General features: G+C 42.4%; 2 protein-coding genes across 3 annotated transcripts in view; both read left to right on the top strand.

Annotated features, from left to right (window-relative positions):
- Positions 1-21,767: 21,767 nt before the first annotated feature.
- On the top strand, positions 21,768-51,705 carry LOC120517289 (CD276 antigen-like). The gene is made up of 5 exons (XM_039739495.1): positions 21,768-22,232; positions 28,215-28,290; positions 36,495-36,824; positions 43,821-44,093; positions 50,065-51,705. Exons 2-5 carry the CDS (start codon positions 28,215-28,217, stop codon positions 50,226-50,228), a joined length of 843 nt encoding a protein of 280 aa, XP_039595429.1. The 5' UTR covers positions 21,768-22,232; the 3' UTR covers positions 50,229-51,705.
- A 17,296-nt stretch (positions 51,706-69,001) lies between these two features.
- LOC120517611 overlaps positions 69,002-72,089 on the top strand; it is a 28,121-nt gene continuing 25,033 nt past the window's right edge. The window contains exons 1-2 of one of the 2 annotated variants that reach the window (XM_039740024.1): positions 69,002-69,100; positions 71,773-72,089. The exon at positions 71,773-72,089 is cut by the window's right edge and continues 31 nt beyond it. In XM_039740024.1, coding sequence (XP_039595958.1) covers positions 69,034-69,100; positions 71,773-72,089 — 384 coding nt within the window. In that variant the 5' untranslated portion in view covers positions 69,002-69,033. Of the gene's footprint in view, positions 69,101-71,769 lie in introns of both variants that reach the window. The other variant, XM_039740023.1, reaches the window with a different exon arrangement.

Below are 72,089 nucleotides of genomic sequence, written 5' to 3'. Positions count from 1 at the left end.
TACCCGAACCAGATATTTGTAAATTTGACTCTGAAGGAGTCACCAGCCGTGAACCTCACCGCACGTCACAGATGGAAAGTGGACAATTGGAGGTTAAAAGTGGCATTCAAGCTTTGATTTCGGTGTGCAGGTAAAAGCCATAGACATCAAATACAGTATGTCAGAATTCGAAAAACATCAAACCAGCTTTGTTTTTTTGCACCATCCCTTTGCACAAGCTCAGCTGTTTTCATACATTTTTTCACAGGCAGCTTAACACAGTATGGTGAGAATCAAACTGGTCACCTTCTGGTTTAGGGTCTTTTGTAGCCACCATACTGCCCAGGCGAGGGTGAGCAGGGTGAGCAGGGCAGTTGGGGCCCCGAGACAAAAGGGGCCCCATATTCAAGGGTTTTGGTTTTTTTAAGGTCGACAAGCCACGCATTTAGGTCCATAAATATTTGGACAGAGACAACTTTTTCTAATTTTGGTTCTGTACATTACCACAATGAATTTTAAATGAAACAACTCAGATGCAGTTGAAGTGCAGACTTTCAGCTTTAATTCAGTGGGTTGAACAAAAAGATTGCATAAAAATGTGAGGCAACTAAAGCATTTTTAACACAATCCCTTCATTTCAGGGGCTCAAAAGTAATTGGACAAATTAAATAACTGGAAATAAAATGTTCATTTCTAATACTTGGTTGAAAACCCTTTGCTGGCAATGACAGCCTGAAGTCTTGAACTCATGGACATCACCAGATGCTGGGTTTCCTCCTTTTAATGCTCTGCCAGGCCTTTACTGCAGCGGCTTTCAGTTGCTGTTTGTTTGTGGGCCTTTCTGTCTGAAGTTTAGTCTTCAACAAGTGAAATGCCTGCTCAATTGGGTTAAGATCAGGTGACTGACTTGGCCATTCAAGAATTTTCCACTTCTTTGCTTTAATAAACTCCTGGGTTGCTTTGGCTGTATGTTTTGGGTCATTGTCCATCTGTATCATGAAACGCCACCCAATCAATTTGACTGCATTTAGCTGGATTTGAGCAGACAGTATGTCTCTGAACACCTCAGAATTCATTCGGCTGCTTCTGTCCTGTGTCACATCATCAATAAACACTAGTGTCCCAGTGCCACTGGCAGCCATGCACGCCAAGCCATCACACTGCCTGACTCCACCGTGTTTTACAGATGATGTGCTATGCTTTGGATAATGAGCTGTTCCACGCCTTCTCCATACTTTTTTCTTGCCATCATTCTGGTAGAGGTTGATCTTGGTTTCATCTGTCCAAAGAATGTTTTTCCAGAACTGTGCTGGCTTTTTTAGATGTTCTTTAGCAAAGTCCAATCTAGCCTTTCTATTCTTGAGGCTTATGAGTGGCTTGCACCTTGCAGTGCACCCTCTGTATTTACTTTCATGCAGTCTTCTCTTTATGGTAGACTTGGATATCGATACGCCGACCCCTGGAGAGTGTTGTTCACTTGGTTGGCTGTTGTGAAGGGGTTTCTCTTCACCATGGAAATGATTCTGCGATCATCCACCACTGTTGTCTTCCGTGGACGTCCAGGTCTTTTTGCGTTGCTGAGTTCACCAGTGCTTGCTTTCTTTCTCAGGATGTACCAAACTGTAGATTTTGCCACTCGTAATATTGTAGCAATTTCTCAGATGGGTTTTTCTGTTTTCACAGCTTAAGGATGGCTTCTTTCACCTGCATGGAGAGCTCCTTTGACCGCATGTTGTCTGTTCACAGCAAAATCTTCCACATGCAAGCACCACACCTCAAATCAACTCCAGGCCTTTTATCTGCTTAATTGATAAGACATAACGACGGACTTGAACACACCTGCCCATGAAATAGCCTTTGAGTCAATTGTTCAATTACTTGTGAGCCCCTGAAATGAAGGGATTGTGTTACAAATGCTTTAGTCGCCTCTCATTTTTATGTAATCTTTTTGTTCAACCCACTGAATTAAAGCTGAAAGTCTGCACTTCAACTGCATCTGAGTTGTTTCATTTAAAATTCATTGTGGTAATGTACAGAACCAAAATTAGAAAAAAGTCTCTGTCCAAATATTTATGGACCTAACTGTATGTGTACTACAAAGTTTAATGCTAAGCTTACTGCCGTTTTCCCGGAGCAGGGACGAATAGGAAATGAATCCACAAGAAATTAGCTTTCCTGCACCAGAAAGCTTGTGCAGACAATTTGAGTCAAATTTTGACTACTAAGCGCAGGATCAACCAGTACTTGATCCAAAGGATAAATATCGCATGGAGTTTTTCAATGTATTGCTTGGCCAAGCGATATCGTCAATGACTGCACGCTTTGACCAAATGAAAGGTCATTATGATTTTATAATTATGAGAGAACTAGCAGAATACCCGCGCTTCGCAACGGAGAAGTAGTGTGTTAAAGAAGTTATGAAAAAGAAAAGGAAAAATTTTAAAAATAACGTAACATGATTGTTAATGTAATTGTTTTGTCATTGATATGAGTGTTGCTGTCATATATATACACACACTCACCTAAAGGATTATTAGGACCACCATACTAATACGGTGTTTGACCCCCTTAATTCTACGTGGCATTGATTCAACAAGGTGCTGAAAGCATTCTTTAGAAATGTTGGCCCATATTGATAGGATAGCATCTTGCAGTTGATGGAGATTTGTGGGATGCACATCCAGGGCACAAAGCTCCCGTTCCACCACATCCCAAAGATGCTCTATTGGGTTGAGATCTGGTGACTGTGGGGGCCATTTTAGTACAGTGAACTCATTGTCATGTTCAAGAAACCAATTTGAAATGATTCGAGCTTTGTGACATGGTGCATTATCCTGCTGGAAGTAGCCATCAGAGGATGGGTACATGGTGGTCATGAAGGGATGGACATGGTCAGAAACAATGCTCAGGTAGCCCGTGGCATTTAAACGATGCCCAATTGGCACTAAGGGGCCTAAAGTGTGCCAAGAAAACATCCCCACACCATTACACCACCACCACCAGCCTGCACAGTGGTAACAAGGCATGATGGATCCATGTTCTCATTCTGTTTACGCCAAATTCTGACTACCATTTGAATGTCTCAACAGAAATCGAGACTCATCAGACCAGGCAACATTTTTCCAGTCTTCAACTGTCCAATTTTGGTGAGCTCATACAAATTGTAGCCTCTTTTTCCTATTTGTAGTGGAGATGAGTGGTACCCGGTGGGGTCTTCTGCTGTTGTAGCCCATCCGCCTCAAGGTTGTGCGTGTTGTGGCTTCACAAATGCTTTGCTGCATACCTCGGTTGTAACGAGTGGTTATTTCAGTCAAAGTCGCTCTTCTATCAGCTTGAATCAGTCGGCCCATTCTCCTCTGACCTCTAGCATCAACAAGGCATTTTCACCCACAGGACTGCTGCATACTGGATGTTTTTCCCTTTTCACACCATTCTTTGTAAACCCTAGAAATGGTTGTGCGTGAAAATCCCAGTAACTGAGCAGATTGTGAAATACTCAGACCGGCCCGTCTGGCACCAACAACCATGCCACACTCAAAATTGCTTAAATCACCTTTCTTTGCCATTCTGACATTCAGTTTGGAGTTCAGGAGATTGTCTTGACCAGGACCACACCCCTAAATGCATTGAAGCAACTGCCATGTGATTGGTTGATTAGATTAATGAGAAATTGAACAGCTGTTCCTAATAATCCTTTAGGTAAGTATGTATATATATATATATATATATATATATATATATATATATATATATATATAGCAAAATACCCGTGCTTGGCAGTGGAGAAGTAAAAAGAAAAGTAAACATTTTAATAATAACGTAACATGATTGACAATGTAATTGTTTTGTCATTGTCATGAGTGTTGCTGGCATATATATATATATATATATATATATATATATATATATATATATATATATATATATATATATATATATATATATATATATATGTATATATACACACATATACTATGGGGTGCCAAACAGGCAAATACATTGATTTTCTGAATACATAAAATCACTGTCGGAATATATAAAGTCAAAACTTGAATATATAAAGTCAGCAAATATATAAAGTCAAAAGTTGAATATATAAAGTCTGAATATATATAAAGTCTCACTTGTTTCTGAATATATAAAGTCAAAACTTGAATATATAAAGTCATCGCTGGAATATATAAAGTGAAAACCTGAATATATAAAGTCAGCGTCGGAATTTATAAAGTCATTCCTGATTATATAAAGTCAAAGTCAAAATATATTGATTGAAATGACTCTGAACTGAACTAAGTTAACAAAAACGTATTCAGAAAAATAAATTAAAAAAACACTGTTCAGTTAATGTTTTGAAAATGATGCATTTGCCCTGCCCAGGATTGTTTCCTGCCTTGCGCCCAGTGTTGGCTGGGATTGGCTCCAGCAGACCCCCGTGACCCTGTGGTCGGATTCAACGGGTTGGGAAATGGATGGATATTCTGACGCTGACTTTATATATTCAAGTTTTGACTTTATATATTCCAGCGCTTACTTTATATATTCCGAAATATTCCAACGCCGTCTTTATATACTCAGGTTTTGACTTTATATATTTGGGAATGACTTTATATATTCAAGTTTTGACTTTATATATTCCGACAGTGACTTTATATAATCAAGTTTTGACTTTATATATTCAGGAATGACTTTATATATACAAGTTTTGACTTTATATAGTTAAATTTAGTCATCATTGCATAACTTTTTCTTTACCATAGAAATTTAAAGACTAAATTCAACTTCCATTCCTACCAAAGATATTTCTGGCGACTAAATAGAACCTACTTATATCCAAATTCGAGCTATTGAGCTGTCGCCTGCCTGCCTGAATAAGTCACCCTCGCCGCTCTTACTTTTTTACCGTTCATTTAATCATGGCTAGTGGCGGAAAAATTAAAAAAAGGAAGGGGGATTACAGTGAGTATGGCTTTACCAAAACAATTATTGATGGCGAATCGATTATTCATAAAGCTTGAATTGGTGATCTGTTTTTCTGTGTTAACCTCATATTTTTTCATACTTCTTCTCAAACCAAGGGGGTGCGAGGCTAAAATGAATCAGAAAGCGCTGATCAATGTAATCGGTGTACCAGGAAATCATTCATTGACAGAAGTTCCCCTTTGCTTGGAATGCAAAGTGTGATTAAATGCATTATTTTTTAACGCGTTATGGAGCACATGCATCGAAGCTTCTCAGCTGTGCTTGTGCTAAGAAAAGGAAACATTTTAAAAATAACGTAAAACGATTGTCAATGTAACCTTTTGTAAGTAGTGCCTGGAGGATTCAGTGTGGAGAAACTCTAAGAGACAGCGTGTGTATTAACTTGTGGATTTTTCTGCGAGTATTTGGTGGCAGTGTGACAAAGTTGCTTCGGAAGATGGCGTTAGCCACGGAGCTCAGCTCAGAGCGAAATGAGGTGAATGGGAGGGGAGATGATGACGTGACTCCCCCACCCGCCTTAACTGTCAATCCCCCACAAACACAGTCTCTCGGAATTTGCATAAGCACAACCCTTCACCTGCAATTTTAACTTAGTTACAAAGTGATCAAAACTCTCGTTTATATCCTGCGTCCTCTCATTAAACTTGCATCCCGCATTACCTGTGGGCATGTGAAATGCCAGCGGTAGCCTGTCTATGAACTTAATTTAAAGTTTAGGTTTACACCTTGCTTTGTTTCTGAAGTAGCAGCACTCATGAATATGTTAGTATATATCACTCGCTTGCTTCTTATTGTTTCACTGCCTTCTCAATTATATAATGCATGTTTTCTTCAGCGCTTTTTGGAGGTCTTCCTGGTTTTCTACGCACTGCGTTGACAGTCAGTTCACGTGATTACGTGGGAGGCGTGATGATGTCACACGAAACTCCGCCCCCACGGCTTTCGAGCTCAACTCCATTACAGTAAATGGAGAAAATACCTTCCAGTTATGACCATTACACGTAGAATTTCGAAATGAAACCTGCCCAACTTTTGTAAGTAAGCTGTAAGGAATGAGCCCGCCAAATTTCAGCCTTCTACCCACACGGGAAGTTGGAGAATTAGTGATGAGTGAGTGAGTCAGTGAGTGAGTCAGTCAGTCAGTCAGTCAGTCAGTGAGGGCTTTGCCTTTTATTAGTATAGATAAAATGTCTAAGTCATTGTCGGGCAACCGGTGCGGAATTTTCCTAGGGGCGCCACGAAAACTTTTGTAAAATATTTTAAATTGCTAGTGTTTTTGAACTTTTGGTTGATTAAAAAGGTAATGTTTAAAAAAATATATTTTATGTTGGTAAAACAGGTAACAGAACACTTACGGAAATGAAGTCTAAGAAATGCGAGAGACTTCAAATGATCGACAAGGAAATGCCTTTCGAAAATTGATCCTCGCATCAATCTCATATGTGCTGAAAAACAATCTCAACGTTAACATTAGTTAAATTTAAGATTTATCCTTTGATTCCTTTATTAATAAAATGTCTTTCAAACTTGTAAAATTAACTGTTTTTATTGGCGATTGTCCATAGATTGTGTCGTCACGACTTTATTTATGGGCAGGTGTGCCGCGAAAGAAAATTTTTGGACTCAGTGGGCCGCAACTCGAAACATGCAGCCTTTCACTTGTCTAAGTGATTCGGATTTGATGAAATCCTGCCAGGATCTCAATGCGATATTAACAGTTGAAACGACTGGTTCCGACTTTGATGTTCAGGACTTGTTCTCTGAATTGCGTATTTTGGCAAATCTGATGCCTCCTAATGCTTCCGCTCCTGAAACACTGCAGTTTATATACCAGAACAGCTTGCAAGATTCTGTTCCAAACGTCGCAATGGCTCTACGTATCGCCTTGACCATACCAGTTAGTGTCGCTGGGGGACGCAGCTTTTCTAAGCTAAAGATAATCAAGAATTACCTCAGGACAACCATGTTACAAGAACGATTGAACGCTTTAGCATTAATGTCCATTGAGCGAGACGTTGTCCAATCGCTAGATCACTCGGCAATAATTAAAGATTTCGCAAGTGTTAAAGCGCGAAAAGTTAATTTCGTTTCTTGAGCTTTATTATAAAAAATGGAAAACGGTATAAATAACACACTTTTTAATTGTGACAAAAAATAAATAAAATGCTCTAAAATTTATAAAAATATGCACCACTGCACTGCACATTTTGCACACGCTGGGCTTAGCTACATACCTCCACGCGGTGCCCAGTGGAAACTGGTCATATCTGGCTGAACTGTAGCCAGTGGCGTAGCTCGAGTTCGTGCCGCTCGGGGCGGGGCTTCAATTTGCCGCCCTCCAACATATCTGAATATGTTAAACTATTTAAATAGAAAATTAAAATGACGTATAGAGAAAAATTAAGATACATTTTGCATAGATTTATTCATAAATAAGGAAACAGCATATTTTTTATATACATTTATAAGCATCAACTAGACAAGAATATAATATAGTATAGACGCACTGATAAGCCGTGTTCTAATTATTAGTTTAATATAATTACGCTGCGAAAACCACAACCAAAGTAGGGTACAAGTGATAGGTGGGGATGTTTTCTGCGCAGAGCAAGAACGCATTTAAATTAATAACGAAATTATAAATTGTAAATTAGTTGTTTATCTTCCTTGAAATTATTATCGGTGTAACGCTTATGTTTATTTTCGTCATTGCCTCATACATTTCAGCTGCTGTGTCTGATGCAGAAGGACAGTCTGAACATTATTTTTGAAGCATTCGTGGTTAAAAAATCAGAGAATTTGACTTTTTTCATACATGAGAGATATTTTTCCGAACCCTGCTGCTTACACACAAATTCTATTGAGCCTTGTGGCCAATAATGCCGCCCCCAAAAATGTGCCGCCCGGGGCGGTCCGCCCCCTCACAAAGCTACACGCATTAGGACGCCCACAGTCTAATTATGCCCAGGGCCCCCAACATCCTAAGAACGGCCCTGCACTGCCTACCCCTAAACTAAGAGAACCTACTCAAGCAACAGAAGGATATCCAGGGTTTGGCTCCAAAGCAAAAATGAAATACAGGGTGACACAGAAAAAGGGGAATTTTTGAAATGCGTAGCGGCAGCCATGTACAGTTGGCAGCACTGCGGAACAGGGACCTTGAGCTGTAAACCATCTCGCCATTTAGTAATCAATTGCAAGGCAATCAATGGTAGCCGTGCGAGAATTGTTCGGTAACCGTGTCATCTCAAGATTCGGTGACATTCCCTGGCCCTCAAGATCACCGGATTTGTCCATTTGGGGCTACCTTAAGAGTCGGGTCTACACTACTCGGCCAAGGACACTGAGTAAATTGAAACAAAGAACTGAAGACGAAGTGGTGCCTCAGCTGAGATGTTGCAGCGATCAATGGGGAACCTCAACAGCAGATTGGAAGAATGCATACGTACAGTAGGACGCCATCTAGAGGATGTAATTTTCAGACATTGATAATTTGGATTACTGTCTCTTAAAAGGCAAGTTGTAGTGGTTCAATTGCTGTCAATACATTTTTTTTTGTTGGATTTCTTCTGTTTTTATTGGGTTTTTCAAAAGTTCCCGTTTTTCTGTGTCAGTCTGTATGTTTGTTCTTAACGTTTATCATTTCTAACTTTTCCCTCAAGCCGTATGTAATTTTTAACTCCACTTATTGAACGCCAGGTGGCGACACGTTCCCAAAAAAAGCGAATGTGAAAGTGTTTTGTTCACTTGAGGGTAAAACCGCGCTGGAAATTCCAAATTACTGGAATGCAGGAATGCTTTTGTGAAGACTGCAAAGCTGACATTGCCGCCATCTGACATCAGCTCAATTCCCATGCTGTGCCCGAATTCAATTATTGTTAAAGAAAAAAAAAAGACAAAAATAAATTGTGTTACAGTGCCAAGTGCTGGCAGATCCTGAGACTGGAGTTTTATGTCCAGCCTGAAGTGTTTTGCCCGTTGCTAGGAATTTGTCATATGAAAATACAAACTGACAGCACAATACATTCAAATGCAGCAATTATTATTATGGTATACAAAAAACAGAAGAAATCTATACAGAATGTCTTCAGCCCCGTTCACTTGTTCACTTTTTGTTGTGTTCCAGCCTTCATCCCCGCGCCCCATCAAGCAACACTTAATTTCTCAGAATGAAAAAGCGGATTTTTATTACAAACCGGATTCCAAAACAGTTGGGACACTATACAAATCATGAATAAAAACTGAATGCAATGATGTGGAGGTGCCAACTTCTAATATTTTATTCAGAATAGAACATAAATCACGGAACAAAAGTTTAAACTGAGAAAATGTATCATTTTAAGGGAAAAATATGTTGATTCAGAATTTCATGGTGTCAACAAATCCAAAAAAGTTGGGACAAGGCCATTTTCACCACTGTGTGGCATCTCCCCTTCTTCTTACAACACTCAACAGACGTCTGGGGACCGAGGAGACCAGTTTCTCAAGTTTAGAAATAGGAATGCTCTCCCATTCTTGTCTAATACAGGCCTCTAACTGTTCAATCGTCTTGGGCCTTCTTTGTCGCACCTACCTCTTTATGACGTGCCAAATGTTCTCTATAGGTGAAAGATCTGGACTGCAGACTGGCCATTTCAGTACCGGATCCTTCTCCTACGCAGCCATGATGTTGTGATTGATGCAGAATGTGGTCTGGCATTATCTTGTTGAAAATGCAGGGTCTTCCCTGAAAGAGATGACGTCTGGATGGGAGCATATGTTGTTCTAGAACCTGAATATATTTTTCTGCATTGATGGTGCCTTTCCAGACATGCAAGCTGCCCATGCCACACGCACTCATGCAACCCCATACCATCAGAGATGCAGGCTTCTGAACTGAGCGTTGATAACAACTTGGGTTGTCCTTGTCCTCTTTGGTCCGGATGACATGGCGTCCCAGATTTCCAAAAGAACTTGAATCGTGACTCGTCTGACCACAGAACAGTCTTCCATTTTGCCACACTCCATTTTAAATGATCCCTGGCCCAGTGACAACGCCTGAGCTTGTGGATCTTGCTTAGAAATGGCTTCTTCTTTGCACTGTAGAGTTTCAGCTGGCAACGGCGGATGGCACGGTGGATTGTGTTCACTGACAATGGTTTCTGGAAGTATTCCTGAGCCCATTCTGTGATTTCCTTTACAGTAGCATTCCTGTTTGTGGTGCAGTGTCGTTTAAGGGCCGAGAGATCACGGGCATCCAGTATGGTTTTACGGCCTTGACCCTTACGCACAGAGATTGTTCCAGATTCTCTGAATCTTCGGATGATGTTATGCACAGTTGATGATGATAGATGCAAAGTCTTTGCAATTTTTCGCTGGGTAACACCTTTCTGATATTGCTCCACTATCTTTCTGCGCAACATTGTGGGAATTGGTGATCCTCTACCCATCTTGGCTTCTGAGAGACACTGCCACTCTGAGAAGCTCTTTTTATACCCAATCATGTTGCCAATTGACCTAATTAGTGTTTATTGGTCTTCCAGCTCTTTGTTATGCTCAAATTTACTTTTTCCAGCCTCTTATTGCTACTTGTCCCAACTTTTTTGGGATTTGTTGACACTGTGAAATTTTGAATCAACATATTTTTCCTTTAAAATGATACATTTACTCGGATTAAACGTTTGATCTGTCATCTACGTTCTATTACAAATAAAATATTGACATTTGCCATCTCCACATCATTGCATTCAGTTTTTATTCACGATTTGTTTAGTGTCCCAACTTTTTTGGAATCCGGTTTGTAATTTTTGCAGACTGATTACGTAAAAAACCTAAATATCCCAGTGACACCAGTATTCAGACCCTTTGTTGTGACACGCGAAATTCGGCTCAGGTGCATCCCATTCTATTGATCGTCATTCAGACGTTTGGAGCCGATGGCAGTGACGTGCGGTGAAGTTCATGGCTGGTGACTCCTTCAGAGTGAGATTTAGATAGATAGATAGATACTTTATGAATCCCAAGGTGAAATTCCCATACTCCAGCAGCAGCATACTGTTAAAGAACAATATTAAATTAAAGAGTGATAACAATGCTGGTAAAACAGACAGACAATAATTTTGTATAATATTAACGTTCACCCCCCCCTGGGTGGAATTGAAGTGTCACATAGTGTGGGGTCTCCTCAGTCTGTCAGTGGAGCAGGATGGTGACAGCAGTCTGTCGCTGAAGCTGCTCCTCTGTCTGGAGATGATCCTGTTCAGTGGATTCTCCATTATTGACAGGAATCTGCTCAGCACCCGTCGCTCTGCCACGGATGTCAATCTGTCCAGCTCCGTGTCTACAATATAGCCTGTCTTCCTCACCAGTCTGTCCCTCTTCTTTATGCTGCCTCCCCAGCACACCACCGCGTAGAAGAGGGCACTCACCACAACCATCTGGTAGAACATCTGCAGCATCTTATTGCAGATGTTGAAGGACGCCAGCCTTCTAAGGAAGTATAGTCGACTCTGTCCTCTCTTGTACAGAGCATCAGTATTGGCAGTCCAGTCCAGTTTATCATCCAGCTGCACTCCCAGGTATTTATAGGTCTGCAGCCTCTGCACACAGTCACCTCTGATGATCGCGGGGTCCATGAGGGGCCTGGTCCTCCTAAAATCCTCCTAAAATCCATCACTAGCTCCTTGTTGGTTTTGCTGGTGTTCAGGTGTAGATGGTTTGAGTCGCACCATTTAACAAAGTCCTTGATTAGGTTCCTATACTCCTCCTCCTGTCCACTCCTGATGCAGCCCACCATAGCAGTGTTGTCAGTGAACTTTTGCACGTGGCAGGACTCTGAGTTGTATTGGAAGTCCGATGTATGTTAGCTGAACAGGACCGGAGAAAGTCCAGTCTCCTGCAGCGCTCCTGTGCTGCTGACCACAATGTCAGACCTGCAGTTCCCGAGACGCACATACTGAGGTCTGTCTGTAAGATAGTCCACGATCTGTGCCACCAGGTGTGAATCTACTCCCATCTCTGTCAGCTTGTCCCTAAGGAGCAGAGGTTGGATGGTGCTGAAGGCGCTAGAGAAGTCCAGAAACATAATTCTTACAGCACCACTGCCTCTGTCCAAGTGGGAGAGGGATCGGTGTAGCATATAGATGATGGCATCCTCTGCTCCCACCTTCTCCTGGTATGCGAACTGCAGAGGGTCGAGGGCGTGGCGGACATGTGGCCTCAGGTGGTGAAGCAGCAGCCGCTCCATGGTCTTCATCACATGTGACGTCAGAGCGACAGGCCGGAAGTCATTCAGCTCACTAGGACGTGATACCTTTGGGACTGGGGTGATGCAAGATGTTTTCCCAAAGCCTCAGGACTCTCTGTTCCAGACTCAGGTTGAAGATGCGCTGTAGAGGACTCCCCAGCTCCAGTGCACAGGCCTTCAGCAGTCATGGTGATACTCCATCTGGACCCGCTGCTTTGTTGGCACGAAGTCTCCTCAGCTCTCTGCTCACCTGGGCTGCTGTAATTGTGGGTGGGGATGTCTCTCCTATGCTGGTATCAGCAGAAGGATGGTTGGCCTTGACACATCTGCACATCTGCAACTCTCTGCTAGCAGGACTACCTGCACGTTCTCTCAAACCGCTGCAGATGATTCAAAATGCAGCAGCGCATCTGGTGTTGGACTCACGTCACTCCGCTTTTCAGATCACCACACAAGCTGCATGTTGAAGCACATAGAAAGATGGATTCTTGATGCTTGTCTCCGGAGTAGTCAATGGGTTGGCACCCATTAATTTTAAATACTAGCTGTCCCTGTCCCTCACTCCCAGCGGCTCCGCATGCGTAGTAGTGAAACAGGGCAAACTTTAAAAATCAATAAAAAAATAGTAATAATTTGTATTGAGACAAATGTATATTGATAGCTTTTGTATCCGAGGGCCTCTTGGTATTACCTAGTGCCCTGATGTTAAGGTTACCCCTAGTCTGCTTTTGGCATCCGCTTTTTTGAACAAGACCCCAATACTTTTGGTTTTACTATCAGTGGCGAGAATTTAGATGCGATCTCTTTGCCAAAAATGTAAAAAGTTGGCAAGGTATCTCTGGCCAAGTGGAAGGTAGGTACGTTCCAATGTCAAACGTTGCCACTGTATCTGATCGTGTTCAGCTCTGACGGGAGAGCCTCCCCTGCGTGGGGAGAAAAGCACAAGGCAGTGATATCTCTGCCATTCAGCAGCTGCCCTCTAAAACACATGTAGCTCTGATCTCTCTCTCTTAAAAACGTCAAGCGGTACTCTTTAACAATCTGTGAATGATAATGTCTGCTGAACAAACAGGCATCGCTAGCTAAGCGGAGGCGAGGTGCGCTCCAACACGACCGACTCGAACGGAGGCTGGCGCGTGGGTGAGGATGGCCCCGCCCCCCTCAGCCCCTCTCTTGGATTCGCACAAATACAACAACATTTATTTCTATAGCACATTTTCATACAAATAGTGTAGCTCAAAATGCTTCACATGATGAAGAAAGAGAAAAAAGACAAAATAAATAAATAAGAAAAATAAGACAAAACTCATTAACATAGAATAAAAGTAAGGTCCGATGCCCCCTCTGGGCATTCTACCTAACATAAATGATCAGTCCTCATTGTATTCAGGGTTCTCATTGAAGGACTTGATGATGACGGTCATGTGGACTTCTGGCCTTTAATCCATCAATGTAGGAACATCACGGTGCTTTGATTAGGTGGTGGTGGCGCAGGTCACCACCACAGAAAACCGTGAAACGAACAGAAGAGATAGTAGAGGTCAGTACAGATTGGGGAGCCACCATGAATAATAATGATAATTAATTGAATATGCAGCGCATCAGAATTAAACTGAAATGAAGTTATGAGAAAGCCATGTTAAAGTAATGCGTTTTCAGCAGTTTTTTAAAGTGCTCCACTGTATCAGCCTGGCGAATTCCTATTGGCAGGCTATTCCAGATTTTAGGTGCATAACAGCCTCGCCACTTCTTTTAAGTTTAGCTCTTTGAATTCTAAGCAGACACTCATTTGAAGATCTAAGGTTACGATTTGGAATATAAGGTGTCAGACATTTCGATATATAAGATGGAGCGAGATTATTTAAGGCTTTGTAAACTATAAGTAGTATTTTAAAGTCAAGAACATCTCCACTGTATCAGCTACTGGGAAGTGGTGGTGGGCTCATGAGGAAGAATCGGCGCCTAAGCATCCACCAAGGGAGCGCTAACAGAGGTTCCAGTGTTAAAATTCTTTAACGCTTCTCAAAAGGTCATCGTACAAGCAGATGCTGGGAAAGATGGGCTCGGGAGTATTTGTTACAAGAAGTGAGGCCAGTCGCTTACACATCCTGGACACTAGTAGATGTCGAGCATAACTATGCTAAAATTAACAAAGAAAATCCAACATTATGTGTTTATGGTTCCAGTCACAGTTCAGTCAGATCACAAACTTATGGAAGCAATATGCTTTTGCGGCTGCAGAGGTACGAACTCATTGCCAAATCTCACAGACAAATTGTCTTAGAGCGTTCAATGCAGTCGAATCTGAGGAGGAACAGATGTACGCAAAGGAAAGAATAGTCTGTGAAGTGGAGGCAAGAAATGCATGAACTGATAAAGGAGCTACAATGGCTGACAAAACAAAGAGCCCACTACAGGTATTGCATACCCACCCATCAGCAAGGGCAGCCACAACATAAAACACAACTAGATACTGAACTTCAGGTTTGATGCCCAATTAAAATGTTTGGGGACATCATCTTGACAGGAGGCAGAAGAGACTAAGACCTCTAATGTTACAAACGTTATTCATAGCACATAGGAGAATTCAGGGTACCGAAGGGTGGAATGTCATTTGAAATTTAACAAACGGGTAGAAAACTGTTCAATTTGTCAACAGCATTAACTTCGGCACCAAAAGAAACCACCAAAGTGTCAGGAGCTTCCAGAGTTTCCCCGGTACAAGCTGAAACTGCACATTTATCCATTTAAAATGAAACCCACACCCCACTAAAGTCTAGAGAAAGTGAAGGAGTCTGAATACTATACTACCTGAATCCACAGTATAAGTGACTTGGATGAAATTTACAACGGAACAAATGGCACTATTATTGAAAGTAGCTAGTAAGCAGGGAGGAGCACAGGGTAGACAGCTGCATGATAGATAGATAGATAGATAGATAGATAGATAGATAGATAGATAGATAGATAGATAGATAGATATAAATGGCACCATATGATAGATAGATAGATAGATAGATAGATAGATAGATAGATAGATAGATAGATAGATAGATAGATAGATAGATAGATACTTTATTAATGATGCAGCCAGAGAGTATGGGAAAGGTTTAAGGGGTCAGCGACTAAAAATAGAAGCAAATGCTCCTTACGCAAGTAAGCCTATCATCAGAATTAAGAGGGAACCATAACAGCTTGTCAGCATTACACTTAGACATCGTAGGGTTTTTTTGCTTTCCTCTCCTCCATGTCAGACATCCGCACTCAGTAAACAAGAAAGTTATCTACAGTACGTCCTAAATCAACTGAGACCACTATGGACGGTTTTATTTGCTTTTGCATCCATTCATTAACTTTAATAACATCAAACTGTTCCTACTAAATGGGTTGTCTAGGTAACACAGGGTCACGGGGGTCTGCTGGAGCCAATCCCAGCCAGCACAGGGCGCAAGGCAGGAAACAAGCCCCGGGCAGGGTGTCAGCCCACCGTAGGGCACACACACACACACCAAGCACACACAAGGGATAATTTAGGACGCCAATGCACCTAACCTGCATGTCTTTGGATTGAGGGAGGAAACCAGAGCACCCGGAGGAATTCTAGGCAGACACGGGGAGAACATGCGGACTCCGCACAGGGAGGACCCGGGAACCCAGGTCTTCTGACTGTCAGGCAGCAGCGCCAGCACTGCGCCTCCGTGCTGCCCTCAGAATCTATATATTTATTTTAATATATAATAATTAGACCTGGTAGTTCTGTTGTCAACCTTAATGTATAAATATTTTAATTAGGAAACCTTTTTTTCTGATAAGAGTGAAGGTTTATTTTGCACTTTAATGGTTCAATTTTGCATCAAAATTCCTGGTTGACTTTGTATTAAGTATACTTGCATTTATTAGAAACTAGCTGTTCCCCGCGGCTCTGCCCGCACAGTAGTAGCACAGCGGGTATCACTAGGTAAGCTGAGGCAAGGTGCGCTCCAAAACGTTGCCAGAGGTAGACCGATTTGAACGGAGGCTGGCGCGTGAGTGAGGAGGGCCCTGCCCGGCTCCCCACTCCTGACGTCACGCTTCCCCCTCAGCCTGCAGCCTTTCTCTCCTGGATTAGCGCAAATAAATCGCTCCTGCAAGCAAACTATGATTCTTAGGGCGATGAGAGAAATCGCCAAATCAACCGGAATGTTCAAGCAAATTCTAGAAAAAAAACCCGATCGAAATCCGTTAAGTAGTTCTCTGGTGAAAAGCGGACAGACAGACAGACAAACAAACATACGTTGGATTTTATACAGAGAGGGAAGACCCATAATATTTAATTGGTGTGTTTTAATTATGTAAGATGTACCTTTTAAGTGAATAAATTGTGCGACCAACACTATCTCTGTACTCTACAGGGCTTACAAGTACTTATAACTACTTACAAGTAGTTCTCTCGTGGAAAACAGACAGACATACATACAGACAAACAGACATACGTTGAATTTTATATATATAGAGATGATCATAGTATTAATCAATGATAATAAACCAAGTAAATATGGCATATCTTTGTTTTAGTTGATTAATCTGTGGAAAGCACCTTGAGTTGCATGTAAATGTATGATGAGGTGCTATATCCATCTATTGTCCAACCTGCTACATCCTACAGGGTCACGGGGGTCTGCTGGAGCCAATCCCAGCCAACACAGGGCGCAAAGCAGGAAACAAACCCCGGGCAGGGCGCCAGCTCACCTCAGGGCACACACACACACCCACACACCAACAACTTAGAATCGCCAAAGCACCTAACCTGCATGTCTTTGGACTGTGCGAGGAAACCAACGCAGACACGGGGAGAACATGCAAACTCAAGAGGTGCTATATAAATAAAGTTTTTTATTATTATTATTAGACAAATTGAATATAAGATGGAAAATTTAAAGACAGGCAAAGACAAGTGCAGATCTATGCGTATGGTGACAGGCTAATCCACCCATGCCCTGGAAGGTCAACTCTGTCTTGTTATTCAAGTCTCTCGTCATCTGGGTAATGAGCTAAGGTGTGCTGGGAGCGGTTTTAAAACTTTGAGGAAGTTTTCTGCAGTAGTAGCAATGTAACAAAACGGGAAAGACAAGCACAATGTGTTCTAATGTGGGGCATTGTTGTTTATTTATGGGACAAAAGTGCTTTCAATGCCAGGGCTAATATATGACAGTAGTTAAAAGTCTGAGCAACTCCTGAAATGCCAGGCAGATCCCTGCTGAGACTGTGCCCCTTTGTGAAACTGCTATTCCCTGACATGTCTTTGGGCCAAAGGGCACCTGGCCAAAAACAATACTCTCAAGGTAGCACTAGTAGTAGTAGTAGTGGTTGTAAGGACACGTGCACAGAGTACAATGAAGTTCTTATCTGCATATCCCAATACATGGCCGCTCTCAAGCATCATAAAGGGCATTTAATTACAAAACCTTATTTTATTTCATAGAAAATACAAAGCATGTTACCTGAGGTATGAGGGTCAATACTTTCTGGCCAGCAGAGTGCTGCTGCTGTTCTTCCCCATTCTTCTTGGTAGAACATCTTGTGCTCCTTGCAGCTGAACTTTGAATGTTTTAAGAACACATTTTTTTTCTGGATTGAGATCTGGGACTCCTTAGGACATCTAGTCAAGACTTTTTTTTAAATTTTATTTTAAGCTTAGGATGAATGTTCAACTACAAAAACATAATTTTGGCAGCCTGAAATGGTTTCTCGTCAGGAATCTGTTTGCATTTGGCAACATCCAAGTATCACTTTACAACGCACTGGGCATTGCTGCTTGTAATGTATCCACAAATATGATTTTGTTATCTTGCTCCACTGTGTTAGAATGAAAAGACAGAAAGTCAAGAGAAGCACTGGAGTCCCAGATATGAAGCCTGGTTTAATGGTTCAAAAGTTCAAAAGGCACTTGAAGTTGCCACAGAACAACGTCTTTTAAGCTTCAGACAAGTGGAACTCCATCCTTTTCAGAAGCTGGTCCAAGACTGAATACTGACTGCCAAATATTGTTGAAGCTGGAAGGGATGGGGCTTGAGGCATCACTTGTCACCTGGAGAGTTGGAAACAGAATGAGGTGACAAGTTAGGAACCGTGCAGCACTTTTATTTTTTCCCCCGTATCTCCCCTCACCTGTGAAACACTGCCCATGCTAGAATGACTGACAACCCAATGGTTTAACTTTGGACTATTGAGACCAAGGTGTGAAATATAGAGAGTGCCATGGAGTCTGGGACCCCCTATTTAATCCCTTGTACCTCGTGAAAGAATGAAAATGAAAATGATGTGTGCTTGTATGGGAAGTCCCTGAAAATACATTTTTAAAGTTGTCATGACGTTAGAAATTACTGACTGCCCCATTACTGGGTATGCAAGAGATTAACACAGCAGCTGGCGGGCAGCCCTTCACAGCTGGAGCATCTAACTATGAACAATTCACAAGCAAGGTGGAGCTAGATATGAGTGGCAGGAAGTTGGGTGGGGCAAGATATGAGTGGCAGGAGGTTGGGTGGGGCTAGATATGAGTGGCAGCTGGCTGGCCAGGGTTAGTGGATTGCATGTTGGTGGGGCAAGATATGAGTGGCAGGAGGTTGGGTGGGGCTAGATATGAGTGGCAGCTGGCTGGCCGGGGTTAGTGGATTGCATGTTAGTAGGCTGGGTGGAGCTAGATATGAGTGGCAGGAAGTTGGGTGGGGCTAGATATGAGTGGCAGCAGGCTGAGTGGGGCTAGAGGCTTGAGTGGCAGCAAACTATATGGCTAGGGGTCCTTGCACTGGGACATGTAATGGGGTTGGGTCGCATGTACTGTGGTTGTGTAATTCTCAAGTCATTTTCTAATCCAGACCAGGGTTGCAGGAGATGCTGGAGCACATCCCTGCTAGCATAGGGCATGAGGCAGAGGGACAATCCCTGGATAGGGCGCCAGTCCATCACAGAACAAACACTCACACACAAACCAAAGCAAGTCTAGTCAAGTCAAGTTGGGGAGCATGCACTGGTACAGCGTATTACCGCACCCACTGCACAACGAGAAAACTCGGGATCCCAGTTGGCAACCCACTAGGCAGACACGCGGTCCAGTCCCAGCCTCTGTAAATGACCCTCTATCTGCCACAGCCAGGTGTTTACGTGGGTGAACCCTTGGCCTGGTCCAGCCACTCAGATTTTAAACAATGAGAATCTTACGAGCCGGATCACCCTCTGGGAAGCGTGCCACATGGCCGTAGTGCCGTAACTGATGCTCCCTCACAATGCAGGTAATGTGCCTCATTTGGGACTCCATGAGCAACACAAAGTCAAACCAACGGTACCCGAGCATTTGCCAGAGAGACACAGAACTGAAGGAGTCCAGTCTTCGTCTCAGGTCACTGGATAGCGTCCATGTCTCACAACCATATAGCAAGACAGAACTCTAAAGACCTGGACCTTCGTCCTTTTGCAGAGATATTGGGAGCGCCACACACCCCTTTCCAGTGACCTCATGACCCCCCATGCTCTCCCAATCCGTCTACTGACTTCATAGGAAGAGTCACCGAAGACATGAATTATCACTGCCAAGGTAAGTAAACCTCTCGACGAGGTTGACACTCTCTCCGCAGACAGACACCCTGCCCAAGATGCCATTAAAGGCCTGGATGTTGGTTTTTATCAGGCAAGCCCAGACACTCAGACCAAAGCACACACAACAGTTTAGTGTCGCTATCTGCCTTTGGATTACCGCTTTGCCTTGGATCACCGCGCCTGTACGCATGCGTGGACTGCTTTGTGCCTGCCAGTTCTGTGAGTGCTGTGTTGGATTGGTTTTCGTTCTTTGTCGGAGGGAGCGCTCCCAACCTCATCACCCCTCAACGCATCAGGAATACCGGTGGGACTGTTTTACATTGCTTACAGTGGGCTGTTCTCTGGATTATCTTGTCTGCATCATTTCCATATCATCAGTTGCCATTTCATATGGACGGTGTATTCGACCTTGTGTTTATCACGCGTGTTGTTGTTGTTCACGGGTTTTGTTATATGTGGGATCTCCAGCAGGGGACTGAAGGAGAGATTGCTTTGTTAGCTGTATCGTTCACTATATCCTGCTATTTTTATTTAATACATTAATGTTGACTCCTGTTTAATCCAGTTGTTTCTGTGTCTCTGTGTGTGAGTGGTGCAAGTCAGGCCAAGGCTGGGTGCCTTCCCGGGGTTCTGTCTGAAACAATAAATAAATCACCGCCTTTGCAGCAGTGTGGATCTTAGTGGCACTGTGCCCACTACAATGTTGCCAAGTGGACCAATTCCCCACATTCATCCATCCATCCATCATCCAACCTGCTACATCCTAACTACAGGGTCACGAGGGTCTGCTGGAGCCAATCCCAGCCAACACAGGGCGCAAGGCAGGAAACAAACACCAGGCAGGGCGCCAGCTCACTGCAGGGCACACACACACCAAGCACACACTCGGGGCAATTTAGGATCGCCAAAATGCACCTAACCTGCATGTCTTTGGACTGTGGGAGGAAACCGGAGTACCCAGAGTACACGGGGAGAACATACAAACTCCACGCAGCGAACCCGGGTCTCCTAACTGCAAGGCAGCAGCGCTACCCACTCTGCCACCGTGACGCCCCCAATTCCCAACAATCAAGTGATTTTCTTTTTTTCTTTCATTTTCAAATAAGGGAAAATGGCTTGCAGAGAGCTAGCTTTTATATATTTTCGAGAATGAATGTGACTTTTATTAATTTTTTCTTTGGCAAAATATTTCATTTCAGTAAGGTTAGTTAATCTGCCTTATGGGACCACTCTTTCTGTAAAGATGTTGTGCTTATTGGCTTGAAGAAGGTTTATGATATAGGGGCGCATTTCAGACTTTTGCATTTACAGTTTGGCATTAGGCCAGGAGGACGAACAACTGACGCAATATTTGCATTGAGGCCAAGAAATGTCTCAAGATAAACTGAAGGATTTAAATATTTTATGTTTTTTACTAATTTGGAGGATGGCTTATGATAGAGGGCCACGTGAGACTTATTTTTTACTTTTTAGTACACTTTTTAACTCAATGTAAGTGTGGTTTTTAAAAAGTATTTTTTTCTGAAACAGCACCACTCAAAGGCGTATTTTTCTGAGACGTTCCTGTAAAGCAGTGTTTCTCAAATAGTGGGGCGGGGGGCGCGTGGCTCCGTCAAGGGGGGCGCGTTTGACCTCGGGGAACATGCTTTTTTATTTTTCTATTTTGATTTTTTTTACTGTTCTAGAATAAAGTGCAATACCACTCCACTACTCCATATTTCTTTCTTTTTTTATTCTCTTATACGTTAATAAGGATACAGTGTTATGCAGAGGTGTACTTATAACAATTTTATAGACAAATGATACTATTTATAGTCGCGCGGGGCGCGAGATGGTTTCTTCTTCCATGACAGAAAATAATTGAGAAACACTGCTGTAAAGAGACTCTGCTATAACTCGACATTCTCAAATTGTCAATTCGAGGCCCTAAATATTTCGCGGTCCTCCAGTCCTGTTTCCGGGTCTCAATGTTCAGGTCTGGCAACTGAGGATTCCTCTCAAAGCAAAGGGGGTGGCGGGGTGCCATTTATAACTTCGCTTATAGGGCAGCGAAAATCCTAGAGCAGGCCCTGACATATAACCTAACCTGTATGGCATTTTTTGGACTGTGAGAGAAAACCCGGACGAACAAGGGGAGAAGAAAGAAACTCCGCGCGACTCGACCTCCGCGGTCTCCGTGCGGCCCTATACGGCAAATGCACCTGCTGCCAAATAACAACTGATCTGCCTAATGCTGGAAGGATACCAACTTCAAACCTACGCGGATATAACTATAGACAAATAGAACCGAATTGTTTGGCAGGTAATCGCTCTGTGTCACACGTGCATGGACTAACTTTATAAAGGGGGATTTTCCCATCCCGGGACATTCCAAACTCCAGAGCTCAATTTAAACGTGAAAGTGAAAGTGGGAACCGCAGACCAACGAGGACGCCTGAAGACGCATTTCTTCACTGCAGCCGCACAGACGAAGGTTAGTGTACTGATTTCTATTCGTGATGTGACAGACGCATTCTTATAATTATTTATTTATTTATTTATGTATCTGGAGTTGCATACTGCGGGACATACTATGTGGAAAGAAAAAAAAAAAAACTAAATCCGTCTCGTGTGTTGTCTGAACGGAGCGCAGCGGTGCTATCTCGCCACTGTGGCAGCGCGTTTGCCCTTGCAGTTTGACCGCAGGGATAAGCAATACAAATGAGCGGTGAGCGCCATGCCATTTGGGATTTTACAAGCGCGGTGCCAGTCGGTTGGCAGGCTTCTGCTTTGTCTCCCTAAACTCGTCATTTCGACCTCGTCTGTGAAGTTGTGCGCAGCGTGTCGGATGATAATGTTATTTGGATTTTCTGATAGGGTATACAGTTATTACTGATTAAGATTACTGTTAAGTAAACACGAAATGGACTGCCCCGCACCCTTAAAAATAATGTTTCTTTAACTGGTTGTGTGCAAAGGCGTGTGTGTGTGTGTGTGTGGTGGGGGGGGGGTCGTGCTATAGGGCTATACCTGATTTCTAACAACAACGAGCGGCATTACCTGGAAGAAGTGTAGAGAGTCTGTCACGCTGCTGTCACGACAACAGCCAACTGCTGAACGTCAGCAACAACAACAACATTTATTTCTAGAGCAGATTTTCATACAAACAATGGAGCTCAAAGTGCTTTACATGATGAAGAAAGAGAAAAAAAGACAAAGAATTAAAATAAGAAAACACTAATTAACATAGAATAAAAGCCAGGGAGGACAGAAAAAACAAACAAAAGGAAAAATAAAATCCGCAGGAATTCAGGGCCACGAGACTTCCCAGCCCCCTCTGGGCATTCTTGGCAAGACAAAGGCGCCGATTTGTAGACTCGGGGAGAAAACAGCAGAGGCACCAGCAGCCCCTCAGTATTAGCAGCACTCCGGTGGTGAGGATGGACAGTTTCAGATTCCTCGGTGTCCACATCACAGAGGACCTCACTTGGTTCAAACAACCCCGGCACCTTGGTAAAGAACACCCAATTATGTCTTTACCACCTCAGACGCCCCAGGGATTTCATAATGCCCACCCAGCTACTAAAGGACTTGTACAAATCCACCATCAGAAATATCCTGACAGCACTTATTACTGCCTGGTTTGGAAAGCGCAGGGAGAGATGGGGTCTGCTGAACACATCACCGAGTGTGTATTCGCTAACTTTAGGGACATCACTACACCAAGTGATGTCGGACCAGGGCAAAAAATATGATCAGTGGTTACCTAGATACCGATGCCACGGCCAGGTACACGGTATAGCGCTGTCTGAAGGCCACTTCAGAGAGACTGAGAAGGAGCTTCAGCCCCCATCTTGAATGAGGAAAGTGTGTTGAACTACGATGCCCCATTGCTAACTCTCTTTAAGTTTCTAAGTCATTTTGAGATGATGCTTGTTATATTTGTAAAAGTATGGATTATTGTTATTGTCCTTTTATACTTTCTTAGATGCCCAGTTCTTGAAGTTTAGCAATTGACGATAAGAATTCAGAATTAACTGCAGAATGACAGTATTTGAGGGTTCCTCTGTGCCTCTTTTTCTGGACTCACAAGCTAATCAGCACAGGCTTAAGTTTCGAGTTTGGTATCTTTCCATCCAGCCAGTTTAGCTGTAGACCGTCCTCAAGAAACTGTGACACACACACACACACCCATCATCGAGATATCAATGTCTTCGGTATCAGAGGACACTAAAATGTCGAAAACTGGAGAATTACATTTTTCACAAATTTAAAGCTTTGCTCCTCCCTCAAAGTCGATAGGTTATAATGGGGGAGGGCACAAAGCAAAAATATTTAAAAAAAAAATAACAACCTACCAACAGAAATGTAATACAGTAAATAAAATCTTCGCTCTTCCAACCTTAGTAGCGCAGGTAGACCTTCTCCTGGGCTGGATTAGTGAAAATGGTGGAATCAGAGAAGGATCAACTCTAAATGGTACCTTAACACCTAAAATATCCTGTAAATCAATCAGTACACATTACATAATAAAGGAAACAGAAACATTACATGGGCGGCATGGTGGTGCAGAGGGTAGTGCTGCTGCTACCTCACAGTTAGGAGACCTGGGTTCGTTTCCCGGGTCCTCCCTGCGTGGAGTTTGCATGTTCTCCCCGTGTCTGCGTGGGTTTCCTCCCAAAGTCCAAAGACATGCAGGTCAGGTGGATTGGCGATCCTAAATTGTCTCAGGTGTGTGAGTGTGTGCTGTGGTGGGCTCCAGCAGACCCCCGTGATCCTGTAGTTAGGATATAGCGGGTTGGATAATAGATGGATGGAAACACGACAAAGAAAGTGACATTTTAATCAATCACAACTTCACGGGATTTATTGGTTCAGTGCATCAGGGAGGCAACTCTGAAGGGAGATGTGGTGCGATTCAACAATATTTCTGATCCAGCATTAATGCTAAGATTGGCGAAAGAACCGGATTACAAGGAGGCAAATTAGTGAAGGTCTACCCACTAAATGCCAACTCATACTGTATCAACAATAAAGTGAAATGAGCAAATTGAAAAATAACTATAAAGGCAGAATGAACAATACTAGCACAGTAAACTCGTAGTCAATATTTTCCCATAAAAGAAGTACTGGGGTGTTGTACCGTGTTAGCCATTTTGAATGTAGTGAGAAGTCGAGCCAAATGCCTGAAGAAGGGGCCTGAATTGCCTCGAAAGTTTACAAATCGTAATCTTTTTAGTTAGTTTAGTTAGTTTAGTAAGTAGAATAAGCCAATAAAAAGTGTCATTTTGCTCGACATCTCACCCCAAAAAAGAAGAAAAGCCCCTGAAATAAATTCTCTTTCTAGCTATTAATATTATTTAGGACATAGTAGTTAATTTAAAGTACAGTATCTGTATAATTAAAGGAACGGGTTTATCGTATAACGAGAATACAAAATGTAGCGCATATCTTAAAGAGTTTAGTTCCAGTTTCAAAGTACGCAGAAGGAAAAGTGACTTTTAATGCCGTAAACCCAACTCTTTGTCCAACAATACACCACTAAGCAAAAGTTTTCTTTTTCAGGCATCTTTGTTGAATACGCCATAAAGTCAATGCTTCTCTTTCTTTCTTTCTTTCTTTCTTTCTTTCCTTTCCTCCACTTCTCCGCTTCCTTTTATGGTTGGACGTGGAGCAGTTTCACAACATGGCGCGACAGAAACTGCAATGAAAGTTCCCCAAAATAGGGAGGTCCATTTCTTACAGCGCCCCCTTGCAGCACCCAAGGAGTCCTACAGGGTCGTCCTTCCACACTACAATTCCCAGTATCCAAGCTGGGCTCCAAGCCAGTAGATCACTGCTAACCTCCTGTGCTGGGGGACCAATTGTTTGTGTAACCAGAAGTTCAGAAGGAATCCTTATCAACACAAAAGTAATAACTATGGCAATATATTATCATCCAACCCATTATATGCTAACTACAGAGTCACGGGGGTCTGCTGGAGCCAATCCCAGCCAACACAGGGCACAAGGCAGGAACAAATACTGGGCAGCGGCACCAGCCCACCACAGGGCACACAGTAGGAATAATTTAGGACCACCAATGCACCTCACCTGCATGTCTTTGGACTGTGGGATGAAACCCATGTAGACACCATGCAAACTCAAGGCAGGGAGGACCCGGGAAGCAAACCCAGGTCTCCTTACTGTGAAGCAGCAGCGCTACTCACTGCGCCACCGTGCCGCCCGCGATATAACATGAGACTTGTAAGTCATTTATCTTAAGTCCAAGTCGGGTCACCAATAAGCTAGCCAAGCGTTTTTTGTTTTTTTAATATTGTTATACAAGTCACTAAAATAAAGACTTGAGTCAAGTCATGCGAATCGAGTCACTCGCCTTTGTTTCTCAGGTTCCAAATTCAGTCCGGTTTGACCTTGAAAGGCACAATTTGAATGCTAACAGCAAGCTACCAGGAACAGCAAAAAAAAAAAAAAGCATAAAGGAGTGGGTAGGAGGAAGTAAATAATAAGTGTGGTACTAAATTACTGAGCATTAACCAGCTAAAGACGACTCCATTAAAAGCTCAGGGAACTATAGTTGTGACCTTGAGAGCCAGTGCCAGTGCTAGGTTATTCTGTGCCCTAGGCCAAGCTTATTTATGTGCCAACCAACTGTTCAGTAGCTAACCCGTAAAACTGGGGAACTATGATCTGCGCCCTAGGCGAATGCCTAATTTGCCTTAATGGTGGTGCCCGCCCTGTCCACAGCAAACTACTTCCATGCAATTAGGTTAACAAATATCTTTTAAAAGTATGACTGCTAAGAATCCTATTGGATTTTGAATGTGTTTTTATTTTATATCACAACCCAGAGGCGGCACGGTGGCACAGTGGGTAGCGCCTCGCAGTTAGGAGACCCGGTTTCGCTTCTCCCCGTGTCTGCGTGGGTTTCCTCCCACAGTACAAAGACATGCCGGTTAGGTGTATTGGTGATCCTAAATTGGGCTGGCACCCTGCCCGGGGTTTGTTTCCTGCCTTGCGCCCTGTGGATTGGGATTGGCTCCAGCAGACCCCCGTGACCTTGTAGTTAGGATATAGTGGGTTGGATAATGGATGGATGGATAGCAACCCAGATTCAGTACTAAAAATACAATTTCAAATTCAATTCTTTATTGTCATGTGTACAAGTACCATGTACAATGAAATGCCTGCTTGCATGAGCCCCTGCAGACAGTGAACATAGACAAAAAAAAAAAAGAAAAAGAAACACACAATAAATAAATTAATATACCTACGTAAATAAATAAAACCAGAATCCTAGGAGTAAATAGAGACAGTGGCAGAAGTGTATGTGCAGGTAGTGGTGGACGTGACACAAGGTTACTGATGGTTCACGAGTCTGATTGCAGTTGGCTAGAAACTGTTCCTGAACCTGGAGGTGTGCGTCTGAAGGGATTTTAGTCGCCTCACAGATAGGAGGGGGGTGAAAAGTGACAATGCAGGGTGGCTGGGGTCCTGCCTGATACGGTTCACTTTCCTGAGACAGTCTGAAAAAACAAGATAAAATCCAAGATTATCTAATACGTGATAAACAAACGTGAGAGAAGTAAAGAGCTTGAAAATACCTGCTCCATCACATCACCACGCCCGGACTCTTGGCTGCCGCTGTTGTTGACATTGTTCCAGTGCCAGGAGGCAGACACTCACATAGGCACGCTCTGGATTGCTTTTCCTATAAATGAAGCATTTCTTTGGCTTTGTGTAGCACTAAGAGCTCTGCATTTTTAAGAAACACATACGATGTTTGTATTTAAAGATGCTGTATGTGTGCCCAAATGCCAATATTACCACAACTGTAAAAGACAACTGTAAACACGCAGGCTGCCAATGTTAACTGCTGCAGGAAGGAATAAGTAAAAGAGACAACATGAGAGAGAGAGTAAGGTGGTACTGCCAGGGCTGCTTCTTTACAGCTCCACGAGTCAGGGTTCAAGTTCTTGCCAGGACTTTGCCCAGGTGGAGTTGGCATAGTCTTCCTGAAATTCTCCTCTAACTCTGATTCTCCTTCCATATTTTGAAGGGGTGGTGGTGACTCTGAACTGGTCTGACATGAACGACTGTGGATGTACAGTGGACTCAGCGAGCATTTAGACCCCTTCACCTTGTGCACTTTATCGTGTTATCGGTTTCATTTTAATTGGGTACATTTTCCATTTTTGCCCATCAGTCTGCACTCAGTAATCCATAATGACAGTGAAAACATGTTGTCAGATAGGTTTGCACATTTATTGAAAATGAAAAACTGAAATCTGTTTCTATTTGAATTGAAGCTCAGGTACGTCACGTTTGCTTTCATTGTCCTTAAGATGTGCGCAGAACTGATTGGACATCATTTAGAAAGACACACGGGTCCCTGTGTATAGAAGGTCTCTTGCTTCATTTGTAGGTTTATTTTTTGAGTAAAGCTAAAATAACCAAATTAAAAAATCTTTTCTAGATGGAACCTATATTGAAGATGTCCTTCATGCCAGTCTTGGGGTTGTTTTTAACAATAACTGCATCAGCACTCAGCGGTAAGTGACTTTCTTTTTTTTTTTCAGGAGCTAAAATGAAAATATCCCCCCTACCCATTAACCGCTGTGTTTGGGGGTCTTCCAGAGGGGCTTAAAGCGGAGAAAGACAAACAAATTGTGATTGCATACACTACACTGTTGGCACGCAGACTCATTCTGATAAACTGGAAGAACTCAAACTCTCCTCTTTTAAGTCGATGGGAAACCGATGTGTTATATTATTTGAAATTGGAAAAAATCAAATACTCAGTTAGAGGATCCGTACAGACTTTTTTCAAAACATGGCAGGATCTAATCAGTAATATTTTAAAATAAGTTCATAAAGCACAGAGAATTTATTAATTTAGGTATGTTTACAAGCCTTAAATTTCACGCCTTTTGGCTTGCTCTCTCTCAGGGGTGGGAATCGATCTGTCCTTAACTCAATTTTTCTCTTTGTAAAAACTTGATTGCTTTGTATGGATTGTCCATCCATCCATCCAGTTTCTAACCAGCTGAATCCGAATAGGGTCACGGGGGTCTGCTGGAGCCAATCCCAGCCAACACAGGGCACAAGGCAGGAAACAATCCTGGGCAGGGTGCCAACCCACCGCAGTGTATGGATTGTAATAAAATTAATAAAAAAAAAAAAAAAAAGAAAAAATCCCCCTTAAACTCCCCCAGCTTCATGTATTTCTAGGTAAACATCTTTCCATTTCTGAGCAGTTCCAAAGTGACTTACAAATTATAAATGTCCAAGGCAACCGTTTATGCATTTCTGAAACTAGAACATCGCCTGGACTACCTCAGGATCACAGGAAGAGGCATCTCTAGTGTGTTAACACTTTCTGTATGACGTCCGACTACCTGCCTGTGGTAAACTACTTGGGCACATTTACAAAGTCTTAACTCTGCGGTGGATTAACACGGGCATGTGTTTCACGCTCTGTCACACGGAGTCAGGTCAGAAACTCTGCTTAGCATCCTCAGCCACCGAAATCAATCTAATATTAATAGGCGTTCCTACCCCTGCTTCTGGACTAGTCACGTCAAGTCAAATTTTAATTATAGAGCGTCTTTAAAAACAACAGAAATCCACCAAAGTGCCGTTCAGCTCCCATAAATACACCAAATACACACAGTATTATATATATATATATATATATATATATATATATATATATATATATAGAGAGAGAGAGAGAGAGAGAGAAGATAACGCTTAGACTTACAAGAATCAAAGGCAATATATAGCAATAACTTACGGGGAGGGGTGGCTTGGTCCGTGTGGTCGGAGAGTGCGTTGTTATTGGATGTAAAGTCTTGTTTATTATGAATAAGTTCTTCTTAAGTGGATTTATGTCCAAGTGTCTGTTGATGGCGTTCTCATTTGATAACCAGGATTCAGCCAGCTCTCTGGCACTTTTATTATTGGCTTTAAATTTTACTTGTACATCTTCCCAATTAAATCTATGTCCTGTTGATTTAGTATGCGTATAGATCAATGATAGTGAGTCCTTTCTTCTGACGGCCAGGGCCGGATTTAGACTTGATAAGGCCCTAAGCTATTTGAGACATGGGGCTCTTTATAAGTCCAGATATTCTTAGATAGATAGATAGATAGATAGATAGATAGATAGATAGATAGATAGATAGATAGATAGATAGATAGATAGATAGATACTTTATTAATCCCAAGGGGAAATTCACATAATCCAGCAGCAGTATACTGATACAAAGAAACAATATTAAATTAAATAGTAATAAAAATGAAAAGAATTAAAAAAAAATGAATGTTCGCATTTACTCCCCCGGGTGGAATTGAAGAGTCGCATAGTGAGGGGGAGGAACGATCTCCTCAGTCTGTCAGTGGAACAGGACAGTGACAAAAGTCTGTCGCTGAAGCTGCTCCTCTGTCTGGAGATGACCCTGTTCAGTGGATGTAGTGGATTCTTCATGATTGACAGGAGTTTGCTTAGCGCCCGTCGCTCTGCCACAGATGTTAAACTGTCCAACTTTAATCCTACAATAGAGCCTGCATTCTTAATAAGTTAGTCCAGGCGTGAGGCGTCTTTCATCTTTATGCTGCCACCCCAGCACACCACCGCGTAGAAGAGGGCACTCGCCACAACCGTCTGGTAGAACATCTGCAGCATCTTACTGCAGATGTTGAAGGATGCCAATTTTCTCAGAAAGTATAGTCTGCTCTGAGCTTTCTTACATAGAGCATCAGTAATGGCAGTATTCTTATGTAAGTGCCAAATATGATTTGTTTTGGGGGCCCCCAAGAAGGCGATAAGAAGATAGCTTGTGTAGCTTATACAGTACGTAAATCCTGCACTGCTGACGGCGTTGCGGTGTTCCTGTATACGTGTTGCGAGTTGAAGTTTGTCTTATGTGTACCGCTGAGCACGAACTGCACGGAATGCTGTACACTGCGTTTCGTGTTTCTGCTGTCGATTTCTTGTTTTTATCATTAAAGAGGAGCGTGCGCAGATTGATGGTGTGTTTGTGTGCTATTCTGACACCTGACTTGGCCAGGATGCGTGCTGCACCTTCAGACACATTGTGGTGATAAGGGAGTGAGTGCCAGGTGGGGTGGGGTTTCTGAGTCAAGTCGATTGTTTGTTAAGATTTTTGGCGTCTTCTGTGTAGGCTTCGATTAATGAATGTTTTTGAGTATCCGTTTGAAGTGAAAAGGTGGAAGAGATAGCGTCTGTCATTCATTTTTGTCTCCTTCATATTACAATGGGTGTGGACTCTTCTGAATAGAGTTTTAACACAGCTCCGTTTATGAGATATCGGGTGGTTGCAGGCGAAGTGTAATATCTTGCCTGCGCAGCATTCTTTACGGTAAACACTATAGTGGTCATTGTGGCGTCATTATTTCTTTCAATGTAGATGTCCAGGAAGCTGATTGCCTTTGATTCTTGTAAGTCTAAGCATTATCCTCTGATGAAGACCCCTGGTAGGGGTTGAAAGCTCAGGAATAAAAACTACTTTATGATACGTGATTCATTTTCTCCCTTTGTGGATCTCCAGCTGCAAATATGCAAACCGTATCACAGACCTTCTCTTCCATATATACTGTATATATACTAGCCTTCGTCCGCGCGGGACTCTGTTTTAATACACTTTTTTCCCCGGAAATATATATATATAAAGTTATAGTTATTGCCCGTGACTTTCGTCGCGTGGAACTTCTGACGCCTTGGGAGTGTAAATATTTAATTGCTTTTTAGAATATTTCCTTATAAGCAATATTTTTTGTTTCTTTATTGGTCGGCACTAATATTACCAGGCTCGAACTTAACGCGTGAGCAAGCTACGTAAAACTGACCGTGGGAGAAACAATCTTCCCTTAAATCTACGCCAGCGTATTTCAAAGTTTGGCCCCGAGACTTATTTATCGTCATGGCGAAGCATACGTTGAGGGGAAATTGCAGTCTCTTAAAGTCAGAGAGGAGCTCATTGGATATTAGAGGAATGCGCGGCACTTTTTCTCCTTGAGCACACCCGGTCAACAAAATGGCTTCGATTAAATCTTTATGCAGGGCTTTGACTTGCAGTCTAGTGCCATTACACAGTTTTGGTGGTTTTAAATTCCGAAGGAGCATTACGGGTGTGCCCATCCGCAGAGTAAGCCTATGGTATGGAAGACCCGGTGGTTTAAGGGAATTAAAAACACTCTACCGGATAGTTAACGGCTTCATCTGCATTACAGACAGTGTCTATCGACTTGTAGACCATTTCTTTATAGTCAAAGGACTTCAGCAACATGTAATTACTGAACGCAGCTTGATCGTTTTTTGGAGTCAAAATGGCCCGTTCACAAAACCATTCTATAGGCTTATTCTGTATTTGAGCGTCCCCTTCCTCATTCTACGCATGCGCGCCGTGTCGTTCGCCCCACTTCTCAGTATTGGAGTGTCCCAATTCTCCCGCTTAGGGATGGAATTTCAAAAAATCCTTTGTTAGCGGTTATCCATGTCATTGTAGGAATGAACTGTCAAAATTTCAGCCCTTTAGGTGCAGCGGTTTGGTCTGTGCGTTGTCTGTCAGTCAGTCATGGAACTGTTTTATATATATAGATATCTATAAACACAGTACATATACACACCCCCCGTGGTTCTGCCCACGTAGTAGTGAAACAGGACAAACTTTAAAAAACAATTAAAAAAAAAAATGTAATTCTGGCCAAGCGGAAGGTAGATACACTCAAACGTCAAACGTTGGCACTGTATCTGATCGTGACGTGGGAAGAAAAGCACATGGCTGTGATATCTGTGCCAATCAGCAGCTGCCCTCTAAAACACACGTAGCTCCGATCTCTCTCTCAAAAACATCAGATGTTACTCTTTAACAATCTGTAGATGATAAGGCAGGCCATTCCTCCCAAATATGCACCAAGCATTTTAGTAGCATGATAAAGTCTGCAGTCTGTAAACTTCAATGGCCACGAAAGACCAAAAGTTCTAGATTATAGGTTCTTAAACTATGGGTTGTAACCCATTTTGGGAGGTGCAGTGTCGTAATTCACAATTGAAAAGGCCGTATAAGGTTTGTGGCGTGTCTTGCAATGGGTCGCCGCCCGTAGTTAAAACAAAAGCACTTGTACAGTTGAAACTCAAAAAAGTAAAATCGGTTTGTGAAAACAAAAGGTTTAAGATCCACGGCTCTAGATAATCAGTCAGTCATTATCCAACCCGCTATAGCCTAACATAGGGTCACGGGGGTCTGCTGGAGCCAATCCCAGCCAGCAAAGGGAGCAAGGCAGGAACAAACCCTGGGCAGGGCATACACACACACACGAGACAATTTAGGATCGCCAATACACCTAACCTGCATGTCTTTGGACTGTGGGAAGAAACCCACGCAGACACGGGGAGGCAGCAGCGCCACCACCGTGCCGCCCGCTCTAGATGATTATTCTGCAAAAAAAAAAATAAAAAGTTTAGTTTTCTGCAACTTCAAGTCACATTGATTTGCCCAACTTGTCCCCTGATACAAACACTAACTGTACGACATCCATGCCAGGGGCTGATGAGTATCGCCACACTTTTAACTGAGTCTCTCCTTTCACCCTGATGGTGACTGCTAACTTAGTTCTACCTGCTTGGACTGAGCCCAGCCTGGCTCTTTGTGCCACCCAGCGAGCACCTAATCCAGGTTTGGCTCAAGGGTCACTTTCGTGTTTCTGGGGGAGTTCAGTCAGGTGAAGGTAAAAGAATTTTTGAGGTAAGACATTATTCATCGGTTGAATTATTTCTCCTTTTTGTTTGCCGCTTTGCTAACAGCGGTCAGAAAAAAAAAAAAAACACTGAAACGTTGATATTTCAACAGAATTGAAAAAATGGTTTGAAAACTCTCACTGCGTTTTTTGAGAAGCTAAGTTATCTTTTCTCTTATTTTCAATTTTTCTTTTTCCCAGAGTATGGCCAACTTAAAATATATTTGCTGTCATTTTGCTACTGAGCCTAAATAAACCATATCAAGTGTAACAAGGCGCTGTATTGGCGCCCGACCCGACACAGATAGACACGGAGGCACACGTAAAATAAAACAAATATTTATTTTTCTTCAGCTGTGGGACACGTCTTCCCCGTGCCCCTCAGCCCCAGCACAGTCCCATAAGGACAAACAAGTCACCAAAAGCAAACACAAAGCACACTGGTCTTCACCACTCCTCCTCCTCCTCCCAACTCCTTTTCTAGCCCACCTGGAAGTGTTGCGGGTGCATGATAACCTGCATCTGGCTGCATTGCCGACCAGACGGGCTCAGGAAGCCGTGCAGCACACCCTGGTGGTGGCCACGTAGCACAACAAGGCTGAGCTCCAAAATCCCATACCTGTGGCGCCGATGCAACGCAGGGGCGAAGTAGTGTGTAACCCATGGCTGTTCCCCCGGACCAAGTGTCGAAGGGGTGTCCCAGGCCATCCGTTACACAACAAACATGAAACGGGCGTCACAGTTCGGTCATGACGCTGCCCAGAATGCTGCTGGGACTGCTTTGGTTCACACATCAACAACAACAACATTTATTTATATAGTACATTTTCATACAAACAGTAGCTCAAAGTGCTTTACATAATGAAGAATAGAAAAATAAAAGACACAATAAGAAAACAAAATAAGTCAACATTAATTAACATAGAATAAGAGTAAGGTCCAATGGCCAGGGGGGACAGAAAAACAAAAAACTCCAGACGGCTGGAGAAAAAATAAAATCTGTAGGGATTCCAGACCATGAGACCACCCAGTCCCCTCTGGGCATTCTACCTAACATAAATGAAACAGTCCTCTTTGGATTTAGGGTTCTCACATAAGGACTTGATGATGATGATGGTCACGTAGACTTCTGCCTTTTAATCCGTCCATCATTGTTGGAGCATCATGAAGCTTTGAGTAGGTGAAGAGAAACCGGAAAAAGAAACAGAAGAGAGAGTAGGGGGGTCAGTATGGATTTTAGAGCCACCATGAATAGTTATTATGATGAATTGAACATACAGAGTATCAGGATTAAATGAAGGTGAAGTTATGAGAAGGTCATGTTAAAGTAATGTGTTTTCAGCAGTGTTTTAAAGTGCTCTACTGTATCAGCCTGGTGAATTCCTATTGGCAGGCTATTCCAGATTTTAGGTGCATAACAGCAGAAGGCCGCCTCACCACTTCTTTTAAGTTTTGTTCTTGGAATTCTAAGGAGACACTCATTTGAGGATCTAAGGTTACGATTTGGAATATAAGGTGTCAGACATTCCGATATATAAGATGGGGTGAGATTATTTAAGGCTTTATAAACCATAAGCAGAATTTTAAAGTCAATCCTGAATGACACAGGTAACCAGTGTAGTGACATCAAAACTGGAGAAATGTGTTCGGATTTTCTTTTCCTAGTTAGGATTCTAGCAGCTGCATTCTGCACTCGTTGCAAGTGATTTATGTCTTTTTTGGGTAGTCCTGAGAGGAGTGCGTTACAGTAATCTAGTCGACTGAAAACAAAGACGTGAACTAATTTCTCAGCATCTTTCAGTGATATAAGAGGTCTAACTTTGCTATGTTTCTTAAGTGAAAAATGCTGTCCTAATGATCTGATTAATATGTGATTTAAAATTCAGATTACAGTCAACAATTACCCCTAAGCTTTTTACCTCCGTCTTGACTTTTAATCCTAATGTATCAGTTTATTTCTAATAGCCTCATTGTATCCATTATTGCTAATCACTAAGATTTCAGTTTTCTCTTTATTTAACTTGAGAAAGTTACTATTCATCCATTCTGAGATACAAGTCAGACATTGTGTTAGTGAATCAAGAGAATCGGGTCATCAGGTGCTATTGATAAGTACAGCTGTGTGTCATCAGCATAGCTGTGGTAGCTCACGTTGTGCCCTGAGATAATCTGACCTAACGGAAGCATGTAGATTGAGAAGAGCAGCGGACCCAGGATAGAGCCTTGTGGAACACCATATTGGATATCATGTGTCTTTGAGTTGTAATTACCACAACTAACAAAGAATTTTCTCCCTGTCAGGTAGGATTCAAACCAATTTAAGACACTGCCAGAGAGGCCCACCCATTGACTAAGGCGATTTCTAAGAATATTGTGATCAATGGTGTCAAATGCAGCACTCAGATCTAAGAGGATGAGAACAGATAAATGGCCTCTGTCTGCATTTACCCGCAAGTCATTTACTACTTTAACGAGTGCAGTTTCTGTGCTGTGATTTGTTCTAAAACCCGACTGAAATTTATCAAGAATAGCAGGTTTATTGAGGTGGTCATTTAACTGCATAATGACTGCCTTCTCCAGAACTTTACTTAAGAAAGGCAGGTTAGAGATGGGTCTAAAATTTTCAAGAGCTGAGGGGTCAAGATTATGTTTCTTAAGAAGGGGTTTAACTACAGCAGTCTTAAGACAGTCTGGGAAGACCCCCGTATCTAATGACGAATTTACTATGTCAAGAACATTATCAATTAGCACGCCTGATACTTCTTTGAAAAACCTTGTTGGTATTGGATCAAGGATGCAGGTGGAGGGTTTTAATTGAGATATTATTTTTTGTAAATCGGGTAAAGCTATCCTAGTGAAAGAGTTTAATTTGTTTATAACAGAATGCTGGGGTTCAGGAGGATCACATAGTTTCATAGTAAGGAATGTCCCCATGCGTTTGTTGAAATTTACAATTTGCTTCCTAATTTATTTTTTCTGTCTGATATTTTTGCAGAGCTTTTATCACTGAACTGTGAAAATAACATAACTGGGATATACGCCACCCCGACAGAGCTAAAATGCATTTTGAAGGCCCAGGCACAGCTACAAATCAAAAAATTATTGTGGATAAAGAAGGGATCCGTGGTGCAGGAGCTTATTCAATTTGATGGGAGCAAATTAAGTACTTCAGACCCTGAATATTTCACACTGTCACAACAGGACCTGAGAACCGATATCTCTCTTCTGGTGAGGAACACTCGGATTGAGGATGAAGGAACATATAAGTGTATTGTAATGGCAAACGCTGGCCCTCAAGAATACGAGATTTACCTGAAAGTGGAAGGTGAGTTTAAATTCAGTCTAGGTGGGTATAATTTGAGATTGTGTGCTGTGCCAGCTGAGAATGAAAGAATCTGTCTTCTGTATCAAGTGTGTTGTCACGTGCGCTAACAAGCAACACATTGCCAGTCTCTAGTGCCATGATTAGAAACTGTGGTGGGGATACAGATATATTTTTCAAGGCTGGTTTTCATATTTGTTTTGTCTTGGTAGAGTAATATATTACCCCAATTTCTCCTTTAATGTGTAGCCTTTGTCAGAATGCCTCGAATCTCACAGACTTAACCACGGTTTATAAGCTATTGTACCATGTAACGTCTCCCCACCTTCCCTTCTACGTCTATAACCTCAGGCAATTAGGTGTAGTAAAAGACAAGGAAGAGTTAAGTTACAATTTAAATAATGTATTATTGATAATATTCATAAATAATAACAATATGCAAAGTGCAAGTGAATACTGGCAACCATACAACCTGATAAATGCTGGTGGGTAGTTTTAGGTGGCACACAGACTTGTAGTTACTTTAACTCTTTGAGGGCTGAATATTTTTTTCCCAAACAACTCAACACACCAAACAATGGTTTCTCACATAAATCAACATCAAACGTCTGTTGCTTTGTTCTGTGCCGGCTGGCGCTGCCTGTTCGCTGTTTCTGCTGGCTGTGCAGGGTGGCAGGCTGGCTACCTGGCTGTCTTCACGTAGCGGTGACAGCCAAAGTACGATGCAATTTTGGTTTGTCCATCTTGTCATCGTAAGTGGCAGTCCTCTCAGGCACATCAGCTACGTGAGTGTGGTCAGCAATCCCGGTACCTCACTTTCATTTTCAATCTCCATCTCCAGATCACTTGCACCAAAATCGGAGTCCGGCAAGTCAGATTCCGATTCAAGGACAAAATACGCAAAATATCGTTGCTTTGCAAGTTTGCGTTGGTCTCTGGCCAGATGTCGATGCCATTTTAGATGTGTGTGCCGGTAAACCGAGGTCAAATCAATCAAACCATCTTTCCTTCTAGCAAATTAAAACATAACAGCGAGTTTTCTCGCCGTTTACAGCCGATTACCGTCCTCTACCCCTGAATATTTCGGCAACAGTCAACATCCTCCCTCAAAGAGTTAAATGTCTCTAGTTCATTTTGTGGTCAGCTTTCTTCAGAACAGGTCACACGCCTGTCTCAATATGGCTGCCGAGCTGTGCTCTTCATTGTGTTGTCCTTTTCAGTTCATGGTGTGAGATGCTCCTTCATCATTTGGTAAGAGAGAGAGAGAGAGTGAGGTAAAGCAAGAAAATTTATAGGTTTTCTGTCCAACCCCTAGAGCCAATAGGGCGTAGTGGTACTCAAAGGCTTCTGATACAAGACAGTTCCAAACAGCCATACTTTAGACCAATGGGGGGACAGAATACCCTCACACCTGCCCTCCAAACCAGGTGTTAAGGCAGCATTTCTCAACCTTTAAGTATTTGCGACCCGAGTTTTCATAACAGTTTTAATCGCACCCCTCCTAATGTTTTTTTGAAAGGAACCCACTAATACCAATTTGTTGTTTATTAATTAATGACATATCATAGATGCATATTTTATTATACCTACTTAACTTTTATCGACATTTTTCTAACTCTATATTTGTTTTTTCTAGTATCAGAACGTAGTTTAAGTTCATTTGTTTTGGTTTCAATAGAGGCATTTTTTCATATTTTTGATTCTTGTTTTCATGTTTTCACATCTTTGCACCCCCTTTTGATACTTCACGCCCCACAGTTTGAGAACCACTGCTGTTAAGGTAAAGCTTGGCAGTTAGGCAGCCTGACTTTCCTAAGGGGGTTGACTGAGAGACTTCAGCAGAGAAATATTAGCCAAACTTGCTTGACGCACCTCTAACAACCCTGTCAGAAAATTCACTATCCTGACTTAGTCTTGGGCAAGCTTGTGAGCTACTTTTAAAATGACCAGGTCGAAATGATCTACCTACTTTAAAAATTATATATATATATATATATATATATATATATATATATACGCCCGAGACGGCCGGAGGAGGGCTGGTGCCACCTCCCAACCACGAGGGGGCGACCGCCCTAGTTTTGTTGGTGGCCTCGGGTAGGGGGCTTGGAAGCCCAACCCTGTAGGGGCCCGTGGCCACCGCCAGGCGGCACCCCGGTGCCTGTAGAACCCTGGAGCTCAGCACTTCCGCCACACCAGGAAGTGCTGGGGGGAAAAAAAGCAGGGACACCCGGAGGGCTTCCGGGTGCGCAGCCAACACTTCCGCCACACGGGGGCGTGTCTAAGGAGGAGTGCCGGGAAGCAGCTGAAGCCCATCCGGCGTGGTATAAAAGGGGCCGCCTCCCTGCATTAGAGAGCGTAAGTCGGGTGGAAGAAGGACGGAGCTGGAGAGAGGACTGGAGGCGGCCAGAAGAAGAGGCACAAAGGACTGTGAGGCCTGGACTTTTGGGGGATCGGTGCTGGAGGCACTGGGACGTGCACTAAAAACTTGTAAATATTGTATATAGTTGCGGTGAATAAAAGTGTGTGTGGAGAAACAGTCTGTCTGTGTCCGGGTCCCATTTCACAATATATATATATATATATATAGTCACAAGAATGAGCAGTGTTGGGGAGTAACGAAATACATGTAACGCGTTACGTAATTAAATTACAAAATAAATGTAACGGTAATACATTACAGTTACTGTATAAAAATGTGTAATTCAATTACAGTTACTTGTGTAATTTTTCAGAATTACAATTTAAGTTACATATTAAAAATGTCAGCAAAGCCTTTATGAAATATGAAATAATATTTTTTTGCCTGTTTCGACGTTTTCATTAGGCCTATAAACATCGTCCTTTTCCATTCCCCTCCCACAGACAATAATTATTTCTGATAGGCTCTCCTATCACGTCTATAATTGCAGCCAGCGCCATCACCTCAGTCTGATAGCAGATGCCTGGGCATGTTGTGATCTGAGTTTCAAACTACTACTAGCAATGTCTAATAAAACTGCATTTCACAGCTGGAAATTTAGAAAACATTTCAGATATGTCGCGGAAAAGGGCATAAATCTAACTGTGCAATGTAATGCTTGTTTGCGGCTATCAAGATGTTGTCCACATCGAAAACCTCAATGTCCAACCTCAGGAAACATCTAGAGGTAAGTGCTGCTTGTAAGAGCAAACGGAAAGTTTTTAGCAATGAAGCCTTCACATTGTCACACAGTCACAGACGCCACGCCACTTTTCACAGCCACACGCTTTTAATGTGCCCAAATGCAGATGTAGCCTATGGCTATTTTAGCTCCCTATTTCGGTTCACTTTAAGCTAGCTACTCTAGATAGCTAGCTAAGGAGGTTGTTGAGCCATATTACGCACTTGTCCTCCCATTTTGTCAGTTTTGATATTAGCGTGCCTGACTTGCTATATGTAATTTAAAATGTGCCTGGAATGGTAGATTTTAACAAAGACTACGCATTGTCCAAGTTTTACATGTATTGTCTTGAATGCAAGCGATCGGCTACTTCAGCATTTGTGATTGAAAAATAGACTGTAAAATGTTTTGTCTAGTAAAAGTCACATGTTTTTGTAAAGTGTAAACACAATAGTGGTGCACCATAGTCAATGTCTACCCCATAATTTAGTTTTAATTAATAATAACCACCATTTAATGCTACGATTTATTTTACAGTTTTTACACTTTTATTTAAGTTTTTATTATAGACAAAAAGCTAACAAAGACACATTCCAAAAGAGTTAAGAGCTGCTTATTAAAGTACTGCTTATTGTTTCTTATTTTAATTTTCATTGTAGACAAAAAGCTAACAGAGACACATTCCAAAAGAGCTGCTTATTAAAGTAGTTTCTGATACCTACAATGTTAAAAAGAAATCAAAATGTGTGATTTAAAAAAAATGTTTAACAGTAAAATGTATCTTGAAGTCTGACCTTGTGGTGGTTATTATAGTGTCTTTATGAAAGTTCTGATGTTACTTTGTGTATTAAAAGAGGATCAAAAGTGTTTAACTATTTTAAATAAGAAATTCGGTGTGAATTATCCCATAACTCTGTTGTTTGATGTCCCCCAAGTGCTGTCAGCTGGAAAAAGAATTTAAAAAATTGATACAACATACTGTACAACATAGACTGTAATAGTCTGGCAACTAACAATAAGTGGATGTGACACAATAATTAACTTTCAGATTATTTTTTCTCTGCTTCATTGATGTAAGAGATATTGGTCCATTATTCGGTCTATGCTGCATCAAAGATTTTTTTTCTTCCTATATACAGGCAGCATTCAGTCACCTTGAACAACAGGGCTATGGACGGATTCACACTTGATTTCACCATAAAGATTATTACTGTCAGGTTTGAAATTGAAAATGGATACATACAAGCAGGCTACGGGTACAGAATACCCATCCAAAATTGGAAAAGTAATCAAAAAGTAATTAAAAAGTAATTAGTTACGTTACTCAGAACAAGTAATTAAAATAGTTACACTACTATTACATTTTGAACAGGGTAACTTGTAACTGTAACGAATTACATTTTTAAAGTAACCTTCCCAACACTGAGAATGAGACATACTCAGATAAAGGTTTGGGGAAGCCACCCGTATAATCTGGTTTCCTGGCTGCAAAATCATTTTGTAGAAATACAGAGCACTGAGGTGCATACAACGGAGTCCAAAACAAGACTGAGGGAGAAGGGAAAAAGAGCAGGCTTTTAAAGGGGAAGACAGGAAGTGAGGTCATAAGGATTGGGCACGTGTTCATGTCTCATTGGATCAGGCCCGGAAGTGACATCAGGGGGGCCGGAGCTGGTAAGGTCTGTTTCCATTGGTTTGGTTCCGGAAGTGATGTCAAGAGAGCCAGGTGGAGACTCCCAGGAATGGTCTACAGAGAAGTGAGAAAAAGAGTCAGTGCACTCTGTCACATCCCGGCATGCCCCCGAACTGCCTTCATTTAAGCCCTTTAGCTGCCTCCCATGCGCACGTGTGTGACAATATATAGAGTATACTTTATATATAAAATACAGGGTGACACAGAAAAATGGGAACTTTTGAAAAACCCAATAAAATTTGAAGAAATCCATCAAAAAATGTATTAACAGCAATTGAACCACTACAACTTGCCTTTTAAGAGACAGTAATCCAAATTATCAATGTCTGAAAATTACGTCCTGTAGATGGCGTCCTATTGTACGTATGCATTCTTCCAATCTGCTGTTGAGGTTCCCCATTGATCGCTGCAACATCTCAGCTGGGATACCACGAATTTCGTTTTCAATACTTTGTTTCAGTTCCTTCAGTGTCCTTGGCCGAGTCGTGCAGACCCGACTCTTAAGGTAGCCGCACAAGAAAAAAACCACAAATGGACAAATCCGGTGATCTTGAGGGCCAGGGAATGTCACCGAATCTTGAGGTGACACGGTTACCGAACAATTCTCGCACGGCTACCATTGATTGCCTTGCAATTGATTACTAAATTACTAAATGGCGAGATGGTTTACAGCTCAAGGTCCCTGTTCCTCAGTGCTGCCAACTGTACATGGCTGCCACTATACGCAATTCAAAAGTTCCCGTTTTTCTCTGTCAACCGGTATATGTTGTCGTACCTTGCATAACTGAATAACCTTTATGGCACAATAACAATTCAATACATTTATGGTCACTACAGTATTTGGATTTAATAATCGTCATGTGGGAAAAGGCTGACTCACATAAATAAGTAGAGCCGAATAATGCAGTCAAGGAGGTGGCACATTTCCTCATGTTTGGGTGCTTTTCCTCTGTAAGTTCCAAAACCTGTGGTGGGTTGGCACCCTGCCCAGGATTGGCTCCTGCCTTGTGCCCTGTGTTGGCTGGGATTGGCTCCAGCGGACCCCCGTGACCCTATTCGGATTCAGCGGGTTAGAAAATGGTTGGATGGATGAAGTTCCAAAACTGTCCAAGAGCCCCAGACTTCAGATGAATGTCATCCTGTGGTGTCAAAATCTTATCCTCCACTGTAGAGGAATTTTAGGTGAAACAGTGTTGCAGTTTCTGATGCGAGTGAATCACCCTTAAAATCTTCCCTAAATGGATAGCACTTAAATGTAGCGATTGGCTCAAGTAAAGCCGAGTCTCGAAACCGTCCGCCAAAGTCTGACAGGCAATTTTCAATCTGCTCTGTAGTGTATGCTGACAGGTTGCGCACACGAGCAGATTGAAAATTGCGTCTCCAGCTCTGATGCAAGGTTTTGGATGTCCGATTTACTGCGATTTTATTTCCTTCTCTTTTCTCTTTCTTAGATCGCTTTTCAGAAGGATGTCAGTTTCGTAGTTTTTATGAACAGTTCGAAAATGCCTTTCCACATTTTCCTTCTTGTGAATAGCAATGATAGATTGACAGATCAGACAAACGCACTTCGATTGTGACATCGTGAGAGAACAAAAATCCTCTTCTACTTCCACATCCAGCCCATACTCTCCCCAAACAATTTTTTTTAAGTCCCTTCTTTTGTCGATATAAAATGGAAGGCTAACTAGATCACTTAGATAGCTGGAGTTTTAATTGTGTTTAATCGCGTTTAATTGTGCGTGCGGGATGACCAGTGTGTTAGAAGAGAAGAAATCTCAGACTGACCGCCCTGTATGTCAATCAAGTGGCAAATGCCATAGGGAGGATATATGATAGACTAACGTTTTAAAAATGTTTTTTTTGAATGCAACGCAATCTCCCTGCACTACCTTTTGCGATCTACCGGTCGATCGCGATCGATGCATTGGGCACCGCTGATCTAGGGGTTGGGAGTAAACATGAATGCTTCTCACTAATGAAATGCTAATATGACATTGCTTTGCCTAAGTTACAAATAGAGACAAACAGAATATTTATCTACTTGTATGCCAAATTTGACACCACAACAATATTTTAAAAGTAACTTGTCTTTTTGTGACAGTTGTCTTCCTCATAAGACTCCATATTGTAACAAGCCATTTCTTTTTCCAACCATTAATTTAGCTGGATATTCCCCGCCTGAAATGAAAAAATCAGCTACTGCCGTGAATTGTAGCACTGGAGGCGGATATCCACAGGGAGAACTGCGCTGGATGGACGAGAGTGGGGCTGACCTGACAAGCCAAGCGAAGAACACATGGGAAGTGACCGACGGTGGGCTGATCCAGTTACACAGTGAACTGAGTATTTCACCCAGGACTGGTTACCACTCTTACACCTGCATTGTGCTCAACAGCAAGGGAGAAGAAGAAGGAAGAGACACTTTAAAAATTCCAGGTAGGCTGCAAATCATACTGAATATGGGATAAAAGTAATGTCACGCATTGTCACATAGGTCCTGTACGCCAGTGACATGTACAGAGTTCTGGTGGCCAGTGGCCCTAAAGGTGTAAAGGGGCTCTTAACAGGTCAGGATGTGTTACATTTTAATCCTGGGCACACATTAGTGCCCATTCTTATTACAATATTTTTTTAATTTCACTGGAAACTTGGATGTAACTGTTGTGAACAGCAGGGGGCGCACAGGTCCCCAAACACCCGAACACAACAGACACCAGGCACCAGTTCAGCACAACACACGTTTATTAAGAGTGGCAAACGTTTTCCCCTCGTTTCCCACCACTCCAGCCCAGGGGTCTTGTTCAGAAAGTGAGACGGCCTTCCCCTCGCCCAAACACTAACCTTAAGGTCAATAAAATAGGTCCCTGATGTTAAGTCACTACAGTATTTTAGGGCTAAAATGATAGCAGACATGTGAAACCTACTTATATACCTAATCTTAATTACTGTGAAACAACCAAGTGGCGTCCGCTTTCTGAACAAGAGCCCAGCCCAGTACAGCACCAAGCACAGTATACAATGCGGCACTTTGTCTTTCTTTTCTTCTTCTCTCTCTTTCCCCCTCCTCTCCGCCCTGACGTGCTTTGACTGTTTCCTCCCGTCTCTGGCTCCCCGTATGGAGTGAGGTGGCCCCTTTCATAAAGCGCCCGGCTCCACAATCTCCTTTTTGCTGCCAATCCGGCTGCAGAGGAGGGCTCAGCCATCCTCCATGCACACCCTGGCAGTAGCCATGAGCCCCATAGACATAGAATTACTAGACACCGCATGACCAGCAACGTCGCCGCCATATTGCGAGTGGCACTGCTGTGGAGTGAAGTAATGATTAATGTGCTGCTTGGGATTGTACAAACCGCTGTACGCTCCAAACCAGATCCCGGGGGATTACATTTCATAGGTAAGGCTGAACAATTGTTTTGGTTGTACTTGGCCATGGGTGGCACGGTGGCACAGTGGGTAGCATTGCCGCCTCGCAGTTAGTAGACCTGGGTTCGCTTCCCGGTTCCTCCCTGCGTGGAGTTTGCATGTTCTCCCCATGTCTACGTAGGTTTCCTCCCACAGTCCAAAGACATGCAGGTTAGGTGCATTGCCGGTCCTAAATTGTGTGTGTGTGCGTGCCCTGTGGTGGACTGGCGCCCTGCCTGGGGTTTGTTTCCTGTGTTGGCTGGGATTGGCTCCAGCAGACCCCCGTGACCCTGTAGTTATGGTATAGTAGGATGGATATTTGGACATTAGAAAATCCCGTTTAATAATCTTAACTTTAGCTACGCCAGGCTAATCTAGCAAAGCTATGCATTTATGTGCTCATGTGAGCCTCCAAACAACGTTTTGGCTAAATGTATTCAGTCACTAACTATGTAGATTGTTGTTAGCTGTTAACATTTCTCAAACTTTGAAGGTTTCCCAAAGAAATCCGCCTCAGGAAGCAGTGGGAGGTCAGGTAGCCCTTAGACGGGATTTGGAGAAAGCTGTCCTGTGATGTGTGCCATGCTAGTTTGGTGACAGATGCTGTACCAGCGTCATATGATCAAAGCTACCACTCGCTCACGTTAAAAAACAAGGGAGGTTTGATGCCAAAATCTGTTGTATGTAAACGATACTGTTTTAAACGTTATCGTTTTTTCATCAGAAAACCCGGTTTCCATGTCTACCTGTGTTAGTTTAAATAGCATATTTGCCACTCGCAATATGGCGGACACGCTGATGTATCGTGTCGACTGGGCAACACAGTGAATGCTGCGTCTACCTATATACATCTATGATGGGCTCCAGCTCAGTTGAGCCTCTAATCTCCAAACCTGTGACACCATAGCAAGCCAGGGGGGCTGCCCAGTATCGTCCAGGGGGAGGTATTGCCCCATGCAAGCTCCGTCCCTGGTGTTTCCCTTACAAAGGCATCCCGACTGCCCGTTATACTGTATGATATTCAAAACCTTGGTGAGAAGTGTTTGTCCAACATTGCGGAATTATGTTAGACAATTAGAAAAGACACGCACCCCTCTAACTGTGCTTATGCTTTATTTTCCTAATATGACGCCTGTTAACAAGACAAAGACAATTAAAAATTGAAGAGCAAATAAAAATCCCCTTCTACTGACATGCAAATGGATCCTATTCTCAAGTTTTCCCATTATATCAAATCCAAACGCTTTTTACATTTACAAAGTGGCGGTGGTGGCACGGTGGTGCAGTGGGTAGCACTACTGCCTCGCAGTTAGGAGACCCGGGTTCACTTCCGGTCCTCCCTGCGTGGAGTTTGCATGTTCTCCCTGTGTCTGCAGTACAAAGACATGGAGGTTAGGTGGATTGGCAATCCTAAATTGTGCTTGGTGTGTGTGTGTGTCCTGCGGTGGGTTGGCACCCTGCCCACGGTTTGTTTCCTGCCTTGCGTCCTGGGATTGGCTCCAGCAGACCCTTGTGACCCTGTAGTTAGGATATAACAGGTTGGATAATGGATGGATGGATTTACAAAGTGCCTATTGTGGCTCTAATATTCAAGAAGCCACTAGAACTGATCATTTAGTACCGTATATCACCATTCGTTATTATGCATTAGATTTTCAGCGTTACAACCTGCCTATACGTTGCCTCGAAAGCTTGCATATTGTAGCCAATAAAAAGTGCAATTTTGCTCGACTTCTCACCCTGAAGTATAAAGTTGTTTGTAACAAAAATATTAATACCTTTTAGCTTTCTTGGTGTTGCAAGTGTTTGGGTTTTTGAGCAAAATCTTCCTTTTTAATCCCACATTTTGATAGACTGCAATGACTCAGTCTTTGTCCATAGACGTCCAGCTGCTTCTGAGACCGGCAATGCGCCACAGACATACAGGAAATGAATGAAACATTATTGGAAACGCACAGTTAGCATCAGGCTATCGGAATATACCCAGCATTGCTCTGACACTGTTTTTTTGGAAAGGTGTATATGTAACCAAATACTACGACTAAACTCGGCGGGGCTTGTACGGCACTCCCAAAATCGGTCACAGACGCAAAAAATGTCGAACAGGTTTGTTTGGTTGCAATCTGCTTGAGTTGAAATATTCAAAATGGTGTTCCTGGTGAAAAACAGTTATTGTGTTAATGTCGAATAATTATTGAACGTGGGGAGCGCCTCATAGGAACAATAGCAAGCCGGCAAGAAATAACGAATACTATATAGAAAATGGAGCTTATATACTAAGGTGTTGCAGCCGCCGTCACATCATGACATAACAAGAAACAACAAGACCAGCATACAAATATTTATCACACATCTTTTGTGGAATTATTAGCAAGAATTATCATGAGTCGTTCTTTAATTTCTGTATGTGACATTAAACAGTAGCCTACCAAACATTTACAAGGCCTTTTGCTTCTGGCTGCTTTTTCTCTCATCAATTACGCTCTCACGAGAGAATCGGACTCTTGGGCCAATGAGAGAAAAGGACACTGTGGCCCCGCCCCTTGACTCACTCCTGACGCTTTCTGCCCTGAAACTGCTCTTTTACTTGCCGATTGCTTAATAATCAGGTACACCTATAGCAGGGACCTTTGCTCGTTTATCTAATACAAATTTTTCTTTTGTAGTCCATCTGTGCTTTTTTTTCTATATACAGTACAGTACAGTGTAGCTTTTTATAAAATCAATCCATCCATTATCCAACCCGCTATAACCTAACGACAGGGTCACGGGGGTCTGCGGGAGCCAATCCCAGCTAACACAGGGCACAAGGCAGGAAACAAACCTTGGGCAGGGCGCCAGCCCACCGCAGTTATAAAATCAAATCAAAATCTATTTATAAAGCACAATTTTAAAACACCAATGTGCTGTATAATAAAATAAAAAAAAAAATCAGTAAAGAAAATAAAGTACAAAAATTACATAAATACTAAAATAAATAAGTTAAAAGAACCGATTAGAAGATAAACAATTTACAGAAATACAATGGATATGAAAAAAATGTATACATTATTAATAAAGTTGATACCAGAGTTATTCATATACTGTACATCCATCCATCACTACAGGGTCACAGGGTCAGCTGGAGCCAATCCCAGCCAAGACAGGAACAAATCCCTGGGCAGGATGCCAACCCACCACAGGGCACACACACACACCAAGGACAATTTAGGATCGCCAATGCACCTAACCTGCATGTCTTTGGGAGGAAACCCACGCAGACACGAGGAGATCATGCAAACTCGAAGCGAACCCGAGTCTCCTTAATGTGAGGCAGCAGCGCTGCCCACTGTGCCACCGTGCCGCCCGTGTGATAGAAATAACGACTCAAAAAGTCTCAAAAACAGTTGTGGAATGACCCTGTATAATGTCCTTGGACAAAAATGAAGTGAAATGGCAAAAAATGGATCAAAATAAGAGCATTTGACACATGAGGACTGATTACATCGAGGGTTTTATAACAAAATGGTGGCAGGAAATGACATCAAATGCAGAAGGACGGAAGTGATGTCATCATTGAGGACTGGAAGTGACATTATTATGGCAGGCTGAATGTGACATCATCATGGCGGAGCCAGAAGTGACGTACAGTTAAAAGCAACTGAAAACAAGTGTGTTTTAAGTCCAGATTTAAACACTTGAATTGAAGAAGCTGACCTCATTTCAATTGGCAGTGCACTCCATAACTTAGGTGCTAGAACTGCAAAGGCACGATGAGCCCTTGTCTTCATCTTAGACTTTGGCACAACCAACAATTGCTGTCGAGAGGAACGTACAAGAGAATGTAAAACAAGCTCCGGGCAGGGCGCCAGCCCACTGCAGGGCACACACACCCACACACCAAGCACACACACTAGGGACAATTTAGGATCACCAGTGCACCTCACCTGCATGTCTTTGGACTGTGGGGTGTGTGTACGCGTCCTGCGGTGGGCTGGCACCCTGCCCGGGTTTTGTTCCTGCCTTGCACCCTGTGCTGGCTGGGTTTGGCTCCAGCAGACCCCCCGTGACCCTGTGTTAGGATATAGCGGGTTGGACGATGACTGACTGACTGGCTTTCACAGGAGTGGGTACTTCGTATAGGTGCTGCACGGCACATTATATATACGGTACGTTTTCTACGCTCTGTCTCTCTCTCTCTCTCTGGCATCCCCTATTCAGCACACCCAACTCTATAGGTGAACACTTCTGAGCTCCTCCATATCTGGCCTTATACATCCCTTTGTCTGGTCAGAGGCAGGTGGGCTTCATCATCTCCTAATGTGTTTGCTTATGCCACTTAGTATCAAAGAATATGCCACGGGCTGCATGCTGAAGTCATTATGTAATGCCAAAGTGTCAGTCATCTTTAAGATGCTGCAGCAAGTTTAAGCAGCCCACCTCTCAATCCACACCACCCAGGAGATTCAGACCATGTAAGTCCATCTTTCGAAGCAAACACCGACATGTTGATTCACCCTACACGGACGGTTTTACGGAATTTGAGCCGAGACAGCCTGGCCTAGAGGGGTCTCAGTGGTATCAACAGTACAGGGGAGAACACTGTGATAATATTATCCATCCCTCCATCCATCCATCATCCAACTCGCTATATGCTAACTACAGGGTCACGGGGGTCTGCTGGAGCCAATGCCAGCCAACACAGGGCGCAAGGCAGGAAACAAACCCCAGCCAGGGTGGTGATAATATTTGTTATTTTTATTATTGATTGGGTTTTTTTTTTTTTAATATAAAGCCATAATTGTTCTGTATATTGCGACGGGCATTTTGTTTTCGTGTCACAAGTGCTGACCTGCCAGCTTAGTCTGTGGAACTAAAGGGACATCACTGAAGCCCAGGAAGCTCCAGTTAACTCTTCATCTTGGGGCAGAGATGTCACTTCAGCACTAAACGTAAGAAGATCACTTATAAACTCTGTTATACTATCGTAAAATTATTTTTATGTATGTTTTTTTTTTTTTTGCAGAAGTTGAAAAGCAGATGGAAGTGGAAGCTGAACAGAAAAGTTCTTCCAAACACACGTGGATAATCGTCTCCATTTGTGTCATCCTGCTGGCTTTAATCATAGCTGTGCTCTTCGTACGATGGAACAGAAGGCCACATTTTAGGCTTATTAAGTCCGTAGCTTGATGGGAAGAACAGCACCGTATTTGCTCTTCAAGCAAGAGTTGTTGTCTTTCTTTGTGAAAGTCCTGTATTTCCGACAACATCCTCACATAACCGAGATTGAACTTTGCAATTATATAGCTAGCTTCAGTCGATGAGCTAATCAATTATGTTTTTTATATAGTGCCTTTCACAATGAATCGTGTCCATACGGTTTACTGCAGAAGGATCGCAGAGAGTCGCGGCTTTATTAGCTTAATTTCTAGCTTCTGAATAATCTGTGGCACTTTTTACAATCACTCCTTCACTGAGTGCTTGAAACTTGTGAGACTCTGCGAAACATTTCCGGAGGAGCCACGTAACAAAAGGCCAGAATGACAAGGTAAAGGTAAACGGAATGATTGAAAAAAATGGAGTAAAATGTGGCCAGCAGGTGGCGGTATGGGGGAACAGGTGACATTAATGAGTTGTCATTCGTTTTTTATTTTTTTAGTTGGTGTTTTTACTGCTGGGTGATCTCTACCTTTTGCTGGTCGAAATGTGGTCCCAGTTATAACCCTGGGTTCAAGGGAATCACCGGAAACTGGCAGTGTCTTTGTTTTTACTCCAGCACGTCAAAGATTTTACAAGAAAAGGAGTTTAAAGCTGCGCCCTGGCCGTACATATTGCACGCTGGTGAAATTCCATTAACTGCCACCTTACTTAACCACCGCCATGGGTTGGGTTTTGATCTTTGAAGTGGTCGCCCTATCAGTGCAGCTCTCTGTTTTTACCTGTGCATTGTGCTGTGATTTATATTTATGCAGCCATTTTAACACACTGGATGCTCAACTCCTACCAGAAGTAGCCTTAGGGGTGTGCGGGGCCTCAGGGTTGACCAACCCCACGCGGTGGGCCGGTTACGTCAAACGCTGTTACCGGTCTGGGTGCACTGCGCACGAATTAAATAAAAATAACACGATGTAAAAATAATCAATAAAAATTTTTTTGCAAGATAGCACGCGGACTTTATCCAAATATAATGGAGAATAAATATAACTTGACAAATCCACTCGAACGGGACACCCGGACATCAAAAGCGGGCCCCACCTTAGGCTCGGAGCCCACTTGCCACCCCTAAACGCCGCTCTGAACGCCTACATCAGTCCTCTCGTATTTGCGATCGCTAAACTCATCCATCCACTCCTCCATTTTCTGCACGCCCTTTTGTCCAGAGGAAGTCACAGTCCGTCCCAGAAAGCGTTGTATAAAAATCCCATCAGCTTAAATGATGAAGACTTTTGTTAGACTGCGGTGGGTTGGCACCCTGCCTGGGTTTGTTTCCTGCCTTGTGCCCTGTGTTGGCTGGGATTGGCTCCAGCAGACCCCGTGACCCTGTGTTCGGATTCAGCGGGTTGGAAAATGGATGGATGGATGGGCTTTTGTTACAATCAATGTCAGTGGAAAGTGAAAATGTGAATATATTGATTCTATATCTCTCTATTATATATATAAAAAAAAATCATGGAAGGAGACGGGAGGTGATTGTCTCAGAGACACTTTTATGTCCCGCGAGATGACAAGAGTTTATGCGAAGAGACTTGGAAAAGTCCTGCGCGGTTATGTCAGGCGCACTTCTTGTAGAGAGAAAGAAACGAAATTCACTCGCGGGCAGTTATTAGTTGCGTTGCCACGATAAAATTCCAAATACGGAATCAAAATGCAATGCGATATTGAATAAAAGGTAGATCGAATACATGGACATATGACCAACAATAGTAGCGGGTAGTTAGGAGACCCGGGTTCGCTTCCCAGGTCCTGCGTGGAGTTTGCATGTTCTCCTTGTGTCTGCGTGGGTTTCCTCCCACAGTCCAAAGACGTGCAGGTTAGGTGCATGGAGATCCTAAATTGTCCCTGGTGTGTGCGCGCGTCCGCGCCCTGTCCGTGATTTGTTCCTGCCTTGCGCCCTGTGTTGGCTGGAATTGGCTCCAGCAGACCACGTGACCCTGTAGTTTGGCTATACAGTAACGGGTTGGATACTGACTGACTGATATGACAAATGTGCGAAATGCAAGCCAGCAGTTGATCGAGTAAAGAGAAGGTAAAAAAATAAAAATATTGTGTTTCCCATTGTATCACTGTTCAAAGGGGGGTCTCAGAGGAGTGGCCGCGTCTCCTTGAGGGCGTTCAGCCCCCCTCTTCACAACGCAAGCGGCAGAGACGTGAAGTGGTTGGCGCGTAGTGCAGGCGGGGGAGCGATGCGAGCACAGAACGAAGCCCCCTACTTTGTTAATAATTTAAAAAATGCGACAGTTCTGCTTCTATAGATAACAGTGAAGTCGGAGTAAACATTTCAGGGGAGCACTGAGTGCTCTGAAAACGATCACTGGAGTGACAGAACACAGCTTATCAGAAACAAACGCAACAAAGTGAGGAGATAGGAAGGACATCAGCACTGACAGCATGATAGTCATGAAATATCGACCGTTTAGATAGCAATCCTTACAAGAAAAACATAGAATCGGTTGCAATATTTAATCTTCATAAATAATTACACTAACCAAAAATTCAAAAATGCATTAATAGAGAAAAACACAGCCAAGTGTTGTGTAGAAAAAAAAACCCAAATACATTAAATGAGGAGCCGTCATCCACAAACAGTTATTGGATCAACAAACAAAGAGCGAGCAACAAGAACATCAAAGTCAAGTATGCAGATAGATGAAATTGCGAAGCTCAGGGTCACACAGTGTAACAACATGAAGTGCAAATAAAAAATAAAAATTTAAGTTAAAACTAAAATTAAAACACAAACAAGAGAAGAGCCAAGCAAAATGACACCTTTTATTGGCTAACTAAAACGATTAGAATATGCAAGCTTTCGAGGCAACTCGGGCCCCTTCTTCAGGCGAGATGTAATCCTTGCTTGGCTCTTCTCTACATTCATAATGGCTAACACGGTACAACACCCTAGTCCTACAAACACAAACAAGACAAGACATTGTGCAAAGATAAGACAAAGAAGTAGCAGCAATATTGACGTGTAGTAAGCAATATGAACATTGATGCAATGTATGGTATTATGCAATCTAGATACATAAATATAGTCGATAAATATGTAATATAATAAATAAAAGATATAGATAATACAGAAATTAGCAGTGTATGATAATAGTTGTTTAAGACGTGTAGACAATGACAGGTCAGAATGTTCCACAGCAGAAGGATGTCAAAGTGCAGGTTGCGAAATCCTTAAAGGTCAGTCAGACACTTTCAGTTCTTTTCTACCTGCACACTCGTCTTTGCAGGAAAGTGACATGTATCAAAGTGACGTGACATAAATTAAAAGAAAGAACATCATCACATACACCAATTGTGTTATAGTCTACCGGCAGAGAAAGGCAGGAAATTCTCGAATGGGGAGATGATACGGGAACTCAGAAGCTGAATGAAGTTCATAACCAAAAACTCAGTCCTATCTTTGGCCAAAAATCTAAATTAGAAACGAAAAAAAGCAAACTCAAAAATGAAAAGCCAGAAGTTTGGATAAAGGTCAAAAGCACAAACGCACGAGGAGGTTGGGAACATGCACTGATAGCTACTTGCCGCACCCCACCACACGCCGAACCCCCTGGATTGGGACCCGAGTGACACCTCAGTACCCACACTAAGCAGCGTGACTTTTTTTTTTACGGATCCTGCCACCAACCCTGTAAGTTGGAGGAGCTTCTTGTAGGGCTGGATGCAGATTAACGTCACACTCGGGTGAAGCAGCTTAAGCCCAACAGAATAGGGTCTCTTCTGGCGTTTACGGGATTCGAACCGGCAACCTTCAGTTTACCCTGATGATGGCCCAAAATGGTGTCAAAGAATAACACTAAAAATGAACAACACACATGAAAGATTACAATATGCAAGCTTTCGAGGCAACTCAGGCTATCTCGCCTGAAAATGGGGCCTGAGTTGCCTCGAAAGCTTGCATATTGTAATCTGTTCAGTTAGCCAATAAAAGATGTCATTCTGCTTGACTTCTCACTACGTTCATGAAGGCTAACACAGTACAACAGACATCAAAAATTCATTTCTTGGGGTTATGAGTCCATAGGAAAGACACATTATTAATTATTTTAGAGAAAGCCCAGGAAAAATTTAAAACAAATATAGCAATTAGATCATTGTGCTGCCAACATGACGACGGAAACCAGGGAAATGAAACAAAAGTCAAAGCTAATGGCCAATTCAACACCCAGGAATCTGCCCGGTGCAGTCAGCATTTGTGTAGCAGAGGATCTTGAGCCTGAGAAAACATTATTACAAAAAAAAAGAAAAGATAAACACGTGAGCCTGCAGAGATTAGTTTTGAAAATCCGTAAACTTGGATTTCAGGAAATTCACAATGCTGATCTTTATGAATTCTGTGTGTAACAAAGGGGGAAAAAAATGTAAATCGAAATGAAACGAAACAGAACAAATGTAAGATACGAACAAATCGTAATGTGTTTTGTCAGGGCATCGTGGGTGACTCTTGGTGACTGTACCTCAAAAATAAATACGAAACTGTTTCATTCTGATGATTTGTCAGATTGGAGTGGGCATCGTGTTGGGTGTATTGTTTTTTTAATGATCTTAGATGTGTTTGTTATTCACTGTATATTTTTATAATAAAAATGATTTGATTACAGATAAATGAAAAACGCCTACTGTTGTTCAGGACCGTTGTTCTCGTCCTCCTGTCAGGTGCGAGTGTCCTGCCAGGCCTGCCGGCTTTCTTCATTCATTCCTAGAGACTTGCGGGTTTAGGTTCAGTGGTGACTTCCCATTGGGCCCCAAGTTAATGTGTCCCCAGGGTGGTCCTGTACCCATCACCATGAAATCCTTTAAGCTGATTTGTTCTACAATGTGTGACTTCTGATTAGAGGACTCTTGGATCCCCCCCCAAGAAAAAGCACCACACATGCTGAGAGCCGAAGTGAAAGAAAAATGTGCCAAAGTTAAGACTTTTGCAGAAAAGATCTCATGGTAATCCTTATGACTAAAAATGGTAATAAATTTAAAAACCACAATTTAGGTTGACTTCCTATCTTCTATGTGTTCAGAGCAAAACAAACACGCAGATCATCAAAGGCCAAAGAAAACTTGTAAAGTGCAGCGCTTGCTGAAAGAAAGAAAAGCGCAAAAACATTCCAGTACCTGACAAGTGACACACATCCTGCCAGAAAACGCTGTTAACGTCCTAAAAAAAAAAAAAAGTATGAACGCCAACCTGACATTTTCAACAAAAAGTCCCTCTCATGTGCTTCCTCTTCTTCTTCTTCTTCTTCTTTCGGCTGCTCCAGTTAGGGGTCGCCACAGCAGATCATCTCCTTCCATGTCTTCCTGTCCTCTCCATCTTGCTCTGTCACACCCATCACCTGCATGTCCTCTCTCATCACATCCATAAACCTTCTCTTAGGCTTTCCTCTTCTCCTCTTGCCTGACAGCTCTATCCTTAACATCCTTCTCCCAGTATACCCCTCATCTCTCCTCTGCACATGTCCAAACCAACACAATCTCGCCTCTCTGACTTTGTCTCCCAACCGTCCAACCTGAGCTGACCCTCTAATGTCCTCCTTTCTAATCCTGTCCATCCTCATCACACCCAATGCAAATCTTAGCATCTTTAACTCTGCCACCTCCAGCTCTGTCTCCTGTGCCACCGTCTCCAGCCCATATAAGACAGCTGGTCTCACCACCGTCCTGTAGACCTTCCCTTTCACTCTTGCTGATACCCATCTGTCGCAAATCACTCTTGACACTCTTCTCCACCCTGCCTGAACTCTCTTTGTCACCTCTCTTCCACAATCTCCATTACTCGGTACTGTTGATCCCAAGTATTTAAACTCCTCCACCTTCGCCAACTCTACTCCCTGCATCCTCACCACTCCACTCACCTCCCTTTAATCCACACACGTATTCTGTCCTGGTGGTCCTACTGACCTTCATTCCTCTCCTCTCTAAAGCAGATCTCCACCTCTCCAGGGTCTCCTCAACCTGCTGCCTACTATCGCTAAAGTTCACAATGTCATCAGCAAACATCACACAGTCCACGGGGACTCCTGTCTAATCTCGTCTGTCAACCGAGTCTGTCACATGGAGTAACTTTCACTCTGCAAAAAAAACCAAACCAATAGACTGGCATGTTACTTGAGAAAGCTGCTTCATTCTGCCCATTCTTGAGCTCAGAACTGAACTTTGGGAATGCCAGGACCTTGCAAGCCAAGAGAGCAGAATATGAAGTTTCAGTGGTGCTAGGGCACTTATAAAGGTTTCTCTAATAACCAATTCACATTCAAACAGGGCGAATTAAGGTAAGCTAAGGGACACAGAAGGAATGGCTGGTGACAATGGAGCTTTGTAGTTATATGTGAGTAATAAATAAAAAATCAGTGAAATCAAGCAGCAATAACCATTAGCAATACTAAGAATGTCTTGGCTGTATTTTGAAATCAATTTAATGGTTTAAATAAAAAAAGGTATCAATTTCTATGAAAAAAAAACAAACATTTCTGAGTGTGGCCAAACCTTTTGACTGATAGATTGTGTGTATCTATATTGTTCATGGACAGCCTTCCCAACTGGGATAGAAGGTGAATCCTTGCCCAGCTGGGAAGCCATAATGGAAGGACAATGTGAGAGGACGCCCATCTCAGCCAGGATTAAAGAATAATGGATGTGCTGGGGGGATTCTTAACAATTCATCCCCCAGTATAAGAGGGGGCAGAGCTCCTTTAGTTTGGCCCCCAGCCTGGACACCCGCAGAGACTTGTAGCTTCATAGGGCAGGCCTGTCAGGGGCCTCGGGTACTGCTAAAGGGTGCCATGGGGAATACTCTTCCCTAGTTTGGGAAGCTTTCAAATGACCTAGAAGTGTCACTTCCGAAGCCGGCCCCTTTGGTGACGTCACTTCCAAAGCCGGCCCCTTTGATGACATCAGTTACTCTCAAGACCTTTAAAGCCTCCATCTTGGGCTACTATAGTCAGTTCTGTTTAGGACTCTGTGATATGCACATCATTTCTTTGATAAGAAAACCCTTTTGCAGCTGGAAAAAACAATATACGGGTGGCTGCCCCAAACCTTTATAATGTCTTGGACTCATTTATATGACTATATATATATATATATATATATATATATATATATATATATATATATATATATATATATATATATATATATATATATATATAAAAAAATCTTGGGTCGAGACGTGATCATCTCGGAGAGACACTATGAAGTCCCACAAGACTTCTTGCACGTCACACTCTACTTGCAAACAATTTCTCGGAGACACTTTAATGTCCCGCGAAACAAGGCAGTGAGACAAAAGGACAGCTGCTGTACAAACCTTTAAATGAGCGACGCGCAGCACGACAAGCAGAACACGCAGCTCGGTAGCATCTAGCAGCAAGCCAGCAGCTGATCCGTCCTTAGCGTGCGTTCAGCCCATCCTGCCCCCTTCACAACACGAGATGCAGAGACGTGAAGTGGCTAGCGTGAAGCACGGCCCCTGGGGTGGGGGTAGTGGGGTAGGCGAGCGAAGCGAGTATGGGGCACAGTCGCCTATTTTATATATATATATATATATATATATATATATTGTGATGGACAGAACACTGCCTCCCCCAGAACACTAGATGGCCGCTCCAATGGAGTGCAGCGGTGCCCCGCATTCCCACAGGGCATTACCCCCTGCTCGCTTCGCTTGTCCACCCCACTCCCCTGCTCCGGGGCGTGCTTCACGCTAGCCACTTAGTGTCTCTGCTGCTCGCTTTGTGAAGGGGGTGCTGAACGCACGCTAAGGAGATGCGGATGGATCAGCTGCTGGCTTGCTGCTGCTGAGCTGTGTCTTCTGCTTGTCGCACTGCACGTTGATCATTTAAAGGTTTGTACAGCGGCTGTCTTTTTGTCTCACTGCCTTGTCTCATGGGACGTCAAAGTGTCTTCCGAGAAGATAACATCTCGACCCAAGATTTTTTTATTATAATAGAGAGATATAGATATAGATATTATAATTGCCTGGGTGAAGAAAGTAGGAACATTTCGGAGCACCAACATGGCACTCCCTGTTTACTGCTAAGGTCCAACAAAAAAAAAAAAAAAAACACTCGATGGTGTGAGGGAAACAACAAAAGCCATGGCCACATGGTGGAGTGGCTTCTAAATGTTTTGGCTCTACCGACGGGTCATCTGACTTAGAGCTCCTTCCATTAGTTTGTCTCCGCGATAATGATGCCTCCTTCCAAGCGGCCGTCCTTTTGAAGTTCCGGGAGCAGAAGGGGAGAGGTCAGTTGCCCTCACTGGGCGGTTTCTCAAGACTGTGGAGGGAGAAAGTGAACAGACTGTTAGTGGCAGCACCCCATCTCGGCACAGCATGGTATTACATACCATGTGCAAGCATGACAATGCACTGTATATATATATATATATATATATATATATATATATATATAGTGAGTGATGGCCAGATGCTTACTTGAGAGTGCCAACGCTGTGCCAACGTGGAGAATGTCAAGTTATATTCATCCCATTCATTCATTTGTTCACTTATGCTAACCTGCAGGGCACTATAATCAGTTCAGTAGAATGGGCTGAAGTCTGAAACCCACTCTGGATGGGGTGCCAGTCCAGTGCAGGTCACACTCATTCATATCGTGCTGATGTTTAGATGCTATCCATCCAAGATGAGCAAGGCATGGGTGAGCCACCATTTTTAGAGAGTGCGTTATTGAAATTTAACAAGAAAATGGAAGCAGCTCCCAGTCCACAAAGCCAGTAGAAGTTCTGGGATCCAAAGCCCTCCTCACGCCCTGATCATCATTACTGACATTCACCATTACCCGATTACGGGAAGGCGTGCCAATTCTTCCACATAATAAATTCTTCTGTTTCTGATAAACTCTGTCCCCTGCCACTCATACAATCACCTGCGTCATTTCGCTTTGTGCACTTTGATATCAGAAGGCACTTTGCGGTTTTTCTCCCAGACGCTTGCAATCGATGAACCTGATTTTGGAGGGACTGCCTATATCTGTAGGTTCTTTAGTTTGCAAGAATATCATGTGTGTCAGCTTTGGCTGGATGTGGCTAACGTTTTGGGTATTGTTTCTCGTTGTGGCTTGTGCTGACTATAACTGCACCCAGATCAGACGCTCAGGTGGAAACCTCTCATGGAAAGTGCTGAAGAGCAGAAATCGCAGTGAAGTAAATTGAAAGCCATGGAGCCACAGAAGTGACTTCAGCTTCCTTTTCGGCAATCAAGCAAGTCATTCAGAATTAATTTGTTTGTCGACTGAATTTCCTGCACGTTGTGTGCTCTTTTTCTGAGTTGTGCCACAGCCGTCCTCCACCATACTTTACAGTAGGTACTAAGACAGCCAGAAGGTATTGTTCTCCTGGCATACGCCAAACCCAGAGTGGTCTATTAGACGGCTAGAAAGTGAGAGTGAATCGCTCCAGAGTCCAATGGCAGTGGGCTTTACGCCACTCAAGATGATGCTTGCCATTGCCCATAGTGATCTTAGGTTCAGCCATGGAAATGTCTTTCATGAAGCTCCTGATGCACAGTTCTTCTGCTGATGTTGCTTCCAGAGGCAGTTTAATACTCTGGCGCGAGGGATACCTCAGAGGACAAGCCATTTTTACACACTTCAGCACTCAGTGGCTCCACTCCAGGAGTTTGTGTGGTTTGTGGCTGAGCTGATGTTGCTCTTCACCACTACACGATAGCACTGAATTGTGACAAAGGTGGCATCCTATGACAATGCCATGCTTAACATGACTGAGCTCTTCAGTACGACCCAATGTTCGTCAATGGAGAGTGCAGGGATTTGTGCTTGTAGGTACGGTTGAAACACCTAAACTCAATGACACGTTTGTCCATGCAGTGTATCAAAATACATTAAGATGGGTTAGGCGGTGGAGTTTGTAAAATGTGAATACAAATAAATAACCCTGAATTTAAAACATTGTGAATGCCATAATGGAGACGGGTGCACGCTGCATTTGTCTGGAACTCCCATTTTTAGTTTGATTCACTAAAGTTCCTCTCACACGCACAGACACACCAATACAATATCAATCTGCATTGAATGCCCCAGTCTTATCTACTTATTCACTCCTGCAAAAGTCTTAAAAGAAAAGCACGCTGCCTCATGAACATATTGTAACATCAGCAAAATTTCCTCATAAATACTGGATCTGCTTTATCTGTTTACCTTTCTTTGCCAAAAGTGGATGTGTGCCAAAGCTGTAAACAATGCAGAGGGCAAAAATATCACCCAGAAGACAACTTTTCAGGACTTCTCTAAAATAACAGCCCAAATATTAGTGGGTGTTTTGTGAACCTCACTGATGTCATCTTCTTTTAAAAGGCCAACTATCCGGAAATATTCTTTAAATGGCCAAGTGCCATTGGCATCTCCATGCCTACGAAAGACACCATCAGACACCATCCTGTCAGGATACGGGTGCCAGACATCGCTTCGCCAGGACATCCAAATTACCCACTTCATTTCTTATGGCCTTTTAGTTCCAGAAGGTTTCACTTCAGCAACCTCTCGCTGGCAAGAAACCTTTTTACAGACTAAAAGTTACCTTTGTCCATTTATCACTTCTGCAATTCTACAAGTACATCTGAGAATAATAAAAAGGAACAAAAAAAAAAAACAAATGCCTGGGCAGAGTAGGACAAACTGTTGGGATGGGTGCATTAGATAGCCCCCATTCTCTGGTCCAGCAATATGAAGCTTTATCAATGCCACTCTTTCTAATCCTAAACCTGCAGTCACCTTGCAGTTGACACCAAGTCTTGTGTCACCCATCGCACCCATCGCAGCTAAGGGCTGATGTATGGAAGTAAGACCTCTACTTGCAGGTCTGAAAATAAGGGCTTGACTCAACTATGGGCTGACATGCTTCAGCAACGGGTCACACACAGGTGGGCAGACAGAGTGACAGACAGACAGACAGATAGCTAGATAGAGTTTAATTTTAGCATAGATAGATAGATAGATAGATAGATAGATAGATAGATAGATAGATAGATATTCATTTTAGCATAGTAGGCAGGATTAGATAGATAGATAGATAGATAGATAGATAGATAGATAGATAGATAGATAGATAGATAGATAGATAGATAGATAGATAGATAGATAGATAGATAGATAGATAGATAGATAGATAGATAGATAGATAGATAGATAGATAGATAGATAGATAGATTGATTTTCATTTTAGCATAGTAGGCAGGATAAGATTCTCTCTACCTCTGTTACCTCCAGCAGGTCCAGTAGACACCCCATACCTGAGCCTGCCCTTTTTAATTAGTTTGTTAAGTTGGTGGGCCTCACTTGATGTGATGTTTCCTGCCTAGCACACCACACTGAATTGTAGAAGATGTCATTTGTTGCAGGATGTCACTTCTGCCTTAGTTTCCCCTTTCTTCTGTACTTTCTATGTGTTACAAGACCAGCCGAACCTTTTCCTTAATGGGGTCCTCAAGTGTACCACCTGTACACCCTCTCCCTGAATAGTGACCAGACACAGGGGGGCTCTTTGGTGCTGCGAAAGCCACTCACCCGTTTGTTAGTTTTGCTGATGTTAAGGCACAGACAGTTGTCGGTGAGACACAGAATACAGATTTCAATCACCACGTCTGTCAATTCATTTACCAGCAAACAGATGGATGTCAGCTTATCTCATATGTAGATGTTGTGGTTATTTTTGTGCTTAACTCGGAGGTTTCATGTTCTCTTTCATAAAGAAGAATTAGTAAGGACCTATAGGACTCTGCACATGAAAACCAATACTCAATAAATCATCATGCCCTTTGACTCTACAGTAATTGCTTTATACACTTTATATACAGTAAAGTAGAACGAAAAATACATTTACACCATTTTATTGGACCCAGCTGCTCATGAACACAAGTAGCCTGTTCTTCCAAACACATGGTAGTTACTCAATTTCTTTGTCAGAGGATTTAGTCGTTGCTTGTCTAAGACACCGATCTGCTGTGATTACTGGGGCCAGATGAGGTGGTCTCAGCCTCTCCAAAGCAGCTGCTCATACAGTTCAGTCTCTAGAGTTTACAGAGAATGTGCAATAAACAACAGTATTAATATGGAGGAAAAAGATATAAGAAGTCAGAGGAGAATGGTGAGGCTTAGCAAGCTAACCAAACAAGAGCTCTTTATAATAGCAGTGAGCACCAGGGCATCTGTCAGCACACATCACATCAGACCTCGAAGTGGATGGACTGCAGCACCAGAAGTCGCCATCAGACGTCATTCCTGTTAGCTAACACACAGCAGGAAGATGAAGCCACAACAGGCATTGGATAACCAAAGTGGGTGCAAATGTGTTACAATTGATGTGTTGTCTGTCATGTTTGGTTTCTCCTCCTAGCTTATGTTTCGATCCCATTTTGATGTCTTTTTTTGTTCATTTTCATGCTTTTGTTACTTTTGTTTATGTAAATATTGCTATTGTCGAATTCATGGAGCCATTTCAGGATGTAGAGAATATCTCTATTGACACAGGTAATGGAGTCACCCCAGTGTCATGAAGGAGATGACTCAATCACAAATATTGATTACACTTGTTAAACACTCTGTGATTAGTGGGCATTCCTCATGTCCCTGCAAGTTACTGATAAACAGACCCTCAGAGGCTTACCTTGGTTTCTTATCGATTCTTAATCTGGCATGAGGGGTAGCAGCGCTTGGGCGATGGGGTCACAGATCAATGCTTTCTAATGCTAAGAACAAAAGCTATTAGTAAGAAGAACATACAGTAATAATCAGTGTATTATTTCAAACAATAAAATCGTATTGAACAGTAAAAATCATCTCTGACACTATACATTTGTATTGTTTGTCGTATGTATTAAATATCAACATTATATTATTTGCTGATTATTTCGTTTCTGTGGGTTTTGTTCTGTGCCTTGCATTTTTTGTAGGTAGACCTCCTAAGAGGCAGGGCCACCCTGACCTCATTATTAGGTGACGGCCCTCAGACTTTACATTAAGGCTGGAACAGAAAGTCTCCACACTTCATTTGGGAGAGCTCATCTGGGATTACTGTTTTGTATTCCTTGGATTGACTGCTTTTTCCTGACTTTTTGCTCAGTTTACTGGTTCTCTTAGATTAATTTATTGGACTTGTCCACCTTAGAGTTGCTTTTTTTTTATCATTTTCTGGTTGTTTTTTTTTTACTTTGGTGATTAAATATCCTCCTTTATAAAGATATTTCTGGACGTCTCTCTTCACAAGTCGTGTTTTGTTCAGCCCTTTGCTGACTGGATGCTGGCTCAAGGGCCATGTTGGACCATGCTGGATTAGAGACTAATTAAAACATTAATAATTTGGGCATATTATCTACACTACATGATGAATAAATTCATCATTTTCTCTGCTGCCTGTTCTGCTACTCTGTCTTGATGCCTGAGGCCATAGCTATAAAAGGTAAGGTAACATATGAGGGCTATAACAGGAATGAAGGGTACTCTACATAATAAAGAGTATAAAGGAGACAACAGGATCACCCTACAACTCTACCATGTCAAAACAAGAGGTAATGGCTTTAAAAATCAAATTAAAAAATTTCACAAAGGTAGAGATAGGAAACCAAAAAAACCTGATGAACCACAAAAATGAAACAAAGCAGCCAATTCATGTGCCGCTTGCTCCTAATTAGCACTGTGGGCGACTTCTGAGGTGTAAGATCAGGTGGTCCTGACCCCGTAGGCTCAACATAAAGAGTACAAAGAACATAATTGGAAGAACTACAACATATACCATAATCTTAGCAAAATATTAAATAAAACAATATTCCCAAGAAGATCAATAATACTAGGGGTCCTCAATCACGGTCCTGGAGGGCTGCTGTGGCTGCAGGTTTTTGCCCCAACTCAGCTGCTTAATAAGAAGGTTTGGGCAGGAGGAGGAGTATAGGAAACTAATCCAGGACTTTGTTAAATGGTGCGACTCAAACCACCTACAACTGAACACCAGCAGAACCAAGGAGCTGGTGGTGGACTTTAGGAGGTCCAGGCCCCTCATGGACCCCGTGATCATCAGAGGTGATTGTGTGCAGAGGGTGCAGACCTATAAATACCTGGGAGTGCAGCTGGATGATAAACTGGACTGGACTGCTAATATTGATGCTCTGTGCAAGAGAGGACAGAGTCGACTATACTTCCTTACAAGGCTGGCGTCCTTAAACATCTGTAATAAGATGCTGCAGATGTTCTATCAGATGGTTGTGGTGAGCGCCATCTTCTACGCGGTGGTGTGCTGGGGAGGCAGCATAAAGAAGAGGGACGCCTCACACCTGGACAAACTGGTGAGGAAGGCAGGCTCTATTGTTGGCACGGAGCTGGACAGTTTGACATCTGTGGCAGAGCGACGGGCGCTGAGCAGACTCCTGTCAATCATGGAGAATCCACTGAACAGGATCATCTCCAGACAGAGGAGCAGCTTCAGCGACAGACTGCTGTCACCATCCTGCTCCACTGACAGACTGAGGAGACCCCACACTATGCGACTCTTCAGTTCCACCCGGGGAGGTAAACGTTAACATTATACAAAGTTATTGTCTGTTATACCTGCATTGTTATCACTCTTTAATTTAATATTGTTCCTTATCAGTATGCTGCTGCTGGAGTATGGGAATTTCCCCTTGGGATTAATAAAGTATCTATCTATCTATCTATCTATCTATCTATCTATCTATCTATCTATCTATCTATCTATCTATCTATCTATCTATCTTTAATAAAAAAATATCTATTTGTTTTAATAAAAAAATATCTATCTATCTATCTATCTATCTATCTATCTATCTATCTATCTATCTATCTATCTATCTATCTATCTATCTGGAAACACTTATTGCTCAAGTAACACTTCTGCTTCACTTTAATTGTCTTGCTCGTTAAGATTTTGTATTCTTGGTTTTTAATTGCTCCTAATTAGCAATAACATGCAAATGACAAAAGAGACCAGCATTTCTCCATTTAGCTTTACACCTCTGTGTGTATTTATGATTCACTTCTTCTTCTTTCAGCTGCTCCCATTAGGGTTGCCACAGCAGATCATCTTCTTCCATATCTTTCTGTCCTCTCCATCTTGCTCTGTCACACCCATCACCTGCATGTCCTCTCTCACCACATCCATAAACCTTCTCTTATGCCTTCCTCTTTTCCTCTTCCCTGGCAGCTCTGTCCTTAGCATCTTTCTCCTGATATACCCAGCATCTCTCCTCTGCACATGTCCAACCCAACACAATCTCACCTCTCTGACTTTGTCTCCCAACCGTCCAACCTGAGCTGACCCTCTAATGTCCTCATTTCTAATCCTGTCCATCCTCATCACACCCAATGCAAATCTTATCATCTTTAACTCTGCCACCTCCAGCTGTGTCTCCTGTGCCACCGTCTCCAGCCCACATAACATAGCTGCTCTCACTACCATCCTGTAGACCTTCCCTTTCACTCTCGCTGATACCCGTCTGTCACAAATCACTCTGGACACTCTTCTCCACCCTGCCTGCACTCTCTTCTTCACATCTCTTCCACAGTCCCCATTACTTTGTACTGTTGATCTCAAGTACTTAGACTCATCCACCTTTGCCAACTCTACTCCCTCCATCCTCACCACTCCACTGACCGCCCTCTCATTCACACACACGTAATCGAGGATATGGGAATGAGCTGACATAGCAGAGTTAAAGCACAAGCAAGCCATGAAATTAAATTATTGGCAAGAATTGCTTTCTAATTAAGCAACCGGGTTAGAACAAAAACCTGCAGCCACTGCGGCCCTCCAGGACTGTGATTGAGGACCCCTGAATAATACCATACATCCAAAAGAAGAAATAAAAAGAAAAAATCCCCAAGCCACTGACAGAGTCCTGCTTAAACCATAGCAGGGATTATATTTTTGTTTTGTAGTTTTGTTCTTATTTTACAAATGTAATTTTCATCTGCTGTCTGGTCTGTTGCACGTTTACATTTTGCGTGTTGTGGGAAATTTGGCCCCCGGACCATTTCCTCACCCATCATTATACTGGTGTGCCTCATTAAGTGGCCACTGAGTATTGTAAAGGGTGTAGAGTCTGTAAGGGTCATCCATCTCACGGACTTCTGTTCTTTTCTTTATGATCTGCTTCCTCACGTCTGGTCCACGTTTCCTTTTAGCCCTAATTTTCCATACAAGGCATAGGCCACTAAATAAAGCAAGCAAGATGTGGCCAGGCCAACATAAAAAAGCACAGTGGTGCAATAAGAGAGAACGCAGAGGTGGAGTTCAGCAGACAAATAAAATGCTGCTCTGTCAAATTTCCAGCTATACAGTGGATTCAGGGAGTATTCGCACTTTCTGCACACTTTATTGTGTCGTAGACTTAATATTAAATGGATACATTTGCCATTTTTACCCATCAGTCTACACTCAACAATCCATGATGACAAAGTGAAAACAAGTTTTTAAAAAGGTTTACAAATTTAATAAAAATCAAAAACTCAACTCTCTCAATCTTAGAAGTATTCAGACCCTTCATTCAGTACTTTGTAGAAGCCCCTTCAGCAGCAATTCCAGCTTCAAGTCTTCTTGGGTGAGTCTCTTCAAGATTTACATACCTGGTATTGGGAAGTTCATCCCATTCTTCTCATCCTGAATTAGGCTGGATGGTAACAGCAAGTTTCTTCATAGATGTCCTATGGGGTTTAAGTCTGGGCTTAGTGTGGGCCACTCAAGGACACTCGCAGACTTGTCTTGGCTGTATGCTTCAGGTTATTGTCACGCTGAAATCGGAGCCATCACCCCAGTCTAAGGTTGGTCCTGTGCACTCTGGAGTAGGTTTTCTTCAAAGATCTCTATGTAGTCATCCTTCCCTCAATTCTGACCAGTCTCCCTGTCCCTGTACCACCATACTTCACCATAGAGATGACATTAGACAGGTGATGAGCAGTGCCAGATCTTTAGATGCAGTGCTTGAAGTTCTGCCTTTGTCTCATCAGACCAGACAATCTTTCTCCTCATTGCGCGCCTTTACATTGTCACAGACAGGAGTGGTTTCTGTCCAAGTACCATAAACTTCTGATTAATGGAGTGCTGCTGAGATGGTCATCCTTCTGACAGGTTCTGCTATCTCAGCCTTTCTTTGGAGTGACAAATCTCACCTGGACCACCAACACCACCTCCATCACCAAAAAGGCCCAGCAGCGTCTACACTTTCTGATACGACTGAAGCGAGCCAACCTGCCCCCTCCCACCCTCACCATGTTCTACAGGGGCACCATAGAGAGCGTCCTAACCAGCTGCATCTCCACCTGGTTCGGAAACAGTACTGTTGCTGATATCAGGCGGATTGAAAGGATCATCAAAGCAGCTGGAAACATCATTGGAACGTCTCTTCCGCCACTGCAGGACATCTTCCACAGACGCTGCATCAAAAGGGCCTCCTGCATCGTGCTCGACCCCTCTCATCCTTCACACGGATTTTTCACGCTCCTTCCTTCTGGCAGACGCTTCCGCAGCATCAGGTCTCGGTCTTCCAGGATGCGTGATAGCTTCTTCCCACAAGCCATAAGACTCATGAACTCACTCCCAGCCATCACACTTCCTCTTCCTACCTCTTCGTCTTTTTCTAGTTCTAACTTTATTTAAAAACTCTTAAACTTTATTTAAATGCATATTGCACATTCTCTAGTTTAAAATGTGTCACTTATTTATTGTCTATTTCATATGCCTATTTATTCTATATCCTCTGTTATGCTGTTCTATTTTTGTCTATACTGGAAACCTGGAGCCACGTCGTCTCGTCTCTCTATGTACCTGTACAGTGTATAGCAGAGATGACAATAAAGTTGACTTTGACTTTGACTTTGAAATGAGTTCTTGGTCACTTCTCTGACCAAGACCCTTCTTGCCTAGTCACTCAGTTTGGCTGAGTATGAATAGTCCTGGTGAGTCTAAATTTTCTTTCGCAATTACTGAGACCACTGTGGGAACACACAAAGCTTTGAAAATGCTTTTACCCCCATTGCAGTGATCTACACCTCACCACAGTTTAAACGTGGAGGCCTACAGAGAGTTCTTGGACTACATGGCTTGGCTTTTGACCTGATAGGCAGTGCAAATTGTGGGGCCTTCTATTCACAGGTCCACGTGTGCCTTTCGAAATGATGTCCAGACAATTAAATGTGCCACAGGTGGACTCCAGTCAAGTTCTAGGAACATCTCAAGGAGAATTCAAGCAAACAGGAGGCACCTGAGCACAATCTGGAGTGCCACAGCATAGGGTCTGTGAATACTTCTGTGAAGGAGAGATATCTGTGAATTTCCCCTTGGGATTAATAAAGTATCTATCTATCTATCTATCTATCTATCTATCTATCTATCTATCTATCTATCTATCTATCTATCTATCTATCTATCTATCTATCTATCTATATGTTTTTGATATTTAATAAATATACAAACTTTTCTGAAAAATTGACTTCACTTTGTCAATATAGGTTACTGAGTGTAAATTAATGGGAAGTAATTTATCCATTTAAAATTAAATGTACAAACCAATAAAGTGTGCAGACAGTGAAGGGGTCTGAATGCTTTCTGAAGCCCCAGTAGGTTTTCATTGTGCAAGTGTCACATATATAAACACCATCATCTTCTTACTAAGTGACACCCAGCTATAAGATATTAGGAAACCACAGCGCACCATTTCCTGAATTTTAAAAAAAGATCTTACATTGAATGCGACTCTGCGCATCAGAAAGCTTCATCAAGACGTGAGACAATCATGGGAACAGTTCTTGCTTTAGGTTTTCTCCTCATTTTGGCACCAGAATGGACCAAGGCTCGGACGGGTAAGTCATTGCAAAAGATAGGTGGCAGTTATTGCATGTCAACCATCATTGTTTAAAAAAGATCAAATCCGAGATGTGATTAGAAGGAGATTATTTCATTCTAGGGCTAAACACTAATTTCCTGCTTCTTATCTAATGAGTGCTGTTTGCACAGAAAGTTCTCAACTCTTTTATTTTTGTCCCTTGGTTCATGTTGATCTTAAGAATTTAGTGTTGTTTTTAAAAAATATTTCCTGTTTAAGTGAGACTTACTGGGGTTTACAAATTTTAGGAACCTAATTATCTTATGAAGCAACGTTTAAAGCCATCAGAAGCAAAAGCGTGTCCTTCTGCATAAGGACTGAAAACCTTGGGTTCCCAAACAATGTCAACTTGTGCAGCCAGTTGGGGTCACACTGCAGCAAAATGGAAGTAAGGCCAATGTGTAAAGAACTCTGGGTCAGAATTCTGTTTACTTCTTTGAGTACAGACTTAAAGCTCTTACATGAATTTATAAAGTAATATAATTAATGATATTAATATTTAATATAATAAGATAATAAAAACCACATAGCATTTAAATTAAAGTTGTCCATCCATTTTCTCAACCTGCTTATCCAACAAGTGCACATATAAAGCTAAATGAACAGCATGCAGAGATTTGTAAGCAAATGTGACACAATTCAGATGGCACCATTACTAGTCAATCAGAGCGGGTCTACCACTCGATTCAGAAATTACGGAGCTCAGGCAAAATAAGACGTTCACATTGAGAGTTTATTTCTCAAAGAATTCATTTTTCTATGCATAAGCATATGTAGGAATATGGGTTTCATTATGATGGACACATTTCTTTGCAGTTCCTGATCATAGTGATTATTTAATTCATTTAAATAATTTAATACAATGTATCAGTTTAAGTTTACATATCTGCTTTTCTTTTGTGCTTATTTACGCCGTCGGTTGTGGGAAAAAGTTTAATTTGTCAGAGGTACGGCTTGATATTTAGATTCAACCTCAGTAATTTATCCAGGCCACAGGTCTAGGAGGTGTAGCTGCCGGCCGGGTAAGGGGTCGGCCGTTACAACACAATAAGCAATAGGACAATAAAACAAACATTTGTTATAATTATAATGAATTAGCCATCCCCTGTGGCTCCACCCACATAAAAGTGAAACAGGACTGTGAGGAGGGCCCTGCCCGGCTCCCCACTCCTGACGTCATGCTTGAACCGACCCCTCGGCCCACAGCCTCTGTCTTGGATTTGTGCAAATATATCACTCCTGCACGCGAGGTTCCTGATCATAGTGATTATTTAATTCATGATGCTATAATGATATTTCACTTTAAATACAAGCATTGTCATGTTATCATTCCTGTTACCAGTATGCTGCTCCAATTAACGTGGTTTCAGAAGGCACAAAGTGTGACCCCTTAAATATTAGTATGACGATTCATGTGTTTCCGGGATTTGGACAGAAAGCTCGGCACGAATGTATTGTAGTGCAAATTACTTTCTGGGCTCTGAACTTTCGTTTTCCCCTGTGACTTAGCGATTAGGCTTTGGTGCAAAAGCTTTTTCGCTTTGACTACAGTTTATCTCCTGGTTCTTCGTGCAGAATATCCTAATGTTGGCCCTTCTGGAGATAGTAAATAACTTAGTGAATTGTGATTCTTTGGATATACAGTATGATTACTGGGGTTAGAAACAGGCCCTGCTTTTTACTTTCTTGTATACGAAATATAGGGGAAGCATTGTAATCGTCCAAGAATTCCATTTCGAGATTTTGATGAATCTTAATGTTTTAGACCTTCCTGACTTTCTCATAAATGAGGTATAGGGAAAGTATTGTAATCGTCCAAAAATTCCATTTCGAGATTTTGATGAATTTCGATGTTTTAGACCTTCCTGACTTTCTCATAAATGAGGTATAGGGAAAGTATTGTAATTGTCCAAAAATTAAATTTCGAGATTTTGATGAATCTCGATGTTTTAGAACTCCCTGAATCCAAAAATACCATTTGTGGAATTCTGTCTGTGTGTCTGTCTGTATGTGCGTGTGTGTATATGTAAACACGATAACTTGAGTACGCTTTCAATTAGATCAACCAAATTTTGCATACAAGTATTAGGTACAAAAAAATAATTGGGCTATTTTCACTAACTGGAGATGCAGAGTCCATTTGATTCAACTTTACTTTTATAATAATTGTTCATATATTATTAATTTGATTTGGTATTGATGATTCATTAATGTACATAATATAAAAATATAATCATTGTCTTGCGGTTTACTCCTCAAATATCCATCCCCATATATGAGTATACGAGAAAGTCCAGGGGAGACCATTCCTGATTTTTGTTTTCAATTTCGGTTTTGACTCCATTGTTTCCCCATCCTCACTCTAAATTGAATGGTCTGCCATTTTTTTTTTTTGCAGTCAGTAAAGTTAATCTAGTAGCTGAATCATGTTTGTGTTATTTTTTCCCAAAAAATCTTTCTCATGTGCAAGAGGTGGCCAACAATATCCAGGGTTGTTGTTGTTGTCAGCAAAATCAAGTATATTGGCTTCTTTCTTACCTTGAAATTTCCAAGCACTTTACTGTCAGATTCTTTATGTCCAAGGTTTCTGTTCCCATATTACTTTATAAAATTAATACCTTTCTCTTTCTCCTTTTCCTCCCAAAGCAGATTTAAAGACTTCTCACAGTCCACTGTTTGTCAATCAATTCAATGGGACTACAGCTGAAATCCGCTGTGGAATTTCAATGAAGGAGATCGATGGATTATATCTATACAGGAAATTCACAGGTTCAGATAAGGTGATGTTCCTGTATATTAGAAAAATGGAAGCAGAAATTCATGAGAACTACAGCAGCCGTCTAAATTACTCAAAAACGTGCTGTGATTTTTTAATTAAAATCTCAAAACTGAGGCCTGATGACAGCGATGTCTATTACTGCCGTTTTAAATACGTAAACATGTCAACTCATGAAGAAGAAGAATAC

Source organism: Polypterus senegalus, chromosome 17 (assembly GCF_016835505.1).
Source record: "Polypterus senegalus isolate Bchr_013 chromosome 17, ASM1683550v1, whole genome shotgun sequence".
Taxonomy (NCBI): Eukaryota; Metazoa; Chordata; class Cladistia; order Polypteriformes; family Polypteridae; genus Polypterus; species Polypterus senegalus.
This window is presented reverse-complemented; position numbering and strand designations above follow the sequence as displayed.

Excerpts from the sequence above, each read along its gene's own strand:
- LOC120517289 (XM_039739495.1), top strand. The coding sequence starts at position 28,215 with ATGGAACCTATATTGAAGATGTCCTTCATGCCAGTCTTGGGGTTGTTT. Across the intron at positions 28,291-36,494 it reads AACTGCATCAGCACTCAGCG|AGCTTTTATCACTGAACTGT; the intron begins GTAAGTGACTTT and ends ATATTTTTGCAG. Across the intron at positions 44,094-50,064 it reads AGACACTTTAAAAATTCCAG|AAGTTGAAAAGCAGATGGAA; the intron begins GTAGGCTGCAAA and ends TTTTTTTTGCAG.